At 38.0% G+C, this 72,089-nt stretch overlaps 2 protein-coding genes across 4 annotated transcripts in view; one reads left to right on the top strand and one right to left on the bottom strand.

Annotated features, from left to right (window-relative positions):
* Positions 1-16,670, top strand: part of FMOD (fibromodulin) — a 21,578-nt gene extending 4,908 nt beyond the window's left edge. Inside the window, exons 2-3 of the mRNA XM_070939753.1 lie at positions 4,363-5,370; positions 16,301-16,670. Of these exons, the coding sequence (XP_070795854.1) occupies positions 4,386-5,370; positions 16,301-16,452 (1,137 nt within the window). The 5' untranslated portion in view covers positions 4,363-4,385 and the 3' untranslated portion in view covers positions 16,453-16,670. The remainder of the gene's footprint in view (positions 1-4,362; positions 5,371-16,300) is intronic.
* Positions 16,671-29,250: 12,580 nt separating this feature from the next.
* BTG2 (BTG anti-proliferation factor 2) lies at positions 29,251-58,038 on the bottom strand. Of its 3 annotated transcripts, none has more exons than XM_070941522.1 (4): positions 57,684-58,038; positions 55,973-56,122; positions 50,824-50,947; positions 29,251-29,442 (listed from the first exon to the last, which is right to left on the bottom strand). In XM_070941522.1, exons 1-3 carry the CDS (start codon positions 57,853-57,855, stop codon positions 50,847-50,849), a joined length of 423 nt encoding a protein of 140 aa, XP_070797623.1. In that variant the 5' UTR covers positions 57,856-58,038; the 3' UTR covers positions 29,251-29,442; positions 50,824-50,846. The 3 variants fall into 3 exon arrangements, with proteins under 3 accessions (XP_070797623.1, XP_070797622.1, XP_070797621.1); XM_070941521.1 differs by lacking the exon at positions 29,251-29,442 and adding an exon at positions 50,574-50,603; XM_070941520.1 differs by lacking the exons at positions 29,251-29,442; positions 50,824-50,947 and having other exon boundaries at positions 53,337-56,122.
* Between the last annotated feature and the right edge of the window lie 14,051 nt (positions 58,039-72,089).

Raw genomic sequence — 72,089 nt, 5'->3', positions numbered from 1 at the left:
TGAGATTGTCTTGGTTTGTCTTGGTTTCCAACATCTGATACAGATGTTGTTAATCAGATTATGTCCAAATTGGCATAAGTCTCTTAGTTCATGTCATTCTCATATCCAAAGAAGGTAGGTATAGTGTCAGAGAATCTTTGCCCAAAGACCCCTACTGGTAATCCAGTTGGGATTCATCTCAAAGAACAGTATCTAGCTACTATGCTACCCAGCCACTAGATAGTATACACACATTGCCATATGCACACATACACACACACACACACAATGTATGTATATATGTATCTACTGTGTATATGTGAGTGTGTATATATTTACATACATTGTATAAAATATAAGTTGTTTGTTACATGTTGCATATTATATGTGTGTGATGTATGTGTGCGCATATTTATATATGTGCTCAATATACATACAATTTGCTCTGTTTTTCTCTTTTTATATGGGCAAGAATGCAGAAAGATTTACCATAAACTCTCTTGCTCAAATATCAATGACATTCCAGAAAGACTGCCCAGCCAAATAAAAGTATTATAATAAGGGACTGTGTTCAATTAACCTTTGATGCCTACATCTACTCTAGACAATGTGCTGTGCTAAATATGTCTATCCACTGAAGCAGCTCCCGCCCTACCACAATAACATATTGGTATTTGTTCTCAGTTCCCCAAACACTGAGAAGTTCCAAGGACACTGTGTAACAGGGTCAGGCTTCCTTTGCAAGAAGAGATCATTGGAAATTTATGATACTTGTAATAGTTGAATTTGTTTTCCACATGTTGAAAATAGTGGAAGCAAACAGCACAGCACTTTTTACAATGCAAAAGTCCCTATATTCGTGGATATACAGTGGAAGATCCCCCAAAACCTCAACTCAGTTTATGGAGCGACCACAGTGTCTTCTTCATTCTCAATCTCAAAATTCTCTTTAAATCCTTTTTTCAGTTTCTGAGATGAAATGTTCTGCCAACAACTTTCTTTGTCATGGTGCCCAGTGGTAGGAATGGACTTCCCTGGAACTGGCACCTGCATTGTTTTCCTCTGATGATGGCAAAATTATTTCTGTTTTCTTGAGAATTTCACGTATAATTTCAATCTTGCTATGTTTTCTATTGTATTTATTATTTTCTGGTCTTTCATATAATTCAATTTCAGTGTTCATATTTTCATTCTTTTATTCATCTTATAGATTTCTCTGAAACTACAGTTGAAAGATGGAATAAATATATATATATACAATAAATAGAGATTGGAATGTATAAATAATAAATAAGGAATGCATTGCTACTGATCATTAAGGTAAATCACCGAGCTGTTAACTTTTTTTTAAAGAAGGATATTGATAGGATGGCAAGAAGTTGCCAACTTTTATAATGATGCTGTCAATCTGAACCTAAAGAAAAAAATTACAATGTATCATCTAAAATAGATAACCATCCTAGTCAAATGTAAGGTTAACCAGAATGCAGATCTTGTCATCTTTGTTGTTACATCTCAGGAAATGAAGTTTGGCATCAGTTAATAATTCTTATTTTTGTATACTGTTTTGCACAATAGTGATTAGATGAAGACATAGTTTCTTATTCAAATGAGGAAGTTTCCTTTGAAATAAAATATAATGGGGAAATAATCCAATAATATAATGTGGAACTCCTAGAATTTCTGGTATGATGGGATAATAATTTCCATCAACCCCCAACCAGTACACCAATGATAAGGGAGGCTGAGAGTTAACACAGATCTCCTATCTTTAGTCAACTCAAATGACAGTTTTACAAGCTTTCAAGCATAAGTAATTGCCCAACATGACTTTTTACTCTAGATGCCAGGGAGTTCCTCAAGCTAATAAGTAGAGAAAGTAGTTTCTCTACTTATTAGTACAAAGGAGCTGAAATATACTTTAGTTCTACTGACCAGAATTAGGGAGATGATGGAAGTCTATGTTTCCTCATTTCATTCCTTAAATGCTATTTTTTTTCTCACTTGCACATTATTCTTAAAACAATGTTGATCTTTTCAAATATCCTTGCTATTTTAAGAAGTCTTTTTGTTGATGTATACTGGTCCATTAGCTGCTAACTGGCTAATTTAAATTCAATCAGCATATCAAAGATTTATTAATCAGATTTTCCAAGGTGATATTCTACAAATGTGTGGATTGTCAACTCGCATAAATCAAATTGGCAGGGATGACATGAGCTGCAATCCAGTTCAAATGAGTGGCATTACCTTGAAGAACATTGATATAACTGGTAACATAAGTAACATGAAACTAATTGTGTTCCTTAAAGTGCTCACTTGGTGAGGTTGCCAAGGCATCTTGAAGACATTTAAGGTAACATGCAACATTTTTCAGCGTGAAGACTTTTTTGAGTGGTACAATGAGGTTGCAATAAAAAAAAATAGAAGGAAGACAAACCTGGATGATTGTAATTTTTTTTATTGAATTTCATTTTATTTTAAACACAATTGAAATCATTACAACGTGTCTGCTTAACAAAGTTCCTTTTTGTTACACTAAAAATTACAATGCTTGAAAGAAGTATTGACCTGTACTCCAAATCCCAAGAACCTCATGTTATGCACCCCTCTTTTATTGGTATTCCTATCAATATGAAACAGAAGCTCAATCCTTATTGTTTATAGCATCCTATACTGCAATATCCCAAATAGGACCATACATTTGGAATTTATTCTTATAATATGACATGTGATCTGAAAATGGAGGACACAGACATCAATTTGTGGTCAAACATATCTTCATTGCTCTCCCTGACTTCTGTAGATATAGTAGATCAATTAAGATGGTCCATCTCAGGTGTCTGAGAGATCCAAATTAGCTTTTCATTATAGTTCCACCTTGCACCTGGTTGCCAGATTAAAAAAGGTGGCCGAGGTGTTGGGTGTAATTGCTCCTGAGAGGTTTTCCATCAGTTGCATATTCAAGAAGCATCTTTGTTTCCAAGGAACTCCAGGAAATTATGTGAGTGAAGAGATGTGCAGTGTAACAATGGTGAAATAAAGGACAAGTCCTACTTGCTCTTTCAATACCTCCTCTGCTGTGAAGAAAAGAATGATGAAGCCTGCTTAGTTCTCTTACTCTTAGTTCACTTGCTCCATCCGTGGATTTTCATTCAGTGGTTGTATTCAGGATAGTTCACTCCCTACTACAGAAGGCTGGTGAGTTCAGCATCTTAACAGGCTGTTTTATTGGTCTGCTACATTCTACACTGATAAAATCATAGATATTGTTAGATCAGGCGCAGGCGGAATCTGACCATATACAACCTCCATTTCTCTCTTGCTGGGTCGAACGGGTTCAGCGAAGCGATCAGTGCTTGCGGGGTTGCCATTCTGTAGGATGCCGCAGTTGGGTGACTTCAGCTCGGTTAAGGCGATTGTGCCACGCGGTCTTGCTCAGGTTCTCTTCTCTAGTCCTTCGTCGCCAGTGTTAGATCAGGCGCAGGGAAAGAAGACGTGACCAGCTCGATACATTTAGTAACTTTATTGCAACAGTAACAAGACTGGCGCTGCGCTGCCGGAGCTCTCCTTATATTCGCTCCGGCAGACGCACCGCCCCTAAGACAGCTATTCAAACTTCCTGCCCGAGGTTTGCAGCCAATCCGGACGGATGTCCTTATAAGGACATAACAGATATGTCTATGGAGAGGCAGAAAATAAAGAAGATAAGCAATATGAGGAACGTTCTTAGATCAAAATTCTTTTCTCTAAGAATTGGATAGACTACAACACAATGCTCTGTTTCTATCATACCCAGTGTGTCTGTGTGCATGCATGTAAAACCAAGATACTGAGAAAATGATTTTAGTCTACTCTTCTGGGAAGGAACATTTTTAAAATACAGTCCTAACATACAAATTGAAAATGGTATTCCCAGAGGTCATCTCCTACATCTACAAAGAAGGGAATTATATACTTCTCAAAGTTGGTTTTGACTGGAACAACAATCTTTGACTCAGATTAGTAAGTATTAAAAGCATATATGTTTAACTCATAAGTGATCTCAGTCCCTTTTATACACATTAGTAGCTGCTAATTAGCAAGGAGCTGTGGTGGTACAGTGGTTAGAATGCAGTATTGCAGGCTAACTCTGCTTACTGCCAGGAGTTCAATCCTGACCAGTTTAAGATTGACTCAGTCTTCCATCTTCCTGAGTTTGGTAAAATGAGGAGCCAGATTGTTGGCGGCAATATGCTGACTCTGTAAACCACTTAGAAAGTGCAGTACAATACTATGACGCAGTATATAAGTCTAAGTGCTATTGCTATTGTGGCTTTGTTTTCCTGAGTTAATATTTTTGATGGTTGTTTTTTTCTCTCTTTTTCTTACTGTACTCTATAGGTTAAACCAAAGTTTGCGGCACAATGCACTGGGCTTCTGTTTTGATCCTAGTTGGCTTCTGTGGAATATCCTTGAGCCAATATGATGATCAGTACGAGGACATATTCTGGTTACAGCAATATTTACGCAGCCAATCTTCCTACAGCTATTCACCATATTATGAAGATGAGATTCCCCCATATTCTTCTTACTCTTCTGAGCCAGTTGGATCCTATGTCGGAGAGCCTGTCCCTGAACCACCTGTTTCTAGGGAGTGCCCCCAAGAATGTGAATGCCCCCCTCATTTCTCTTCTGCCTTGTATTGTGATACTCGCAATCTTAAGTATCTTCCATTTGTGCCTTCTCGGATGAAATATGCCTACTTTCAGAATAACCAAATTGTGGCGATCCAAGAGGGAGCTTTTGACAATGCAACCAACCTCGAGTGGTTAGCACTGCATGGCAATCAAATAACCAATGATAAATTAGGCAAGAGGGTCTTTGCCAAGCTGAAGAATCTAGAAAGGCTGTACCTTGACCATAACAACCTGACTAAAATGCCTCACCCCTTGCCACAATCACTGAGAGAGATTCACCTGGCTTATAATCAGATCTCCAAGATCCCATCCAATGCCCTTGAAGGCTTAGACAACCTCACTGCCTTGTATCTCAGCCACAACCATATCCAAGAAATGGGATCAAATCTCAAGTGGTTAAACTCTCTGATCCTTGCAGATTTGAGCTACAACCAGCTCACAAAAGTCCCCGGTGGGCTTCCAAGTTCCTTAGAACAACTTTATTTGGAGCACAATCACATAAATGCAGTCCCTGATGATTACTTCAAGGTCTCGCCTAAATTGCTGTACGTACGAATGTCTCACAACATTCTGACAAATGAAGGCCTCTCCCCAAACGCTTTCAACACAAGCAGCATTCTGGAACTTGACCTCTCTTATAACCAGCTTCAGAAGATCCCACGAGTCAGTACAAGCCTTGAAAATCTTTACCTTCAAGGGAACAAAATAAATGGTGAGCTTTCATGTTCTGAACAGTGAGCTATTATGGGGTGGCATTGAAGCAGGATAGACTGGGTGGATAAGCTGTTTTGAAATGACAATAACTAGGTAAAGGGATATCAGCTGCTTTCTTGGATGCAATGTTCAAAAATCACTGTACAATTATCCCATCTCTGCCTCCTTAATGGCTTTTTCCTTGATAAAATCAACGATGGAAGAAGTACTAGGAAAACATGGGAGATTTACAAATAAAAGAGAGGCTGGAGGTTACTAGCAGAGGTGCAATCTAATTTTGACATGAGATAAGGCTTGCTATCTGAACAATTGAAATACATCTCGGTTGTTCCTTGTTAAGGCAATGAATAGAGAAGAAAAGTTACTCCCAAACTTCCAGCTGGGAAAAAGTGGTGCCTGAAGCCCAATGCTTTGTTCCTGAGAACTTACAGGATTTTCACAAAGCAGCCTGAAAAGCAGACAGAGAGAGAGAGGAGGGGGTTGGCCAGGGGTGAAATGCTCCCGGTTCGGACCGAATCGCCGATCTGGTAGTGATGGCGGCAGGTGGTTCCGAGAACCGGTAGCAAAAATCCCTGTGCCCCCCCCCCCATGCCCAGCTGAACCGCACAATCATCAGAGGCTTTTTTTTTTTTAACTTTTAAAAGCATTTTTTCTACAACTTCTTCCGACGAAAAAATGCTTTTAAAAGTAAAAAAAAAAGCCTCTGATGATCGCGCGGTTCAGCTGGGATCATCAGAGGCTTTTCAAAGCATTTTTTTCTGCAACCTCTTGGCCGAAGAGGTGGTTAAAAAAATGCTTTGAAAAGTCTCTGACGATCCCAGCTGAGTTGCCTGATCGGCAGAGAGCTTTTCAAAGCATTAGAAAAAATGCTTTGAAAAGTTAAAAAAAAAAAAAAAGTTGGCGACGCCCACCCAGTCACATTATCCCCCCACCAAGCCACACCCACGGAACTGGTAGTAACAAATTTTACATTTCACCCCTGGGGCTGCTGGTTGTGAACCGCAGAGCGGGCATCCAGCAAAGCTGCTGAAAGTTCCTGAAAACTGACAATCAATATGACTTTCTCCTCAACTGGAAGTTTCTCTTTCCCATATGATAAGGAGGAAGAAAAGGGGCAGTTCTCTCATATTTAATCAGAAAGTACATAAAACAACCTTGAACAGTTTGGGGGTTGGGGGGTGTTTTAAAACAGATTCATAAGGATAAACTTCCCACTCCACACAACTGCTCTTTCTCTCTTTTTCCTTGGGGAGGGGGAAATGTTTTCTCTTTGATTAGTTCCTGTTTTGGTCAAAGCACAAAATGACAGTACAGGAAATTGAAACCAGAAAGCAACAGGTCAGTTCTTTTGATTTTTCAGTTTAGGGAATATTCTATGTTCTCCAAAGTCCACAACAGATAGTTCTCAACTTACAACCATTCATTTTAGTGATTATTCACTGCACTGATGATGTCACCTATTTTAGTAATGGAAAGTCTGCAGGGAAACAACAAAGTTCAGAGATTCATTTATTTGATTACTGGCGTATATTTACGAAGGTTGCAATGTTCTGGGGTTATATGATCACCATTTGCAACATGCCCAGACAGCTTCTGACGAGTGAAGTTAATGAGGAAAGCTGGCTTCGCTTAATTGACTCTGTAATTCATTTAACAACTGTGGCAAAAAAAGGTTGTAAAATCTGATGCAGTCATACGATGGCTCACTTAACAACTGCATCACTTAGCAATGGAAGTGCCAGTCCCAATTATAGTCATAAATCAAGGACTACCTCAACATACAGCCACCATGGAGCTTGATCATTATGTTAATATGTCATAACAGTCATGAGACCAACCTGAATTTATGACTGTTTGCAGCAGTCATTAAGTGAACATAGCAATAGCACTTAGACTTATATACCATTTCATAGTGCTTTACAGCTCTTTCTAACCAGTTTATAGAGTCAGCACATTGCCTCCAACAATCTGGGTCTTCATTTTACAGACCTTGGAAAGACGAAAGGCTGAGTTAATCTTGAGCTGATCAGGATCAAAGTTCTGGCAGTGAGTAGTGAGTTCACCTGCAATACTGCATTCTAACCACTGCACCACCACGGCTCTCTTGCTTTCCTTAACAAACACCAAAGCAAATGCCGAAGTCATTAAATGAGCTAACACTATCATAAAATGCGGTCACATGACAGCAAGATACTGCAAATGGCCATAAATGTGGCCACAGTGCTGAGTGTCCGAAGTTCAGTCACATGACTGCAAAGGTAGCCTGATCATTAGAACTTCAAATCCAAGTCATACATCTCCTTTTTTGGGGTCAGTCATAACTTGTAAGGGTCGCTAAGCGACCGATTGTAAGTCAAGGACTACCTGTATATTTAAACAGGTCCTTCATGAGAAGGAGGATGGCTAAGAACAAAGGAATCAAAGAATGGCAGACTTGCTATGGGCAAGAGGAGCTGTTCTCCATCAGCCAATACCGCTGACACAGGAAAAGATCATTCCTTTAATCACTGCCATCAGAAATTGAAGCACAGCTAGAAAGGAGGATGTGGGGGCAGAGTTTCAAAGTAATACAGACTTTGTAGTTCCTGATACTACTCTAAGGTGTTTGAAGGCAATGCTCATTTTCTTCAGCCATTTGAAAGCCACTACATTTAGAGAAGGATGTGTTACAGGGGTGGATTCAGCTGGTTCAGACCAATTCAGGCTAACCGGATGTTAATTTTAATCTGGTTCACCGAACCAGTAGTTGTAAGGACTAGTGACGCCGCCCACCCCGTCCCTCCCAGGAGTCTTCACGCAGCCTGTTTTGGATGCCAGGTAAGTGCAGGGCCCATGCAGAGGCTCTGGGAGGGCAAAAAACGGGGCTACTGGAAGTTCTGGAAATCCGGAAACGGGCACATTTCCAGCCTCCAGAGGGCCTCCAGAGCATGAGGGAGCCTGTTTTCAGCTTCCTGGAGGTTCAAGGAAAGCCTCCAGAGTCCAGGGAGGGTGAAAATGGGCCTACCAGAAGTACCAGAAGTCCAAAAACGGGCCTGTTTCCGGCCTCCAGAGGCCATTTTCACCTTCCCGGAGGCTCAAGGAAAGCCTCTGGAGTCTGGGGAGGAAGGGCAAAAATGCACACACACACACACACACACACACACACACACACACACACACAGGAAGCCAGGTAGGCCACACCCACCATGGCCACACCCACCCAGCAACCAGGCAGAGAACCAGTTGCTAAAATTTCTGAATCCTACCCTTGCTCTATTAGTGCAGGGGTCCCCAATCCCCGGTCCATGGACTGGCACTGGTCTGCGACATGCCAGAAACCAGTCCACAGAAACAAAGCCCCATCCGTGGGATACAGGCAGCACATGAAACCATGTCCCCTCCAGTCCATGGAAAAACTTCTCTCAATGAAACCAGTCCCTCGTGCCCAAAAGATTGGGGGCCACTGTGTTAGTGTGTAGAAGGCAAGAGATCCAATGATTTTTTTCTATCACAGCCCTCATTTGTGGCTTAATTTTCCCTCAATATTTTCCATCTAGATACATTTTCTAAGTTCAAATTGACAGTTGATATCCAATGGCAGTTTTGCCTTAAGGGGAACTATAGTTTGACTTTTTAGCATTTAATGACATAATCCCATTCATCATGGATACCAGTCAGTAACATACTCAAATTTCAAAAAGAAATTAGTGTAGGTAAAAGAGGTTTTTTTTAAAAGAAAATACTGCCTAGTAGCTAAAAAGGACAACATTCTCTTATGATGGGTGAGTTAAGTAATTCAAAAATGACAGCATAAGTAGAAGCAAGCAGATAAGAAAGAGAGCTAAAAGTTATTCCTAATCTTAAAATGATTAATGTACAATATAAAGTTCATTTTTTTTCACTGATCAATGGAGGCAAACATTAGAAAGATCACATTAATAACACATCAGTTATCTTTCTGACATAGTTTTGAGTGTTCATATATGTTGGTTTAACAGGAACCTCCAGGAATGCAAATGAGATTCACACCAGATTATGAATGTGTTAAGACTGCTACTTTAAGCGTTGGTTTTATATCTACTTGCCTGGGAATAATCCTTACTAAATTCAAATGGGACTTTAAATATGCATGCACAGAGCTCTCTTCCCTATTTTTTAATATTTTAACTCCATTGAAATTCTGATTGCAATGATGTTTTATAGGCTTGATTTTTCTAAAATGTTTGGTTCTGTACAAATGAGATATCTACAACAGGTGAAAAACAATAATTTTGAGTTGAAGAAAATATTTGGTTGTTGCATTCCAAGCTTAGTGACAAATCCACCATAGGCTTTGTGTCTCATGCACCTCTTGAAGAAGAGACAGCAGTCTGGCTTGTTTTAATTATTTCTTTATCTCTAACTGAGGCTAACATAAGGTTATTTACTACTTTGCCTTATAAAGGCATGTCAAGTATAGCTTCATTTACTTGACCTCTGACCCCTGAGAGTTCAACCTCTTTTTTCCACTGCCCAGATCATCTGGACACAGGGAACTATTATTGTTCCCCTGTTACTAATTTTAAGTTCTGTCCCAGTGATTCCAGTACAACCAAAATAGCTACCCCCCACCCCCACCCCCTGCAAAGTAGCTCTATTACTTAGCATTGGATCGCTGGGCAGGAGGGATGTAAGAGAGAAAGAGGAGTTAAAGTCTTCCCTGTTACGAGACCATCTCTGCTCAGTTTGTGTGTATATGTTTGAATGCTTGGGGGGACAGGGAGAAAGAAGAGAAATCAAGTGAGAGAAAATAAAAAATATATTAACAGATTTAGTGTGAGAATGGAAGTCGTAAAAATGTGTATATCTGTGAATGTGAGGTCTGAGTGCACAAGACCATATGTTTTACACATAGTGTATGAGAGTTAATCCTGGCTCTGTCCACTGGAATGCAGCCCAATCACACCACATCATTACCCACTCCTGGTATATTGTTAGGCGGATAAGCCGAAATAAGCCATAAATTCACACAGAAGGTGAGAAAATCTGGAGCTTGAGTTTGCCAAGTCCCGTTTTATCTAAACAAAGGAGATTGTGGCATATTCTTAGTGTAATCAGTTGATAAAGCAAGACTTCAAACTAACTATGGACTGTAGAAATCAGTTTAAATAGGAAATGTAGTTTGTAACAAACTGTATTCAGAAGCATTTCTATCCATCAGGAAGGACAAAAGCCTGAAGCCAATATAAGAATATTCTGATAATATGCAATCATATTTCACAATTACAGATATCCTAGCACAAATCATAGTATAACCACACTGCAATTTTTGCTGGTTTTAGAAAACCACCTTTTAAAAACTCAATGAGATAGTCATTAGGTAAATCATAAACTGATGACATAATTCAGATTCTTCTTCTAAGGACTATAACTTCTAACCAGTGGAACGTCTATCCACAATTTGTGAGAACCTTAGCAAGTAAATTGAAGATGGGGGACATTTTACATCAGAGGTCTGTCTGGACCAGTCCCTGGCAAAGATCCAAAATGTAGCACAAGATGTTGACAAAATCTTAGATGTATCATTAGAATTTACCAAGATCTTTCACTAGATTCCCCCCCTTTTTAAAAAAATTTGGGTGGGCTTGGGAGCTGAGTAGACATTCTGATGCCAATCTCTGGCTAAGCTTTCATTTCCAGAGTGGCATCAGCTCTAAAATAAAGTCCTTTTACCCCAAATCAGTTTGGAGTTATTCCTACATCTTTACTGATTATGAATTTCAGACAAATTAACTGTGCCCTCCTAATTTTTCTTGGTTCTCACTTGTTGCATTTATCTGTGTACATATGTGTAATTTTTATTAAAGAATTTTTTTAAAAGTTGGAAAAATAAGAAAAAATAAAAAAAAATCAAAGAAAGCTAAAAGTGCAAGGAAGGGAAAAACTAAAAGAAAAATAGAAAAGAAAGAAAAAGGATACAAACAGTAGCTTCAATTCATCTTGAAAGCAGTAATTAGTCCTGCTTATTACTTTGCCTCTTAATCTATGGTTACACAACATATCCCTCTTCTTTATGTAGCCTGTCTAATCTTCAATAGTGATGACTTTTGATGTCTGTTTATGTCTTTTCTACAAGCAAAATAATTGATTTAGCCATATTGGCAAGTTCTACCCTCTTTCCAACTATTCCATTATCAGTAGTGTGAATCTTTCCATCTTACAATAATCTTGCTGCAGCTGTACTGTAGAAAACAAAGTTTATGACTTTTTTTCCCCCAATTGTTTTCCATCAATCCCAAAAGAAAAACCTCTGGTCTTAGTTGTATATTAATCTTTAAAATCCTCTGAATCAGTGTGCCTATTGCATTTATCAAGTTTACTCCTGCCAAGGTCTAAAAAAAGTATCATCAAGTCATGGAGAAAGTTTATAAAAGTTACACAAACTTTTCTTCAAATCTCTGACTCTGTGTGACAGATAATTAAATTGTTTCGCCCTCTTTATGGACTCCTTCATTTTTCAAGGAGTTCTGTTGTTAACCTTTGACGTATTTTTAACATTTTTTCATAAGACAGTTGCTGTTTTTCTTCCCCAAAGTAAAAGAGGAAAACAGCAGAACAAGAAGACACAGGAGCAAAATTAGAGTTGCATATAGACCTGATAGTTGCTTGGCTTTTAAGGTAAAGCTGACTTTTATTTCTGACGCAGAATCTTTTTGTTGTTGTTCTTTTGGCCTCTCAAATGAAAATAGTCCATTTTCTTTCACCCGTTTTCATTTCAACTCATCTGCAGAGTTCAAACTGTAATCTCAGCTAAGGCTCTGAATTGAAAATTTGAAGGCTAGAGACAAAAAAATAGTTATTGCAGAAGAATGAAGGCATTTTGAAAACAGCGTATACAGTGTTTGTCCTGTTGCAAACATTGTAGTAGGATACTATATTAGATTCGGGCAAACAGGCTTTGGGCCAGAACCGTTTGGCCCAAGGCCTGTAATACTGCAAAAATACAGCAGTGTGTAGCAAATCAGGTTCCAAAAGCTCTCGGCTCTCTTTAAAAGAAAATGCCTGCTTCCCATTTCAGGCCTTTTCCCAACTCCTGTATATCATTGGGTGCAGCACGAGGCTTAACAGATGGCGTGAGTTACTATTCTACTTTCTCTGGTAGTCCTGTAGAAACATGCAGAGTTCTGCACATACACTGACGAGTTCTAAAATAACAGCAATTTGATAAAATAGAATGGAGGACTTGTGCCGGTGGTGTTTTTACACACCCCGTTACAGTTTACTATGGAAGCAAAAAAAAAAAAATTGCTCTACTTCAATATGTCATTATATAGCAAATTGAAGTTATGTTAGACTCCCTAATGTTCCCACTCCTGATGATTACTGCTCCTCCTTACATTTTACCTTTTAAAAATAGTTCTAAATATTGCTGCTTAAAATGCAGCTAATGGTTTTTCTTTTAGAAACTGTTCAGCCATCATGTAGCCAATGTAGTTTGACTACCGAGTGACATTTAAAGGGCAAGTGAAGTTTCCAGTCCATGGCATTGGTTTATCTTCACTCAAACCATAATGAGGCCAAGTCTGATTTGACTATTTGTAGAAAGTGAAAGACTAAAGATCTGTAAAGCATAGGGGTAGTCCTCGACTTCATTTAGTGACCGTTCAGAGTTACAACAGCACTGAAAAAAAGTGACTTTTGATGATTTTTCACAGTTAGAACTTTGCAGCATCCCCATGGTCAGGTGACCAAAATTCAGGTCCACGGCAACCGGTTCATATTTATGACGGTTGCTGGTCATGTGACCATTTTTTTGTGGCCTTCTGACAAGAAAAGTCAATGGGGAAGCTAGATTCACTGAACAACTGGGTTACCAACTTAACAACTGCAGTGATTCACTTAACAACTGTGGCAAGAAATGTCGCAAAACTCATTTAACAAATGTCTCACTTTGCAACAGAAATTTTGCTCAGTTGTGGTCGTAAATGGAGGACTACTTGTATTTCATTCTTCCTCATCATTACCATCAACAATCATTTTTTTTTACCTAAGTCAAATTTGAATGTAAAAAGAGTGTAGCAGAATTGACCTACAGACTGACTGATTTCTGTACAACACTGCAGAATTGGGGATTACAGAATAACAAAATAGTAGAGTTGGAAGGGACCTTGGAGGTAATCTAGACCAAGCCCCTGCTCAAACAGAAGACCCTATATCATGTCAGACAAATGGCTATCCAATCTCTTCTTAAAAACCTCTAGTGATGGAGCATCCACAACTTCTGAAGGCAAGCTGTAATTAATTGTTCTGGAAATTTCTCCTTAGTTCTAGGTTGGATCTCTCTTTGATAAGTTTCCATCCATTGCTTCTTCAAATGCTTTGGAGAATAGATTGGTTCTCTCTCTCTTTTTGGAAGCCCCTTAGATATTGGAAGTCCCCTTAGATATTGGAAGTCTACTCTTAGTCCTTTTCTTCATCAGACTAGACATACAGGTAGTCCTTCACTTACAAACAACAGTTCATTTAGTGACTTTGAAGTTACAACGGCACTGAAAAAAGTGATTTATGACCATTTTGCACACTTATGATCATTGCAGCATCATCATGGTCACATCATCCAAATTCAAATGCTTGGCAACTGACTCATGACGGTTGTAATGTTCCTGTGACAAGTAAAGTCAATGGGAAAACCAGTTTCACTTAACAACCATGTTACTAACTTAACAACTGTAGTGATTCACTTAACAACTGTGGCAAGAAAGATCATAAAATGGGGCAAAACTCACCTCATAACTATCTTGTTTAGCAACAGAAATATGGGGCTTAATTGTGGTCATAAATTGAGGACTACTACCTGTATCCAGTTCCTGTAATCCTGTTCCCACCTTAGGTCCCACCTAATTCTAGTCCCACCTTAAGTATGAAGACAGGGGGGTGACCTTGGGCCAGTCACTCTCTCAGCCTTTAGAAAGAGGCAGTGGCAAATCACTTCTGAAATCTTAGCAAGGTAACTGCAAGGACTTGTCTACCCAATTACCAGCATTCAAGATTGATGAAGAGTAGAATCTGTTTCAAATAACTAGGCCTTGGATTCCCTCTGGCTGCTTAAAAGGAGCAATACAACTTATTTCCTCCAGCATATATCTGTCTATCAATCTACCTTAGAAGCCTTCAGAATTTCACTGTAAAAACCATCACTTAAGAACGGCAGAGAAGAAAACAGGACTGGTTCTTAGATAAAGAGCTTCTGAGTTACTTTTATTCTTCAAGGCCTCTGTGATCTTTGGGCAACACAATACATATATCTCCCAATTACCTATGACGTTTTTAATTCAGTAGTCGTCAACATTAATAGTACAGATAGATTAAATCCACAAAGAGATTCCTGCCCAAATAATTTAAAAACTAAACTCCAATCCAAAAGAAAATAGAAGAGATAGTGAATAAGAAAATAATAAATTATTTAAAACTCTGAAGTTTTTTTTTTCACGGAAGTAGTCTAATAAAACACTGCTCCCATAATATATCATTTGAAGTTTCTCAATAAATTATTTATTTCTCCCCAGAACCCAAGCTAATCTCTACATACAAAATAGCTTTTCAGTTGACAGCTCCAAAGCCTGAATGATGCCTATTTCAATTTACAGGTCTTAAAGTAAAGCTTGCTGGTTTTCTTTTTTCCCCTTGGTTTATTTAAATGCAGTTTTAAACTGCTTCTGACCCATTGTGGTGATACTTTCTTTCAACTTTGGTTTTAAATGGATTTTTTGTCATTTTAATATTATTTTCTTAGTTATGTTTCATTAGCCTTTTTGAGTGCTTCTTAGAACACAACCTATTACTAGTTTGACAAGTGATAAAAAAAAAAGATCTTGGAATAATATCAGTGTTTTTTTTAATCTTGGCAACTTTAAGATATCTGGACTTCAACTCCCTATATTCCATAGCTAGTCTATACTGTGGCCATGAAAACATGGCTAAATCCAGGTGGTCACTAGGAGTCAATTTGATTCAAAGGAGATTTTGACTTTTATATAATATGAAATTGAATGTAATAACCTAATGATCCTTTTTAACTCGTTTGATTCTATGTTCATGATAAAAGCCTCCAATTAAATGTAACAATGATGCTTATATATATATTACATACATATTTCATGAAATATGTCCTGCTTTAATCACCTATGAATAAGAATTGCTTTGAATAGGTACTTTGATATCATTAAAGGAAAATGGCACGGGTGGGCTTTCATGATGAAAATAGTTGTGGAAGAAAATTATCCTAGTTTCAATTTTTTTGGATTTATAACAGCATATTATACAATTCAAGTATTTTTTCTATGATTTATATGGAAATGTTTTAAATATTAATCTCCTAGTAGCCCCAACTTTGCAGCTAGAAATGCACTGCTTAGCCCAATAAAATCTGGATCAGAAATGCTATTATTACATAAAAAATTGAGCTACCATATTTGGGCTGAAAATCTCAACCTCTAGATGGCAGCAAAGATATACACTGGCTTCTTTTCTGCCATCTGATGGTCATCCAGATGTGTGCAGCCTAGATTATGTATCAATAGTTAAAGGCCAAGCGTAGCTTGTTGCTTCTTCAATCTCTACCCAATAGGGAGACTAGTAGCCTTACCTTACACCACAGTCCATAATACCATTGTTGCCTTGCAGACCTACTAGACCTCAAGGTCTAAAATACCCAAGAGAATGTCCAAAATCCATACTGACTTACGGAGTTTTGGGGCTTAATCCAACAGTTCTGGAAGGCATTAGGAGAGGAATGCTGATTTATGTCTTTAGAGTAACTGAAGCTCCCTTTGAACTAGCTAATCCCTGAAGTTACATAAGATATCCGAGCTAATGAGATTTGCCTCTGTTGATAAGAATGTGACACATAATTCTTGAGCTACATAAAAGAAAAGTGTAAATGAGACATAATTCTTTCTTTTCGTTCCCAGAATTCACCATCAAGAGTTTTTGCAGCTTTGTAGACATCATGAATTTTTCCAAGCTACAAGTCTTGAGACTGGATGGGAATGAGATCCGTCGCAATCATATGCCCTCAGATGCCCCACTATGCCTGCGGTGGGCCAATGTCATAGACATTTAACTACTATGCTTGTTTCTTTCCTTAGTCCACCTCCATCATAGGAACAAGGCCAAATACTTCCTGCAATCCTACGGCACAATGAGGATTCTTCCTCACTTTTCTTTTACTGCTTCATTTGACTGAGCTTCTACAGTGGTATAATGTAGGGAGAATTGGTAACCTGAACGCAGAGGTCTTGTTTATAATAGTCAATTCAGTAACGACACAAAGGCCAACCAAATCTTTGCTTACCTCTTTCCCACCTTCTCTCTACCACACTCTCATTTTTTCAGCAATCACTTACCCAGTTTTCATGTCATGCTGTTGGGTGGTGCTCATTCTCTTTGATGAGCAGTACAGAAGTATTATTCTTTACAAGTGTTTCGTGTGTGTAGCATTAGAAATTCAATGCCAGCTAGGATACCTTTGGGATTTAGTTTTCCATGTAGGGGGACTGCAATGAACAAGTACTGTAGCATGTGTGTAGTGGCAGTGAATGAGACTAAATCCAAACAAAACTAAAACAGATTAAAAAGTTGGCCACCCAGCAAGGAACTATTAGAAAGATTAGTTCGGGAAACAGAAAAAAAGCAAAACCAATGGAGAAAACAGTAACAAGTTAGTTGACAGTATAACTCTCCAGGTATTAGTTGCCAACTAAGTAGCATCATTTTGTTTATTCTTCTTTCTTGTCCATTAGTTTTAACATACACAATACAACAACACACATTACCAGTGAGGAATCAAAACTCCAACAAGCTTAGCAACACATAAGAATTGCATATTGAGCTAATCATGATGCTGTACGTCAAATGTCACCATTATATTTCCAACCCCAATAGAAGCTTGTTATTTATAATAGTCATAATTTAGCCCCCAGAAAGACCAAAATATAGTTTTGCACTTAAATAGTTTCAGCAAGACCCTTTGTCACCATCTTTTTTTCATTTTTACTTTGTTCTAATGCTCCTATTTAATCTCTTAATGTTCTGCAATCAGTGCTGTGGTAGCAGAAGGATTTTAAGTAATATTTCCGCCTCAGATTTGGAGACCATTGCACTTTGAGAGATTAAAAGGAGTAACGGAGCCTTCAAACCTAACATTTTCTCACAGTTTGAGGGCAGCCTTACATCAATAGAAAAGCTTCATTCATATCACATCCTGGAGGGGTGGGAAGAAAGAGTATCCTTTTCATTTTCAGGAAAAAAAGAACATTTTACTATGTAAACTTCTGATGGCATTGAGCCCCATTTGTGGCTTCCTACACACTGCATATTATTAACCTTTTCCAGCCACCAGGTTTTTTCCCCCCTTTCTTCTGTTATAGCACAATGCAATTCATTACTCAATGCTTTCATCATGCATATTTCATATTCCTTTCCATGTGCTGCTTGAGTGCATATAAACAATGCTACTGTTTGAAGGCATGTTTCTAGATAATAATAAAATGCAATGAGAACCATAAGCATTAAAACGGTTGGTAAGATTCAGTATCATTCAAGCAAGATATTTAGTCAGCATATAATGAAGAACTGAGGATTTTAGGCTTGTACTACTCTGTATGTTCCCATTTCAGCACAATAATCCAATAAAAGGTGCATCCTAAATCCTTGTTATAATAGCATTGCTTTCTTGGTTCCTGTAAGTCTAATTACATTTGCTGTAATTCGCTTGCTTGACTATAGAACTGCCTGTATTAAATTTCATGCATGCCATAGTACCAGCTACTGCCATAAGAATCTATGGTGCTTTCGTCTATCATCCACTTTCATTTCCATAAAATTCATGGAGGGAAAAACAAGAACAAGGGAAAAATAGGTCTTGGGAGATTCTGAGATGCTCAAAACCTTTTTGTATATGTAAAATGCATGCTGATAATATTTTTAAAATGTAGATGCATGAACTGTAGATACCATTATTGTTCAATAAAATCCTTTTTATAATTGCATGGAATGACTTGAAAACTACCAATTGTTGAGAGGAAGTCTGAAACATCTGATGTTGAGTAATTATCAGGAATTAAATCCACCATGGAAACATTTAATACTGCACCTTTGAAAGGAAGGTGTCTGCATTTAGGGGATCAGATATGTTGATTTAGTGAATGGGTTCAGTAAATTAAATCAAGGTTTTATAAGCCATGATTTGCTAGGTTCACATATTGTAAATGTAAAGAAATGGCTAGGTTCATACAATATGTTAAGACACAAACAGACACAAACACAAAATATCTATTATGTTTGGCTCAGAGATAAGCAACTTTTCTAAGCAGACACCATCATCACACGGTTTTGCATGGCACTTGCAAGCATCAAATGATATAAAAGAAAAATAGCAGCTGGAATGTTGTGAGACCTTATATGAGAACACAGGTACCATTGTGATTACTGGGAGATTTGGGGAATGTTAATTTTTTCCCATATTTTGCTATGCAGTGGACTCTCCATTCAGGTATCATAGATCCCAAAAATGCTTCAGTTCTAATCTGATATATTTCCTTAACAATTTCATTTTTTCCAGTCAGTTGGGAATTAATGATCACCAAGCCTAAGTAAGAGAAATGTTCTCATTTGTAGGAAAGGCTTCCCTCAGTAATATATTCTGGGAAAAGCACTGCTTCTGCTTCTCATGCTTTAGCATTAATATTTGACTGCCAAACTGAATGGTTCAAGGCAGATGGATCTTATAGGGGATCAGTGTAACCATTATAAAACTCTGGTTCAAAAAACCAGTCTTTCCCTTGAAATGTCACCTCTATTGGATTTCCAGGTAAGACTGTCAGATACTGTGCTGCAAAATCTGAACAGCTAAAATTCTAAGTAGCTCTTCCATCTAATGTTGGTTTATTGGTTTGTTGGTTTGTTTTTTAGTTTCTGCAACCCAAATCTGGTAGACCAGTGTTTTTCAATCTCACCAACTAAAATGTTGGCTAGGGGATTCTGGGAGTTGAAGTTCACAAATCTTAAAGTTGATGAAGATGAGAAATACTGTGGTACAGTAGACCCTGCATATGAAATTGTTCAGCAGTAGCAACAGTGATAGAAACAGTGATCTAACTTTGCCCTCTGGTGGCTGAACTATGGAATTTCTTACAACATATACCTATTCTTCCGCCAAATAATGTTTCATCTTTAAATGCTAATGTTTCACCATAATTGCAAACAAGCACAGCTAATTTTGAGATTAGGGGTCTCCATCCTTGGCAACTTTAAGACTTGTGGATTTCAACTTCCAGAATTCTGGGAGTTGAAGTCCACAAGTCTTAAAATTGCCAAGGATGGAGACCCCTGTTTTAGATGATATTTGTGTTGAGTTGATGACAATACTATATTGCCAAAGATGAATATCGTATTTTTCGGAGTATAAGACGCACCTTTTTCCCCCAAAAAAGAGGGTGAAAATCTGGGTGCGTCTTATACTCTGAATGTAGCCCCGCCCAGTTTCTCAAACGGAGGTGTCAGAGGCTGAAAAAAGCATCAGAAACGAAGCTTCAGAAAAGAAGTCCCCAAACAGACCTTCAGAGGCTTTTTTTCTCAAGCTCTGTTTCAGAGGCTTTCAGAGGCAAGAAAAAAGTTTTTTCTCAAATGGAGTTTCAGAAGTTTCAGAGGCAGAAAAAAAAAGCCAAAAAAAAGCAAGGCACAGAACTCACAACCAAGGAACCTGTTGCTAAAATTCACCTCTGGGAACAGCTGATTGGGGGTATTCTGGGAGGCCGATCCACCTGCCAATCAGATTTTTTCTTATTTTCCTCCCCAAAAACTAAGGTGCGTCTTATACTCCGAAAAATACGGTATTTGCTGGGAGGAACTGTCTTATCTACATTGCAGTAAGAATTCCATAGTGTACATGAAATATGCACAAAGAGCAAGGCTATTTCTGGTTTCTAGTTATGATGGTGAGATGTTTTTCTACCAGTAGCAGAATTACAAATTTGAGAGTGAAATTACACATACTGTAGTCCTTGATTTACAATAGTTCATTTAGTGACTGTTTGAAGTTACAATGGCACTGGAAAAAGTGACTTATGACCAGTTTTCACACTTATGACTCTTGCAGCTTCTCCATGGTCACTGGATCAAAATTCAGGTACTTAGCTACTGGTATGTATTTATGATGTTTGCAGTGTCTCGGGCTCATTTAATCACTTTTTGTGACCTTCTGACAAGCCAAATTAATGGGGACTTGCAGTGATTCGCTTAACAACTGTGGTAGGAAAGGTCGTAAAATGAGTCAAAACTCATTTAACAAACAAAAGCAATAGAAATTTTGGACTCACCTGTGATCGTAAATCAGGGACTACTTACTGACTACAGTAAGTCAGGGACTTACTGTCCCTTACATTGTGGCGGGGGGTGGTTTGCAGATTTTCCATTGATTTCAGTTTGCTATTGCAGGTGTAAAATTCTGGAACAGATGGCCTGTATTTTGATCCAGCTCAGCTCTTCTGAGATCCCAAAGCAAAGGGCAAGGGCATCAAAATCTCATGTTCAGCATAATTTATTTTCTTGTCTCCTAGATAATCTAGCACACACTAATTTTATTCATGCAGGGCACAGGTGTCAAACTCACAGCGTCACATTTCCATCACATGACCTTTTGCAACGTTTTTCCCCTTCGCAGAGATGGGGTGGGCATGGCCTGAGTGTGACGCATCCGGCCTGAGTGTGACGCATCCGGCCCACAGATCACCAGTTTGACACCCCTGATGTGGGGTCTTTCACTGCAGTCCCAGAAAGCATGATGCTGCTCCTTTTGTGTTGCAGACATTATTCATTGATAAGGTTTCATAATACAGCATTAGAACTCTATCCATAGCAGGGCTTCTGGTGAGGATTATGGTGGACTTGATGTCTCTGAAGAAGCAGTGACGGCTGACCGCGTTGATTGGTGGGCAGATGCTGGCTGACAAAACCTGTCTGGATGAAGGAGAGATTGTGAGATAGTCCACTTGTATTCTGAGCAGCTGCTTCTCATGAGTAAACTACAGGAATAGAAGGTTTTGTGGTTGACTCATTTATTTATTTATTTTATTTTTCATATTTGTATACCGCCCTACTCCCGAAGGACTCAGGGCGGTGAACAGCCATAATAAATACAAATACATATAGAAGTTAAAAACTATTAAGAAACAGATTAAGTAATTTAGGCTCAAAGATTAAAAAACATCCAAATTTATCTAAAGAGGTTTAAAACCCAATTTAAAAGACAGTTTAAAAGCCAATTAAAAAGGGAGAGTTAGGCCAGACCAGCTTGTTGGAATAGAAATGTTTTCAGGGCTCGGTGGAAAATGCGTAAGTCTTGGATGTTTCGTAACTCCGGGGGAAGCCCGTTCCAGATGGTAGGTGCCCCCACAGAAAAGGCTCTCCCCCTGGGGGCCGTCAGTCGACATTGTTTGGCCGACGGCACCCTGAGGAGTCCCTCTCTATGGGAGCGAAATAAATCAAACAGCTGGGAGTCACAGAATCCCATCTAAGCCCACAGCCATAGTGTAGCTTATATACACAATAAATTCAGCCAAGTTAATTTTTTAATTCTTAATTTCTTAACCACGTTTCATTTAATCAGTCTACAGATAAACAGATTTTCTTTGTGGCAAGATACCATTCCTCTTGGTGAGTGCAACTTTTTTTTCTGGATTACAATAAAAAAGAGACTTTGAAGATTTAAAGACTCAAGAACTTTTGACAGAAAAACAAAGAGATGATTTAACAAAGTTTAAGGTGGGTAAAGGAAACAGTTATATTTTTATTTGTACTATTTTTACTTTTGGTGATAGTGCTTTTGCATAAACTTGAATTAAACTAGACAAATAGACCAGACCTTTCTGGAAATGCTTTCTGTTTACTACTAAAGAGTGCAAGTGATTGGCAGATTTAATAAAACAAAAGATAAAGGTAATATCAGCCAGACTGTCATGCTTTGTTGCTATGGGTATGTGGATTGTGATGTGGATTGAAAGGCACAGAAAGAGAAAAGCGAGGGGAAAAATCACGAGATCTTGTTTTTATACATGATAACTACAACCAGACTAGTATTATTGTCTGCACAAAAGTGATATATTTTGGCACTAACCACAATGGTGGAAAGGTTGGTGAAGATGATGGAACTTGCAGAAATGGCTAAATTTATTTCCTTGATTGAAGACATTAGACAGTATCTGTGCTTAGTATTGATCCGAAATCCCTTATAGACTTTTTGCATGAAACAGAAAATAATGAACTTATGATTTATGATTTTGATTATTTAAAAAAAATAGAAAAAGAGGAATTTTTGTACCAATAGAGGTAATTTTGCACTATACTTGTACTTAAAATTGCTGTGAAGAAAATGGAAGCTATTTCTATTACTTTTCATTGTTTCTTATGCCTTTTTTTTTAGCTTTTTCTCCACATTTTTTCCTTTTTCCTTTTATTTAGTTTGCATTAGTTCTTGTTAATTTTCATCTCTTTTAAAATATTTAATAAAAATTATGTGAAATAAGAGGGGAAAAGAATATCCGGAGCTATACAAATTAAATATACATTTCATCCACACCACCCAGTATATTCAGGCCATTTTGAAACTGGAATTTTCCAGATATGCTAGATCATAGTTCCCATCATCTCCTTTTAACATTCAAAGAATCATGAGCAGTACATCACATTTCCATCTTCAATTCAAAACCTCTTTATTTCTGCCACAAGATGTCAATGTTGTCATTCAAAAGCAATGGCTTGGTAGGGTCAATGGTAATAAATTCTAGGATCACAGCTGATTTTGCCTGATGCAGCAAAAGCAAAATAGCTTAGAGGTGAAGAAAGATGCATGGCATTTATGTGCCTAGTCTATTTCACAAGCAGAAAAATATCAGGAATAATTGAGTAGGCAAGGAAGCTTTTCTTATGAAGGAAATGCTCTTTTTTCCCTTGATGCTTTATTAATATTGGCTATACCAAAAGACATTACATGAAAGAAGCTCTAGGAATAGTTTTTTTTTTTTTCCTGGAGCAATGATAATTAGTTCATAAAATAATATATATTAGGCAGAATACAGTGTAGAAGTCTATGATTATGTAAGGTATGGGCAAGTAAGACTGGCTCTAGGTCCCGTAAATGAAATTGTGCAAACACACTCCTTGCCATGGTTATCACCTGGGGATTCTCAAAGACTGATGGAGAAGAAGTATTCATAGACTAAGAGCACGCTCTTCCAGCAAAGGTCAGTCCCACTTAGAGAAGATTAGATTCCACTTTCCTATTGGCCAATAGCCAGTAAGAATCAGCAGTGCACAGAAGCAGCCAAAAAAGCTAATACAATCCTTGGTTGTATAAACAGAGGCATAGAATTAAAATCACATGGAATTTTAGTACTGCTTTATAAAACCTTAGTAAGGCCACACCTGGAATACTACATCCAGTTTTGGTCACCACATTACAAAAAAAGATGTTGAGACTTTGGGGAAAAAAGTGCAAAGAAGAGCAACTAAGATGATTAAAGGCTTCGAGACTAAAACATATGAGGAACGGTTGCAGGATTTGGGCTTGACTAGTCTAGAGAAAAGAAGGACTAGGAGGGACATAATAGCAGTATTCCAGTATTTGAGGGGCTGCCACAAAGAGGGGGGTCAACTTATTTTCCAAAGTACCAGAGGACAGGACAAAAAATATTGGATGAAAACTAATCAAGGAGAGAAGCAACCTGGAATTAAGGAGAAACTTCCTAATAGTGAGAACAATTAACAGCTTGCTTTCAGAAGTTGTAGGTGCTTCATCACTGGAGACTGGACAGACACCTGTCTGAAATGGTATAGGGTCTTCTGCTTGACCAGGGGGTTGGTCTAGAAGACCTCCAAGGTCCCTTCCAGCTCTATTCTGACATCCCAATCCTGTTTGTATTAGAAATAAAGAAAGAAAATGAGATTCAGAGACATTCAAGAAGCAAAGAGATAGCTGTGAATTTTTTTTCCCCACATGTGTGTTTTTCCACATTCCAACTGCCATCAGAATAAAAACACCAAGATAAATGAATTCTAAATTAAGAAATTGTGGATGGGATAGAGATTAAACATCTTCTCTGTTGCTATATTTCCTATAGCAACTGTCTCATTCATTTTTTTTCACTCGTTAAAGATTATATGATTGTATGTAATTTGTAGCTGGGCCCCCATTGCCACATTAACTTTTGTAAAGTTTGTGCAGCCTCAATCTTCTGATCTGCAACAACTATTATTTTCTTTGTTTGGAATCACTTACAGATAATAATCAATTGCCTGTATGTGGAGGGAAATGCCATCCAACACCTATATGTTTTCCTGAATACAAAATAAAAATTTCCCTGTGATATTTTAACTATTAGTTGGCTCTGTTAACTGGGAATTGTAGATGCTCTGTTCCCAACACAGATGGAATATCAATCTGAGGAAGCTTGCCTAGTGGATTTAATAAGAAGTCAGCTAGCCAATTCACTGCTAACTTCACAAATTAGTTTTAAATTGGCTTTATTCTATACAAGGATAAGAAAATCTGGAGATATAGGAAACTGCCCCAAACAAGTCGGATGTCAGCAGCTACATTATCAAATTCATTGTTCATGTCATTATAGTGTTATAATTTTGTGGTTTCTTTGATTATGGTTTTGCAGTTATTCTAGTAAATTATGAACCAACAGAGTTTTGACTTATGTTTATATACAAGCTCATAGTGACTTAGTCAATAAACCATGGTTAAACAAAACATTGATTCGTGTGTATGAACTCAGTGAGTATATGGATCACATGCTAGGCCATGGCCATGCTAGGACCTTGCTTATATGTTATTATCCACAAGAAGTGCACTGCCATATATCTTTTTTCCCCTTTAGCTTTAGCAGCATTTGGAACTGTAATAAAGGAGTTGTAGGGGAGGAAATGTCACCTTTACTGGCGTTTAAAAGTTGCATAAAGTTTCTCTCCCCTCTCCTAATCACTGCTAGTAACAGATCATCATGTTTGGCTACTTGATCTTTTTCATTACTTAGTGTCAGTATATTCAGCCTGCATTCCAGCCTAAGTGAGTAGGCTGGAAAATATGCTGTTGTGGGTGAGCATTTGTGTCACAGACTACTTGTGCTTCAAGTAAGATTGCAGATTCTTAGAGCTGCCAGTGCCATCCTCCCTTTTCCTGTGCTGGGAAACCCAATATGCTCTTGCCTTTGTTCCTTGGACAGAACCTTACCTTTGAATGCCAGGATCCCTTACAAAACTAACACATTTTACAGCAGCAAAAGAATGTAGACAACACCCTGGCACAAAAATGTACATGTTTCTAGTAGAGGACTCCTCCTCTTCTGAGCCACTCTCTAGCCTTAAGGCCCTCGCTTTTGGCTTAAATACAAGAACAGAAGCAAACGGGTGAGTAATATTTTTGGGTTGGGGAGGGGAGATGAGTTCTACTGTGGTCCACCCATCTTTTTCAAAAGACTTGCTCTAGAAGGGTTGGAGTAGTTGTAGGAAGCAATGTAGTGTAGAGATGACTCGTACCATCAATGAAAGAGATCTTAGAACTTCACACTCTAGATCTTTGAGTAAGAAGAATTTCAGCTCTGAGAGTTGAGTTGTTTCCTTAGCATGAAATCACTGGAGGCTTATTGTGATTTTCTGAGATGCAATTTATTTACTACTTGTCGAGATCTTTACATTAACATCTCAACAAATACCAAACCACTTATCTCTCAATCCTAGACTCACTCCAGTGCAGGCTGTTCCCTTGTTTCCTACTTATACAAAACAGTGCCCTGGCCTCTCCCTGCTGTTGAATCATGATGATTTCTCTCTGCCCATCATTTACTAAATTCTGAGGCCACCTTATCTCCTGCTAATAGACCTCATCTCAATACTATGGACTATCAACTATCTTATGACAAAGCCCTAAATGCATTGCTTCAGGGCAACTCCATTGCCAGCTCTTTTCTCAGAATGAGATAAGAATCATGGAACTAGAAAATGTGGAGCAGACCACAACCTATCAAATCTTGCTCAAAAGGATGTAAAACAAACTCAGCTCTTCTTCTTTTTTTTGCAAAATTTAACATAAACCATCAGTATAGTACTTGAGGAGTGGTCAACAATGAAATCATTTTGACCTGCACAGAACATGGCCATCACAGTAAGCAAACCATTCTGGATATATATTTATTCCTGAGAACAATTCAAATGCTAATTATTACTCATAATATTTTGGCTTAGTTTAAGTCACCTTGGAGCAGGAGTGTCACGTGATGTATCACAACTTTTTTCCCCCTCGCTAAACTGGGTGTGGGCTTGGCCAGCGTGTGATTCATCTGGGCCGCGAGTTTGACAGTCCTGCCTTAGAGGATATCTTATCCTTTGAAATCTTTCTGTTTCTTAAGACCTAGTGCTAAAGCATTCATATGTATACTAAGACTTTTTGAGTACCGTATGACTAATAGTAACATGCAAAAGGTGTATTTCTGCAACAGTGGTTAACTGTATTATCTCCTGTGAAAAGAATATTCTTTGGTTTATTGGAGTTTCATCTACTTTTTTAAAAAAGAATTATCTTTTGGAAAGCTTTTGTTATTATTCTTTGAAAGTTTTGGCTAAGTAGTATTTCACAATTTACTTCATTTTTAACCATATGTTTTATATGCATGTGTTTGGAATTTATTAGCCATTATCAAAAACTTTATTAGAAGAAGAAAGCATAGTAATTCTCAGGAATCTCTTTTTGGTGTCAAGTTACTGTTTTGATATCAGGAAAATGCACTGAAAACACTCACTGTTCAAACTGAGATATAAACTGTATTTCACAGAATATTAAGATTTACAACCAAAAAGTAGAAGCAGCACATATCAATCCTGAGGAACACAGATGCACACACAACAAAATATGGTGTACAAGAGTGGTTTACACTGTATATTTCATGTAGACTAATAGATCTGTATGTTCAACTAGCTTCTATGTCTTCCACATCCAAAAACTCAGGCAATGCATAGACACGAGAGCCGGATGTAAAGATAGGAGAATGAGTAGTAGATTGTACAGCAACCATTTTCAGGATCGTAAGTAGGAAATTCATGTATTTTCCTTTCTTTTTAGAGGAAATAGTCAGAAACCGTTATATAAATCAAACAATTGATTTATTTTTTAGAGCCTTGGTAGTACAGGGGTTTAAGGCACCCTGTTATTAAGATGGTTATTAAGCCCAGCTGCCTGCAATTACTGCAGGGTTCGAATCTCGCCAAGGCTCAAGGTTGACTCAGCCTTCCATCCTTTCTAAGGTAGGTGAAATGAGGACCCAGTTTGTGGGGGCAATAAGCTGACTTTGTATAAATATACAAAAAGGATGAAGGCTATTGCTGAGCACATTGTAAGCCGCCCTGAGTCTTCGGAGAAGGGCGGCATATAAATTAAAAAAAAAATTACAACTATAAAAATAGCAGCAAATTATCACACACATTATTACACAAATCTGTAATAATTCTTCAAATAATCTTAAAATAAATATGCCTTCTCATAATTTTTTTAACCCATGATGAAGGAAGGGATCTTTGGGAGTAGAGGGAATCATTTTAAACTGACTTTTCCCAGCACCACTCAAGAAATTGTGTGAAACCTGGTTGGAGTGTACCCAGCTTAACTTGAATAAGTTTATTATACTAACTAAGACACAGTCTCATATCCAAGCTTAAGATGCAGAAGATCCAGACAGTCCTTTCTCTAGGTCCATTCCTTATGAAAAAATCTAAGATCAGAAAGTTCAGATATATGTGGAAATCATCTAATCCAATGCCACTCATTGTGGGATCTAGCCTCTGACAACCTCCAGCAGAGAATTCAATCCTTCATGTAACAGCATGTTCCACAGGTTGATGACTTATGCACTCGGGAAGTTCTTCCTGATATCTAGCCAGAATCTATTTCCTTGTAATTTTAACCAGCTGCTTCTTGCTTTGCACTTTGCAGCAACAGAAATATGTTTAGCCCCTCTTCTATGTGACAAGGTAGTTGAAGAATATTATCATATCTCTCCTCAATTATCTCTTCTGTAGGCAAAACACATATTTTAGCCAGTCCTTATATGGCTTGATTTTGAAGCTGCTCACCATCTTGATAGCCCTCCTGTTGAGTCACTTACTCTAATTTGTCATTTTCCTTTCTGAACTATAATGCGCTGAACTGGGATACAGTTTTTCAAATGGCCTGACTGGAACAAATGGTTCTTATGATGTGGCCCCTATAGCCCAATTAAGGCACCCAGTGATAATGTTTGCCTTTTTAGCAGCAGGATTCCACTGTCAGCTCATGTTTCACTTGCAACCAACAAGACACCTGAATCTCTTTCACAAATGGTACTGCCAAGTCAGGTCTGCCTATCCTATATTTGTGCTTTTCATTTTCTACCCAGAAACAGATTTTTACATTCTCCCTTTTAAATACCATCTTATTCACTTCACTCATTCTCCAAACTGTTCTAGACCTTTTTGAATGTTCCTTCTCTGTACTAACCATCCTTGCCAGCTTTCTATCACCTGCAAACTTGGTAAATATATCCCTCATCCAAGTCATTGATAGGCCAGGTTCCCAGACACATCTCTCAATACTTCACTCCATTAATGAGCGCTCTTTGGATACAGTCATTCAACTAATTCTGAGTCCAACTCACAGTAGTTATCATCTAACCCATACTAAACCAGTTTATTAAGGAGAATGTCATAAGCTGTCCTGCTGAAGGCTTTACTGCGGTCCAGATGCACTATGCTTAAGAAATTCCCATTATATATTAACCTAATAGCTCTGTCAAAGAAGAGCATGGATATTGAACTGCTCACAAACATACTGTTTAATAATGTGTTTGAGTTTATTTAGAGAAAAGTCCTCTGGAGTTACATGCTTCTTTAAACTGCCTTGAGAAAATCAATCCATTCCCAACAACTTTAATTGTATCTTCTTTGGGACTTCCAAACTAATTTCTCCATTCTGAGTGATCCATAGCCACTAACATTCCAGTGCTATTGTGTGAGTTTGTTTCATCTGAAAAGCAAACAAACAAAAATGATTGTAACAAGACTTGAGTTACTGGGATAAAATATGTACTTTAATTCAGAAAATTCTTAAAATAATTGAATACATAAGTTTTTCTTTTTGGTTTGATGGATAAGTAGTTGGAGAAAAAAAACATGAGGCTTTGTTTTTATATATGATAATGGCGGCAAGACTTTTGTATAGACAAAGACTTAAAGATTTCCACAATGGAAGAATGGATGGTGAAATTAATGGAAGTGACCAAGAAGATGAAATTAACTACTTTGATTAAAGAATAGGCTTTGTCTAGCTTTGTTTCTATTTGGAAATCACTTTTTGCTGGAAACTGTAAAAAAATGTTGTATTAATTGTGGAATTATAATGATTAGAATTGTTTTATTATTATAGAAATACTGTTAGTATTGAGTTTTAGATCAAAAAGTTAATATATTTCATATTTGCAACTGTATCAAAGAAAATTGGAAGTTACCTTTTTTCTATTTCTTTTTTCCTTATTCCTTTGAACCTTCCCCTTCCCTTCTCAATTCCTTTTTTTTCTTGTTTTTTATGTTAGCCTTTGCAGGAATTTAGTAAAGTATGTTTTAAAAAATTGATTGGAATGGAAGTAAATGCTTGATCCCAGGCTGGCTGGAGCTATACTCTTCAAGGCTCAATCTAGCTGCATCAGCACAGTTTAGAAGGGTGGGAAAGCAAAGAGGGAAAGAGCCTTTCATGCATAGCTCAATGAAACAAGATTAGGCCTTAGGAAAAGTGGGGTAGAGGTGGGAAAATATGCCTCGACAAGAAGCAGCTGCCAACCACCCCTCCCTAAGCTGCCCATCAGGCTGAATCTGAAAGGCCCCTTTCCCCTTCTATAGCCCTGGAGGAAAAAAGAAAGAAATGACGCTTCTCCATTTTAACCCTCTAAAGTGCTGAAGCCCCAATTGGCCCACTGGCTTCTGCCAACCAACCAATCATATAACTGTTGCCAAGATAATGCAGCTGAGTTGACTTAGTGTTTGCTGGGAGCAGCAAGGGAGAAAAAAATCTTTTCCCCCCCCCTTTCCTGTTTCTGTTGCAGGCAGTCTCCGGAGAGAGGAGGTGCCTGATGCAACAGGCGACCCTGCAGGGTTGGGTTGGGCAAGGCTCCATCCATCAACAGCTTGTCAGCCCAGCAGCTTTGTTTCCACCCTGTGGGGGTGGAGTGCAAGATCTGTGGATTCTTCCGCAAACACAAGCTCAGTAACACATCTCCGCTCCCTGCAGCAACTGAGAAGCTATGTTCCTTCTTCAAGGGGCGCTGTGCATTCTGTGCTTTTAACATTTACATCTTTGTCTAAGTCTCTGATCAGACACTTGTGCTGCCATACAATCCAAACCACAGGAGAAACACAAATGAAGCCCAAGAAACTTAAGCCTCTCGGTCTGGATTTTGCAATCTGATTCGGGAACCCGACTTAAACCCCATCATAGTTTTAGTACACAGATTAGAATTAAATTCTGATTCTTCCCATTCCTAAATGCTTCATATAATTTTCTTCTGTGGTACTTAAGAACATTATTTAATCATCAAGCATATGTAATATTCCTCCTGTTCTTGTTGTAAAACAAACAAGCCAAGAAATATTTTTAGACTTTGTCAATAAGAATTTCCATGTCTCTTTAGTTTCTACTCATTTCTTCTCCCCTTTGTTGAAGTGACCATCTGTCAGGCTGTACTGTACACCATGCACCAGCAGTGTCTGCTCCATAAACATCAAGATATGTGCTTTATTTGACTGTGAAAAAGAAAGGTAGGTGATCTCTTCCTTGGCTCCAAAAGGGCCTTCGAAGGATAAAAGGTAAGCACTGGCATCACCTGCAGAAAATCCTTTTCTGTGCTGGCTTTCCTGGGTGATGATACCTGATGGGGGTCAAGATTCTGGCAATGTGGGGCTCATTTATGCTCTTTAACATTGGCAGTTTTTCACTCTGACACCTGGGGAAAGAGGACAATCATTCTGAGTCTCCACTTGGCTTGCATTTGTTCCCTTGCTGCATACCAGGCACACTGCATGAGACGAGTGAAAAGACACCAGCCCTGCTGGCTGGAAGCGTGTATATGTGGCCCCTGTGGTTACCCTTGGAAACGGTGTTTCAGCTAACATCTGCCATGCCTGTTCTTTTAGGGAGGGAGGGGGGGAGAGAGAGAGAGAGAGAGAGAGAGAGAGAGAGAGAGGGAGGGAGGGAGGGAGAGAGAGAGGCCTTTCTGCCAGTTCTTTTTCCAATGCTTGAAAGCAGAGGTGTGAAAAAGCCCAGTATTTCAGGCTTTTATCATAAATAGCTGGTCTTGTTCAACTTATCTAGGGGTAGCTTGATATCGCTGATCTGAAAACAGCTGCACATGCTCACATACCACTTCTCCAAAGCACCAAGAGCAATGTTACACGAGAATGGTTAAATCGTTAATACAGATTTCCCACACCTCTCATTCAAATGTAAAGTCCACATTGGTTAGAATGGACCTTTCCAAAGGAAAACAGATTCGTTTCTGCATTCCATCCTAGATAAACAATCATATACACTCAACCAGTAAAAACAGTTCTCAGGATAGGCCTGGCTGACTATTTTCTTGTTTATTTGGAACAATTTTCCTTACGTCAAATAAAAGAAAGGAGGAAGTCATGCCAACTTTTTGCTATCTTTATCTTTCTGCAAGGATATACAGGACATGATAATAATATTATGACATAGATGAATATATCGATGTGCAAATCTTTTTGAGAAATGTAGAAAATATTTGTGTGCATGGATCAATAGGCATCCAGTGCAATACTCCACTACAGTGTCAAAACACAGAGAAGATTAACTCTTTTGCTTCTTGTTTTTTTTTTCTTTTTTAAGATTAGCAGCTCCATTAGTCATTGGTATGCCAGATGCTATATTCAAGAACTAGCAAGATCCAAGACAAGGAACTTTATTGGGCCTGGTCAAAAGCCAAAATTTATGGACTAATCCCACCTCAAGGTTTCAATAGTTTTCCTTTTTGCACATTAACATTGGAAACTTTGTAGAAAAATTTAAGGTTCTCTATAGGGAAAGGTTTATGGAAAGGTATAGTTTGCCCATCTATCCTAAAGATTTATGTTGTTTTCCTGGGTAAAACACATGACTGAATCACTCCTTTAAAAAAAAAAAAAAAACCCTGTCCCAGGAAGAGCTGTGCCTTTTCTAGGCAATAAAACAGAAACCAAAATGTGGAGGAGTCAGTTTTTAGATCAAAAAAGTCCCTGATCTTTCCTGGGTATATTCTGAGTTGGTGATAAACAGGAGCCTGTTTTCCAATCGTGTAATTCCCCTGAATGTTAAATATGCCCAGAAAATTGGAGTGAGATGAGATTGCATTGACTCCCATATGTTAACTTTATGAGAGGAAAGAGTTGGGAAATAGATCCTTAATTGCTGAGGAGAATAATTCCTACAAAAATAACAGCTGAGGGTTCATTGAGGGTGTCTGGCAGTGCCTGAGAGAGGGAGAGCACTTTGATCTCACCTCCTCTGCCAGCTAGCACCAGGTTACTTCAAACTGCCTTTAGGGCACAGGGTGATGTAGTTTCAACGAGTCACTAAGGCAGGCAGAACTAAAACAGGAGACAGAGAAGAGAGCTTGGTGTGTGGAGATTAGTGCAAGGATTACAACGATATCTGCTGAGCCAGGATTCTGAGCTTTAATACCCAAAGCACTCTGAGAAGGGGAAAAAAAGAGGGGGAAAGGTAGAATCAGTGAGGCCCCAGGGCTAAAAAAAAAAAAAAACCCAAAAAAACACGGTCCATTCTTTCTAATTGATAGTTGATTCAGTTTGTGCCTGCCTCCTATACCTCCCTGCTCAGTGGGTTTATATTACCTCTTTTGCCTTCTAAAGATTCCACTTTTTCAAGGTACCTCAAGTTATTCGGATGGGATGAAGATGGATGGGAGATGATCATAAGTTATTAATTTCCTATCTGGACACCTCTGGTGTGGGAAGGGAAAGAAAGGGAAGGGGCCTCTTAATAATTTTATACTGCAAGGAGAATCAACTGAAGAACAAAGAGATACTGTAATTGCAGTATTACCTTGTTTGCTCAAAAATAAGACAGGGTTTATTTTCTTTTGAACCCCAAAATAAGGGCTTGGCCTTATTATTGGGGGTCTTATTATTTTGGGGATCTTCATGGTTGCTGCTGTGTTGCGCTGCTGTGTTGCACTGCTCGTCAGCTGTTCGCCCAAGGCCATGCCCTCGTCCTCACGTCCCTGTGACCAGCTCTTTGGGAGCCTGCTCACAAGAGACCAGCCGCCCGGCACCTCCAGCCACTTGGTGCCCACCCAGCAGACAACCCCCCCTCCAGCCAGGCAGAGCGCCACTCACTGACCGAGCAGTATCCCAGGATCCTGATGTGTGCAAAGCCGGTGAGCACCAGGTCTCAAGATATCAAATGTCTTTAAATGAAGGATTTAAGAAAAATTATGGCTAGCATCTTTGTTTATGATTTCTGATACAATATTCACTACTTTCTGGAGCAATACCCACAAAACAAATCTAGTTAGCTATTAGTTACATGCCAAATTAGCTCACTATGGTGGGGGGGGGACTCTTGGCATCATGGTTAAAAAATGGATTGACTTACATAAAAATACAACGACTTTGAATGGATTCTGTACTTGGGAGTTGATTAATATAGTTTAAGTAGTTTATTTACAAAACAAGGATTATAGAAATAATTATTTTCATTATGCATTATTTTCATGGCTGCAATGTTGTATCATTTCCTGAGGGACTGCCAAACCCTCAGTTGGAACTTAACTCCCAACAACATATGTAAGACAGTTTAGTGTAAAAACTGTAAGTGCATTTTTGTACATATTGCCACGTTTGCTATTTTGGGATATATATATAAATGTAAACAAGTCAGGTAAAAGGCAGAAAGAAGTCATTTTACAATAAAAGGTAAAACTAAAGAATATAGTTTTATAGAGGTAAGAAGCATGATGAAAAATCTGTGAATGAAAGCAATCTAAGTCTTATTATTTTTTTTAAAAAAGCAAAAATATGTTTAGTCGACAAGAAAATCATTTTTCAAAAACCAGAGTGAAAGTGGGGGATGGGGAGAGAATGTAATGGTATGTGGGAATGACCTTGAAAGACAAGAGGAAAAGCCATAGATTGGGCAACTGTTATATAAAAATATCAGAGCCCACAGAAAGAAGGAAGGCATAATTCAGAAGGAATTTCTGTTTCTAGTTTTCCAGAAAGTAAAAGGAAAGAAGGGGAGAAATTCTTTCAGTCTTGCAAGATTCTATTAAATACATCTTATTAATAAAGGTAAAGCTAGAGTCCTGGTTGTGGTGCTTGTCTGGACTACCTTGTAGGGGGCTAACAGAGAAGCAGGAGGTAATTGCACCAACCGATTTACCCTTCAGCAAAACCTAAAATCTATTCCCAGAGAACACTGTTCACACTTCGATCACACACATAGTACACTGCTGATCATTTAATTCAAATCTTTAAGAAGAGATTGGATAACCATTTGTCTGAAGTGGTGTAGTGCTTCCTGCCTAAGCAGGGGGTTGGACTAGAAGACCTCCAAGGTCCCTTCCAACTCTGTTATTCTATTCTATAAAGTTATTCTTAGCTACATCTAGGAGATCAAAGGATCAGACATAGTAAGATGGTTCTGTTGTAATTATAATCTCCCCTCTATCAAATATCTGCCAAGGGCTATATGATCTATGAATGACTCAGAGAAGAAGGATATTTGGCTGGAATATATTAACACTGCAATACTTCATACTCTGTTAAGTATTATGTCCTAATTTTAGAGTATACACTTATTTATTTTATTTATCCTGCCCTTATTATTTGTATAACTAACTCAAAGCAGTGAACATATATATTACTCCTGCCTCCTGTTGAAGAAATGACTAACTGAATTCTGTGTGATTTTCTACTGAATAAGAACAAATATTTAAAGACAACCACCAAACAACAATGAGATCACCAGGTAGTCATTTGCCAGAGTTACAAGATCACAAAAGGGTTTTATCACTTTAGAGACTCCACCATTCCAACTGAAACTGAACTTCTATATGTATATTTGTATACATACAAATGTTATCTGCACCTCTATAACTGTCTGGTTTGGTTCTGCAACCCAACAAGACAGACACAGACTTCAGAGAACAATTAGAACTGTAGAAAAAACAATTGCTACCAACCTGCCTTCCATTGAGGACCTGTATACTGCACAAGTCAAAAAGAGGGCTGTGAAAATATTTACAGACCCCTCGCATCCTGAACATAAATTGTTTCAACTCCTACCCTCAAAATGATACTATAGAGCACTGCACACCAAAACAACTAGACACAAGAACAATTTTTTCCCAAACGCCATCACTCTTCTAAACAAATAACTCCCTCAACACTGTCAAACTAGTTAATAAGTCTGCATTACTATTAATCTTCTCATCGTTCCTATCACCCATCTCCTCCCACTTATGACTGTAACCTTGTTGCTGGTATCCTTAAGATTCATATTTACTGTTTCCCTATGACTATCATTAAGTGTTGTACCTTATGATTCTTGACGAATGTATCATTTATTTTATGTACTCCGAGAGTGTATGCACCAAGACAAATTCCTTGTGTGTCCAATCACACTTGGCCAATAAAGAATTCTATTCTATTCTATACAGTATTTTAGTCTTTTGACAAACATGAAGACTGGGGGCAGTACCAAAAAGCACAATCTCAGTCATTCTTCCTACTCCACAGATTCATATTGGATAAGATTACTAGTTGGCTCAGGTCAGCATCTCAAATCAGAGCCTTGATAGTACAGTGGTCTACGCACCCTGTTATTAACACAGCTGCCTGCAATTTACTGCTGGTTCGAATCTCTCCAAGGCTCAAGGTTGACTCAGCCTTCCATCCTTTCTAAGGAAGGTGAAATGAGGACCCAGTTTGTGGGGGCAATAAGCTGACTTTGTATAAATATACAAAAAGGATGAAGGCTATTGCTTAACGCATTGTAAGCCACCCTGAGTCTCCGGAGAAGGGCGGCATATAAATCAAATTAAAAAAAATAAATAATAAAAAATGGAAATGTAACAATTAGCATTTGAATTACATCTGGAAAAAACTAAGGACAACTAATGGAACTCGTGCAGTAGAGAAATCACATGGAAAGACTAGAAGTTCCTTGACACCACATGACCTACTGCGTTGTGGATCAATTGAAGTTTCCATGTAATCTTCAAGGGCAGCTCCATGTAAAATGCATTGCAACAGTTCAAACAAGAGGTGTTTAAGGCATGAGTAACTATGACCAACACCTCCTAGTCTAGGGAAAAACTATAACTGGCACAGTAGATGAAGATATGGCAAGATCACAATTAGTCACAGTTGCCAAATTATTTTCAAATAGATACATGAAACTATTGGGAAAAAGTCACCTGGAATTTTAACATTTGGTTTCATACCTGAGAGCTAGTTCTATTTGTTAATTATTGCCAAGGAAACTGCAAATTCTGAGCTTTTGTTTGGATGGAGGACTTTTCTCCACTTGCATGTAACAATAGCACAAGTATGCCCTAGCACTATCTTTTTCCTGCTGTGTTCCACAACTTTATCTTCATTTTGTCCCCAGCCTAAGAGTAAGAGAAACTTAAATCATTCCTTTCTGAATGCCCCATTGATCTATGATTATGACTTCTGGTTTAATGTATTACAATGTACTATACGATATACTACTGGTGAAGATTATTGGAAATCATTCCAGATGCCAATTTGTTTTTCAGCACAGTTTAAACTGGTGTTTCTTAAGTGGGCTGGAGACAGAATATATGTAAAATATTTAGCAAACCACCAGAAAAATGCATACAAATAAATGTGGACAAACATATGGACTATGTGAATATTACAAGAGTGGATATTACTAGAAACCTTTTTTTTTTTTGCTTCTTTTTAAGTAAGAAAAGATGAAGGGCTGGTATTTTACCAGGAGCAGGAAGCTGAGAAGGGGTAATAAACTCAGCAGTGAGCAAGTTTATACAGGGAGCATTGATGGCTTCTGGCTAATTTGGGCTCAGCAATAATTGGCGAAAGGTGTTGCCTTGAAGCTCCAAATTCACAACACATAGACAGCACCAAACTGAACATGTCTTTGATCTGCAGATGGTGAGGAGAAAGTGACAGAAATGCAGCTGGATTGGAAATGTTTGCATATGGAATGAATGTGTGGAACAGAGTTCATGAAGTGATAGCTACAAATGATTGCGACTTCACAGAAGTGAGGACAGTGACAGGTGCAATATGGCTTACTGTGACTTTAAAAAAATCTCTCTATATATATATCCTTTTGTCCATAATATTAACTATTCCTAGAACCCAAAGCGGGAAAATGGGTGGAATCTAAGTGGTAGTCTTTTCCCAATCTGCACTAGCTTTGAATTAAGAAAGGATTTAGACAACTAGCTTTTTTTCCTCAGTCTGTACAGACGTTTAGAGAACAATGGGGTTTATTTTCTTTGAAGGATCACAATTCTCACACTGCTTTATAATCATTGCTTATTAAACAGCCTATGAAAACTTTCCCAGTGATTACTGGAATCCATTGTGCATTCAGACTATGCTATCCTTGAAATTTTTTAAAAAAATAATCACTAGAGGAAAAATAATTGTGTTCATCATGATGAAATTTAAAAAGGGGGCATAGGAAGTCCATTCCTCAAGGGATGTGCTCTGATCAGTCACAGCTTTACAGTGCTGATTTTTTCCATATAGCTGAAGTTAAAACAAAGATGAACTGTTCCTCTTCTAAATGTCTGTGCTTTTAAGAGATCTGCAAAATAAAAAACTCTTGGCAACCACAACTTGCCAAGTTCAACTTCCTTAGTTGTGGATATGGGAAAGGGCTAGATGAAAATCTGACAAATTGTATATTATGTTTACATATCTTGTGATATGCTTCTAAATAGAACTATCAACAACTTTCCATCATGTTAGGGTGCATCATACAACAACTGCCTTGCTGAAACAAACCATCCGGATGGGAAACTGGGAATTCATCCATGTCACCTTCAGATCTATAATGGAAAAGAGATTTGGACATAAACAATCATGCCTGAAATATCTCTAATTGGCAAAGGAGTCACATTCCATTGTGATTCACATTGTAGGTGATCCTCGACTTACAATAGTTCTTTTAATGACTATTCAAAGTTATAAAAAGTGAAAAAAGTGACGTATGATCGTTTTTCACTCTTACGACCATTGCAGCATCCCCATGGTCATGTGATCCAAATTCAGATGCTTGGCAACTGACTCATATTTATGACAGTTGCAGTGTCCTGGGAGGGGTATCACCTGATCACCTTTTGCAACCTTCTTATAAGCCTAGTCAATGGGGAAACCAGATTCGTTTAACAACTGTGTTATTAACTTAGCAACTGCAGTGATTCATTTAAGAACTGTGACAAGAACAGTCGTAAAATGGGGCAAATTCACTTAACAAATGTTTCGCTTGGCAACAGAAATGTTGGACTCAATTATGATTGTAAATAGAGAACTACCTTATAGGATTCTTTATTTAGATGACATCATTATACATGACTCTAAGACACACAACGTAGTGCCTTTACATTTTGGCTTTCATTCCCATTAACTTTAGTCAGTTTGGCCAGTGACAAATTATTCTGTAATGAGAGTATTTTAAAAGAGAAGATACCAAGCTGCCTTTCCCTGATGAGACTTTATAGAGGAATTCTCAGTATGGGGCAGAGGGAATGAAAAAGCACCAGCCTTTCCAGAGGTAATAACCACTGTTACTGGCTCAAGAGGATGGGTGGTAAGTTAAATACATCAGATAGACTTCAGATAGAAGAAGATTGCAATAAAAGAAGGGGAAGACAATGGAAGATGGAGCAACAAGGAAGAGCAGCAAGTTAATAGCACAATTTTTTTTTGCCCATAAGCCAAATCATTCGTTTCATTTTTATTTCATTTTTTTGCTTGTCTAGACCATAGGATCTTCTTCTCTATAGCCCCCAGTTATCCTTTCGGTTCTGCTCTGGCAGTTTTCTCCTGGCTGGCTGCATCTTTTACTCCCTTAGTACATGAGAGACATGGTGAAACCTGAGCAATCATTTCTGTGCCTTTCTTTATATATGTAGTACATCTCCCTACCATGATTTACACGTGTGCTTTCTAAACTTAAATTATTTTGAGCAATTTTTTGCAATCCATGCTTAAAGATTGTTGCTGTGTTTAAAGACTACTGACTCTTTTTATATTCACCAAATAAGGAAAGGTGTTGACATGCTGAATTGACTAGTTACCATCTAGGCAATCCAAGGCACCTCACTTTCATTTCCCCCCTGTACAATGGGAAGAAACTGCCTTTAGCTTCAAAGGGATTTTGGTTAGGGGATGATTAGTATTAAGCACACCCATCTGACTGACTAATCTGCTCTGCACAGACCCATTCCTTGGTTGAGTTCATTCTTCAACAGACCCATAGTATCATTCTAGGCACTGAATGAATCCAATAAACCAGTCTTCTCCACACAAAACCAAACAAGCTAAAAGGAAAAAAAAAAAAACCTCCCTGAAGAAAAGCAAAGAGGTTTTTTTTTTTTTAAACTCCCTTTAAAAGCTCGCCCTTCAAGCCATCTCAGGACACAGAATCAGAGACAGGGCAACCAAATTCAAAAGAGTTTGCGATGGATGAGAAAAGGGAGCATCAGATATGGCCCGGGTAGGAAATGAGGATTGAGTTTTGCCATTCAGCAGCAAGCCCTTGAAACACTTCTGCACACACACATCAACATGCAAATCCTGGAGATGCGAGCAAGCTCTGCTGCCCTGACCTGTATAATGCACAAATAAAAAGAGGCCACTTTGCTCCCAAGCTCCCTTGGCCCATTTACCCTCATCCACCTCCCCAAAAGACAAAAGGTGCAGCTTAGTGATGCATGAAAAAAGGAACAAAAGGAAAAGGCCTCCTCCCCAGTCCTGCTTCTAAGCTCCCCAACTAGACAGATGGCAACAGTTGCCCCCACACCAGTTGCATGTGTCGCAGTGAACAAGCCTCTTTTATCCCCCAACAGGTCATAAATAAGAATGGTGCAGACAGGGATGGTGTGACGAGGGGGCAGGGAGGCAAGTCCGCTCCTGTTTCAAAGTCCAAAGGAAAATAATTCAAGCAAGCTCAGAGTGGCTTACGTGTGAGTCCATCTGTCTGGTTTGGAACTGATGACTTCTCCCATGTGCTTTTCAAATATATTGTTGTTGTTGTTGTTGTTGTTGTTGTTGTTGTTGTTGTTATATGTCAGAACTCATTTATGTACAAGTGACTGTTCATCAAGCTAAGATAATACTCCAAGCTTGCCTTCCCATTTATAATCTTTTAATTTTCTCAGCATGATGCCTAATATGACATTGCTTTTAATAACAATCTTAGCTTCCCCATGAAATTTCACCCCCTTTTAAAAGACGTTCTTATAGCTGGGTCAGTCTGATGGGAAGTTTTGTTCAACTATAATTATATTTGCAGTTGGGTTTCTGGTGATGTTTGAGTTAATAATTTGCTATTTTTTTTACTGCTGTATCCTAGTTTTGAGGTTTGATTAAAAAAAAATGCTGAGATGTATATATATACAATATTTAAAAACTTCTTAAGGACAGTTTGCAATAGAAAATTAGGAGCTGAAAATAATGGTAGTTTATGCAGTTCAGCCCAGACTAACAGTCCCAATTTTATATTTTCACATTCACCCTAACCAGATAACGAACAAAAGTTAATGTAAAATTAACAGCAGACAATCCCATTTGTGTTACTTAGAGATACATTCCACTGAATCCAATCACACTTACTCTATACATAGTTGGAAAATCAGGCTCACACACACAAACTAAGGGACCTAAACACGTGTCTTGTGTATGAGTATGAATGCATGACTATATGTTGAACTACAGCAGAGCCTACAAGATCCGCAAATGCACCGAGGCAAACACTAGACACTGCTTAGGCAAAGAACAGGAAAATGCCTGCCAATGGGCTTTGATGTTAAATATGAGACAACTGCTGAGCACAAGGAACGAGACAAAGCACAGCAAAAACAATGAGACAATATAGGTCAGCACAATGAGTGTTAGAAGCCTCTGCTTATCAGCTGTCCAATCTATAGCACTGCTTATTTAATACTGTATTGTTAATGCTCATAAATTAATTTCAAGACTCCTGCTTTCATGACACATGAAATGTATGCATATCAGCCTTCCACAAACTGCTGTCCTACCTCTTATCCCTCCAATTCAAAGCTAGCATAGCTGGAAATTATGGAAATTGGAATCTGACACATCCAGAAGGCACCAGGTAATGATGGCTTATCTTGAATTGAGGGGATAATAATGAAATAAGATCTATACTTTCCTGTATTTCAGGATAAATCATAAAAGATGTGTTTACCATTAAGTGTTACGTTCTGAGTTTGTATATCCAGGAAACCACTAACGGTTGCTAAGTCCTAGTGATGAGTTTGAAAACATATAAATAAAAATGCAGGTGCAAGAGCTCAACAATGTGGTCACTGTCATTATATAGACTTCTGAACTTCTCCAGCTTTTGAGATATTCTTGATGTAGGTTCCATTATCCTAGGGCCGTGATGGCGAACCTATGGCACATGTGCCACAGGTGGCACCTGGAGCCATATCAGTGGGCACGCGAGCTCAGCTGCGGCGCACATGCGTGCTGGCCAGCTGATTTTCAGGCCTTCTGAGCAACCTGGAAGTAGGGAAACAGGTTGTTTCCTGCCTCCGGAGGGGACCGGAAGTCGGCAAATGGGCCATTTCTGGCCTCCAGAGGGCCACCGGGGGGAGAGGCCGTTTTTGCCCTCCCCAGGCTCCTAGAAAGGCTCTGGAGCCTGGGGAGAACAAAAAACAGACCTACCAGGCCTACCATGCCATCACGTGTCAAAAGCGGGGGGAGCACAGGGGAGTCGTGCGCACCTGCGTGGGGGTGGGGCATATAGAATGGATGTGGGCACGCATGTGAGTGACCCACCCGCACTCCCCCCTCTTTTGACACGCGATAGCAAAAAGATTAGCCATCGCTGTCCTAGGGGCACAACTACTAGTAGTCTTGGGTGGGAGTGATAGAGATAATAATCGGAGAAACACATAGATAAACTAGTTGGGGAAAGATTTCATACAATCTGGGACAAGGATAAAAATATTTAGATACTTACCTGAGAACCCCGACACTTCTAAGCCCATTTTAATTTAACAATAAAAAGTTTAGTTATACAGTTTGATGTTATAAGATTTAAATTTCCTAACTTAAATTATATATTTTATAATCTCTGCCACCTAAACTGAAAATATTCTGTTCAGTCTCCTTTGAGGCCTTTGAGAGAGGTGATCCACGCATCCACACTTGGTATTAGTCATATGATGCCTCCCTATAACCTCTATTTGAACCAGTTGAAAGTCAACATCACATCTACCTATTGGTAGAATAGTGTATTGGCTCCACTTTTTTCTGCACTGCTTTGTTTGAAACTAAAATAAAGGAAGCCTGGCCTGAGGCTCATTATGTAATTAGAGCATGGGTCAAAACCCTGACAATGTTTTTGCCAATTTTGGAGAAATTTGCAGGCAGTTTGAGCTCATGGAAATCCTTCCCTGATATCAGGATCCCTATTTGGAAACCAGATTGGAGTGCAAATTAGCACATTTGCAATTCTTGAAAGCAACCATATCTTTTCTCCTGAATTTCTCTGCTCTGTAATGCTGCCACCTGACCTCAGGACAAAATGTGGCCCCTTTAATGAGCTTCATAGAGGTGTGCCTGCATGCTTTAATGTATATTGTGGATTTGAATCTGGTAATCTGAGGATATTTATTGCTACCCTAAAACTACTTATCAAGAGGCAAATGAGAACTTATGGCCAACTAGAAAGGAGCCTGTTTTAGTACTGAATATGAAAAGAAGGCAAAGAGTTGACTTCCCTCTCCACAATAAATTCTCTGATATTATGAGTTGCACTAGAATCTGATGAAAAGGAGAATCTACTAATTATATGAGATTCAATAATCAACTCATTTTCTCTCTGGGTATCCCTAATCTCCAGATAAGTCAAGTAAATTCTGGGTCAATAATAGAGCCCTAAGTGTTCCAGCACTCAGAAGTGGGATGGGTGCATACATGCACATGCAGTAATACACAATAAAAAGTGTCAAGCATCAGAATTGCGGGCCCCACTGTGACCTTGTACTGCAAAAGTTTTATGGATTGTTGTTTTCCTTCAGTAATAAAAATAAAGGCATTCTAATATGGTTCTTCAGTGTTGTCTTCTTCAGTGTTATTTAAACTGATACACTGGGGGAAATACTCATTCCAAAATCATAATTTAGCTACCACTGATGGGAGGATAATTTATGAAATCCATAAATTTCAGGCATGTAAAATAATTGTCATTGGATATTTGAATGATTTTTGATACATTGTTATCCCCCACCCCCCCAATGAGTGGGAAAGGAAGCACTGAAGCCATGTTGTGAATTAAATACTTCCCCCTCCCTAGTAGGTTTCAAGCAGGCAGGTGTTGAAACTGTGCTCTAGGCCACAGACTGATTTCCCCAGATACAAGAGTTGAATGCTTTGCTCAGACGGTTGTCTGACTGGTCTTAATGCAGCCCAGAGTTACTCCTCCTCCTCCCTCTCCCCCTCCCAACTCTCTTCATCGGAAAACAAAGCAAATGCAGGAAACATCTGGAGGCCAGCTCTGACTGAATGGAACATGCCACTCGAAAGAAAGCCTCTTCAGCTGGTTTCTCTCTCTTTCTGCACCAGCTGCTTAAAAATACAAGCTGAATCATTCATCAGTGCCCCACTCCAGGGCCATGAAATGTTTGCCTCTGATATGATTACCAGCTCAGACGTGCTTTCCAGGACTCTAATGCGCTCTCTTATGGGAATGATAGCAAGCCAAACACATGCAGCTGTAGTCAAAACAATTGGTCTGGCATTACCAGGTTTCCCCAACCTGAAATTCAGTAATAACAGAATATGCACATAAGTGATTGAAAATATGGAGGTGAAATTATTTCTACAGTGGTCTGATTCTCTGTTTTAATTAACTAGTATCCAAAACCCTATTTAGAGATTCAAATGTAATGCTATCTTGATACATAAACTGGTACAGTTATACCTCTTTGGTACAGAGAGCTGAAATATCTGCAGAGTCAATATCATAAAATCCTACATATAAAGAGTCTGTCTATGCAAACCTTTACAATGGATACATGTATAACAGTCAATAGGGCTGGGCATATATGATATCTGGACCATTGGCCTTGTTTCATACCCATCTGTGAATTAATACAACCCAAAATTCACAAAGAAAACCATACTGAATGTAAGTCATTTCCTCTATCGTACCATCTGTTGACCCAATACCTAGCATTCCATAGAAATGTACAATAGAAATATGATAGGATGACCCATCTATTTATTATTTCTGAAACAAAAGAATTTCATACATATCTAATCATGAAAGTTTTTTCATTGAAAAGTCTGCTTAACCACATATTGATATGAACTATATAGAAATATAAACAATATAACACAGAGAATCATGGATATCTACAGGAAGGAAGGAATGAAATGTAGATATTGTTCCACAAACTCCTATCTTTATGTCCCTCATACAACATTGCAATATAAATAGAACCTATTCTCTGAAACCCTTGAAGGACAGGACAAGAAGCAACAGATGGAAACTGTTATGAAGGAAAGATTCAAGAAATAAAGAGATATTTCCTGACAGTGAGAACAATTAATCAGTGGAATCACTGGAGGTTTTTAAGAAGAGATTGGTCAGTAATTAGTCTGAAATGGTACAAGGTCTCCTGCTTGAGCAGGAGATTGGACTAGAAGACTGCCAAGGTCCCTTCCAAATTCTATTCTATTCTATTCTATTCTATTCTATTCTATTCTATTCTATTCTATTCTATTCTATTCTATTCTATTCCATTCCATTCCATTCCATTCCATTCCACTCCACTCCACTCCACTCCACTCCACTCCACTCCACTCCACTCCATTCTATAAAAGCTATAATATACTGCTCAAAAAAAATAAAGGGAACACAAGCAGAAGACATCCGAGATCTGAATGAATGAAATAGCCTTATTAAATACTTTGTTCTGTACATACAGTATTTTATACACTGCTCAAACAACTAAAGGGAACACAAAACTACTGTATGTAACGAACAAAGTATTTAATAAGGCTATTTCATTCATTCAGATCTCGGATGTCTTCTGCTTGTTTTCCCTTTATTTTTTTTGAGCAGTGTAGATTTAAGGAGCTTTCTAATGGGTAACCATGTTGATCTCTTGCAGCAACCAGAAAAAAAAATCTTTTGCATCTTAAAATTTAAGGCAGTAGTTGTAATGTAAACTTGTGAGGATTACAACCCACTAGTTGTAATGACATAAGTTTATTTGCAGATTTAAGAAGAGGCATTATAACCAGTCTACGCTCTCACTGTTATGATCATTAACTCTCAAATACAAATTCTCTGGGGAAGCTCCCATACATAGATTAAATTCACATACTGCATTAAATCATGATTGTTGCAACCAAGGCTTGTTAAATAACCCATAAGATTGGCTAATACACACTACATCAATCCTTAACAGAGCATAAACCGTGCTAAAATAGAGTAAACAAACTATATTTTATGAAGTGAATTTTCACAGTCATTTTAAATAATAGAATATATGACTGTCAATAGCTTGTGAATGTTACAGATTTGCTTGAAGAAATGATTTGTTCTGTCATGAGACTTTGCCTGTAAATTTCATTCAGTCTAAAGAAAACAAGAATAGGGGGAAAAATGAAAAGAAATGCCTGGCTTTTCATTTTCCTGTGGAGCATGTTTTCCTAACTATTTCAGGCATTCAGTCTGGACTACTTCCAGGATGACCAAAATCACATAAAGGATCAGGATTTGCTGAGATGCATTCTATGGTATACATAGCTCTAGTAGATTTCCAGGTAAAGCAAACCTACACCTGTATTTTTCATTTCCAGCTGAAAGCAAGACTGAAAATCATTCTGCATGTGACAAAATAAGAGAAAATCTTTATTTTACAAATAAATTTTAACCTACATTTTATAAAAATATCAAAATCATGACTGAAAATGGGTTTGAAAGTAAGATAATCTCTTATTAACAGGGCCATCATTATTTCTCACAAATTTCTTTGCATACAGTTTCACTGTTTGATTAGTAAGAGCTGATAATAAGGACCTACAGATGCTGCTGTACAAGTACACTGGTCAGAAGTACACTGGTGACTTGTTCCACCCAACCACGTCCTATTTTACTCCTCCTTTCTTGACTCATCTGGGATTTCTGCTACTTACAGATTATGTGGGTGTCTTTACAAAACTAGGCGCCACCCTGTATAATTTAAACTTTGAAGTGTGTTTTTGTAAGGGCCATTTTCTCTCTATCCCACAGATATAAATTCAAACATATATAATCTAAGTGGACTGCGGTGTAGTGTTGTATGGGTGGAGAAGGTTCCTGGAATAGATAAGGATGTGAGAGTCACATGCATCTATATTCTTTATGAATTTAGGAGGCTATAAAGCAGCTCACTACAATAATTCTGTCCCCAGCATTTATTCATTCAGTCCATGTCACATGTTGAAAGACTACGTGAGGGACAAGCTGTTGTACTGCACAGCCTTGTCCTCCTTGCCCCACTGAGTCATGCACTGGCAACATTCCCAGTGGCTATTTGAACAGTCTTTCATAAAGAACTGCCACTATGCATACAGTATCAGGGGTAAACATGTCCACCCTCATATTGGATGACTAAGAAGGGGAGGAACCACTCATCATCAATTGACACAAAATGAGATATATTTTTTTCCTGTTGTGTATATGAATAATTTCTCACACTCCCTGAGCAGTTTCCTAAAATAAGTGATTACTCTGCAATGTATCTTTGACCCCACTTGTTATCTGCTGGCATGATATTTCACCAAAAATGGTGAATTCTTGTATCTCACAGGATTGAACAACATATTGGAGAGAAAGAAAAATGGAATAAGGAAGTAAAGAAAAACTAAAAAGTTGGCTCATAAACTTGACAATTACACATTGCTCTAAATTCTAGAATATAAGCATTCTTACTTTTGGGACTATTAAGTTATTATGGAAACTGGGTTTTTTCCAGAATACAAGCACAGATTAAGAAGGTAATTGCTTTTTTCTGGTTGCTTGCATTGTTCATTTCCATAAAGCAATTCTTTAAACAGACATTTATGTGTGTGTGTCTTCTCCTTCCAAGAAACTCAAACATGTGATGTACATGTGATGTACATTTACCATGCTTTATAAATGCCTCTTGGTAATAGAAATATTTACCCATGTATCCCAGTAATTATTTTGTTATCAGTATAGACCAATCATAATCATACTAAACAATTATATGCGTCAAAAAAGACAATTAGAGGCATAGGCAGTGACACCGTGGTGTGATAACTATTGTAGAACATACCAGGATGCCTGAAAGAGCAGAAATGCTCCTACAGCATTTTCTTAGTTATGTAAAAACAAGTAAACACAAGTCCACTGGCTTCCTGAAATAAGAATGAGATGAGATGAAATTCTTTGTCTGGTATGTCTTATGAAAGAAGAGGATATGCACCAAATATTGACCAGGTGGAAAAACAGATCAGCCATCAAAATTAGTGAATCAAGTAGAAATTGAATTGGGCATCTGATCTAGAGCTTAATTGAATCTTAAACTGCTTGCCTGGCATTGAATAATAGAAAAGAGCCCCAGAAGACAGCTCAGCATATGAAGCCATTAATTTCCTCACATAGATGGGGACAGAGATACAGGATGCAGCCTATACCTTATTAAGTCAACTGGAAACTCCTCCTGAATTACTGGCTTTAGATTACATTCACATAAATTATCTCTAAGTACATATCAGCAGTAGACAGCTCATGACCTCTTGGATCATCTCTTCAGAGATATTTTCTTACCTACAACTCACAGCACCTCTCACACACACCTTCACCCCCTTTGCACACATTCCCCAACTCACATGATGCTCTTGCACACACCCTTGCACCATCCCCAACCATGCAGTGCCTCTTGTACACCCACAGGGACCTTATCTGAACAACATGCTGCCTGTTGTGCACCTCTTGTACCCTCACACTCCTCCCTGAACCCACATGGTACCTACTCTACACTCCTTTGCACTTCCATGTACTATCTCTGATCCATACAGTTCCTTGAGCACCCCTGAGCACTCTCACTGTTCAACACAGCACTTCTCTCACACCCCCTGCCATTCCATATCTGGCAGCAGCTACTTACTGCTTGCCAGCCTGGGACTTTCTACTCCTGCTGGTTTCCCCAATGATTTTCCTGGTGGAAAGCTGGCAGGTAGTTGGAAATGATCATGTGACCACAGCTGACCACAGCAATGCAGCAGCACTGAAGTGGCTACAACTTTGCTAAATTTTAATCACATGTGTGCAATGGGACCCAAATTTTGCCCACATTTTGTAAATTAACCCACTTGCTCTTTTCTTGTTCTATAACATACTGTTTCATCCATTTGAAGGTTACAATCAGACAGACACAAGAGTTTTAGTAGTAGATAAATACTATCTATGATGGACTTTAGACTCAGAACCATAGTGTAGAAAAAAGAGCTGGACATAAAGCTTTTGTCAATTTGGGATACTCAACTACATAGGACACTGTTTTCATCAATTCAGGATAGGGTTATAAGGTACTCAAATAGCAATAACATTTTGCAGACCAAAATCCCCTTAACACTGCTAATGGACTCTCAAAGGTCCATCTATCTATAAAAATCATATACAAGCATGATAAATGTTGATACAGCAGAATGTTAGTAAATTGAGGGAATCATGTTAAATGCTGCGTAAAAACTACTGTATGAGCATAAAACTGCAATTTTTAATAGCCTTGTTCACTAGTGACTCCAGATAAATCATGGTGAATCATTCTGTCAACTGAGTTTGTTCACCCAAACATTTCTATCAGGTGGAAGTTCTTGGTCAATTTAAATAAAGCTTTGACAACTACGGGACTATTGATAATCAACCATTATTAAAAAACAGTCCTATTTCATAAGTCTGTAAAGATTTTTAGCATCCAGGTCATGGTTGTCCCAAAGGTGCTTTTTCAGGAGGCAACTGGACTTTCTGGTTTGGTTTGGTTTTTTGTTTTTTCTTTGAAGACATTTTGCTTCTCATCCAAGAATCTCATTCTTCAAAGAAAAAACAAGGAAGTCTAGTTGCCTCCTGAAAAAGCACCTTTGGGAGTCGGGATCCTATTTCATAAATTAAGGAGAAGGATTCAAACTAGGGTCTGATATGGAATTGTTAAAAAGTTGACCTATTTTTTGAGTATTTTATTCTAAACTCTTGAATATGAGCATTTCAAACAAGCAATGATAAACCTGTAAAATTTGTAAATGAATATAAATACATTATCTACTTCATATATTTCAAGATTGTTTTTCCCAAAGTTGTGCTTCAATGAGAGATGCAAATTATGTGCTCTGTTGTGAAGCTTCAGTTGCACGATTATAAACTGCCACCCAAAAATGTATTATCGTGCAGGACCAAAATAAGTCAGTACAGTAATGTAATTGGATCTTATGAAAGCAGAGTTGTTTGAATAAATTAATACATATTATTATGTTGCAAACAGATATATTTGCATGATTTCTTCATAATGATTTACCAATCATTTATCACAAACCCACCTGGACTTTGTACAGATATTACTGCAATGGTCACTTTATGTAGCCTCTTCAGTATGATTGCTATGATATCTATGATATCTAAAAAGCAGATAGGACTTCTGCAGGGGGAACCTGAACCAGTAGTCTAAGACTGGTTATGTTGTAAGGACTATGGGTAAGCTGCTTTGGCATGGAGGTTAAGATGTTGGACTGATACCAGGAGATTTCATTTCATGTCAACCATAAAAACTCATGCTGATATGTTTAGCTAGTCACATTCTTTTAGCTAGAACTACTCACAGGATTGTTGTTGTGGGGAGAAACTGGAAACTGGAAGAAGAAAATATTATGTATCTTGAACAAAAAAGTGGGATACAAATCTAATATGGCACATAATCAAATTGAGTTTTTTTTTTTTTTAATTTATATGCCACCCTTCTCCGGAGACTCAGGGAGGCTTACAATGCGTTAAGCAATAGCCTTCATACTTTTGTATATTTATACAAAGTCAGCTTATTGCCCCCACAATCTGGGTCCTCATTTCACCTACCTTTGAAAGGATGGAAGGCTGAGTTAACCTTGAGACTGGTGAGATTTGAACTTGCAGTAATTGCAAGCAGCAGATGTTAATAACAGTGCTTTAGTCCACTGTACTACAGGCTCTTCTCCTGGACCTGAAAGCATATGTTGAAAGCAGCAGTGATAAATGGAGACGAATGCTTATTTACAAAATACTAGATTAAACTCTGTAATAAAAGTACAAATATCAAATATTTTATTTTCATGCTTGTCTTTGGCAGTCGTAATCTTGTATAAGATTACGACTGCCAAAGGCACTTACGACTTGTATAAGGCACTGTACTAAGTCTTACAGGCCAGATATGGTTTTTTTATTTTTATGTGCCAGATCCTATTAATCTGCAGAAAAGGATGCATAATATATTGGCTGAAACAAATTTAGTAATATGTAAGTGGAAATCTACTGAAATGTGTGTTTTAAAGTAATTGATGGCAAATTTACAACCCATGGATTTTAACAGGTCTTATTTAAAGTATGAATTCAGATAAAAATGAAGTCTCTTGTTAAAATACAGGAAAATACTTTTAAGTTCTTTTGATTATTTGCAAATCTGTAAAGTAAAGTAAATTTTACTTTAGTCATATTTAACCTTTCTTCATCTCTTTTGTTTATATATGTGCATGTATTTTATCAGTTGTAGTTTCTGCCTCTATCCATCATTTTAACTGTATATTTTAAAGGTTACAGCCTATGGGTTAAACTAACAAAAGTCATTAGTTACTACTACTATTCTATTCTTAGAATGCTATTCCTAAAGAATAGTTCTCTAAGGCTTTCCTTAACTAGTTATTTGAAATTGCAGTCTTGGCAAGAAAGTCAGCATAATGATGGGAAAAATAGAATTACAGTAGACATCCAGCTGTTATTTCCATGACAACTGATGAAAGGAATGTGGATTGTATATATTTTTTTAAAAAAGTTTCTTTTGTACTTTCAAACTATCAAAATACAACCTTGAGTTTTGCATCTATATGTAGATAAGTATTTATATGTAAAAGATGAAAAACAAAGGTAAGAGCAGGTAAGCAACAAAGGTAAGAGCAAATAAGTGAGCCTCTAAGGAATTATTTAAGATTTTAAATGGAAACAGTAACAGCACACATATATCCTTGCAGATAATGTACGTATCTAAAATAACTATTGTATAAAAGATCATGTCTAAGGCAATTTTCAGTGTATTTTGGAGGAGGGGGGAAATGCCACTTTCTGCTTCCACTGTTTTGCACGTATGTGTAGTCCTACAGGACTGTCTATGTACTGGCATCACAACTATGTTTTCTTTCTATCAGGGACTTGCAGATCTTCTGCAGTCCTAACAGAATACAGTCTATTAGTCAATCTTATCATCCAACATATTTTGGGCTAGTTAGCTGTTTACCAGCTACTTTTTTCCATCTCAAATTATTATGCATGTGTACATGAAGTTAATTACAATTGTCATGCTCTACAAATGAATCTGAAGTTTCTGTTTGGGGTTTTGTGTGCACCGAAAATAGATTTTTTTATTCAGATTTCATTCACACACTTTAAGCTATGATGTTTTAAATATGGTTAAAGTCAGTGTCAGTATTGTATACAAGCAAAATAATTTTGGGGTGGGGTCAATTCCTGATCTATACTCTTTTTTGTTTTAGCTCCTGTTGTCTTTACTTCTCTATATTATTTGGTGTACTGGAAGGGACAAAAAAGAAAACCAGGAATGTGGTAGGAAATCATAAAACTTCCACTCACACATCATGCTATGCCACAACTATGATCAATAAGTGAACTACAAATAATGGTGTTAAATTGTGGAAAGGGGTCCTAAATGAAAATAAAGTAATACAAAGAATAAAATAAATGTTATAGATGCACCAAATACATTTCTGAAAGTAATCTCATTTTTTAGGTTCAAACTAACTGTAAAGAAATTCTAGGAGTCACATTTTGCAGTTGCAAACAACTTGAAACCCAAGGCAGTTATGTGTATTTCAACTATTCCCAAACAATTGTGTAGTAAATAGACATATGTCCTAAATACATACATACACACACGCACATTCTTTAAAAACTTTCAGGAATACTCCTACAGTGCTTGGGACATCAACTGAGGACCACAAAATGTCACAAACTTCCATCAAAGCCAGAGAGAAAGATGGCCTTAATTTACACAATACTCCATGTCTTTGCTTTCTCAACACCCAGTAAACAAGGGCCAGCAACTTGAGTTAGCCAATTTCATTTCCACTGGTCTCTCTAGAAGGTAAAGCAAAACATCAGACTGAGGAAAAGAAAAACACACACAAAACCCTATCAAATTTGCTAGTTTGTAGGAGGTAGAATTTTGTGTTTTCCTTTTTTATTTCTCAGTCTGAGAAAGAAATGTAATGATTCGTCTGCTTTGACTCTTCTTGCTTCCACATAGAGACAGTTGCTTTCCCATCATGTTATTCTTTAAGAACCGAACAAGTAGGACCTCATTTTACAAAGAATGAGCCAATCCCTTTGATCTTTTCAACAATGTATTTAAATTGCTACATTTTTATTAAAGTATCAAAAGTGTACATTTCTCAATATATCTGTACATTTTGCATATAAAAACACCATTGTACAACAAACATCCCTCCCCCACACAATAGCTTACAAATGTGGTATTATTTTCACCAGTTATGAAACTAGGTCCCGCTCAACAGTCCAGCTCAAGTTTTGCAAACATCTTTGAAAAGAGGCAGAAAAGACACACACTCACAACCCATAGGCAGTTTCTAGTACACAGTTCTTCAGCACTAGTTGTATCAGACTTAGAATCCGAAGGCAACAAAGAGCACACATCAATTCACAGCTTTTACATGCACAAGTTACACAACAGATTGTGTCTAAATTTGGTTGTCTTAATGTGGGGGGGGAAAACCCTTAATACTAGATTCAATGCCAAGTGTAACACATGGTATTTGGTAACCTTTTCTGTTTCTCTATTAATTCTTCAAGGATAGTAGGAAAGAAAAACAAAAGAGATGGAATAACAGTTTGGTTTTTACAGAACACTTCGGTGGTAATGAAAGACTAAGGGGTACCATCAATATACCTGTAATCAGAGTTGCTTTCAGCACACCAACCCAATTACTGGCATCTAAATAGTGGCAAGGAGCACAGCAAAACAAACATTTGTTTCAAGCTATCTTACAGTTCCCACTTCTATTGGGTTTTACAATATTAGAGAAGGAACATAGGCAGACTTTGAACAGCAATTTGTCTTGAGAGGGGAAAGCTACAGTGCAGAAAATGTTCCCCTTTGTGCCACCAAATATTGCACAAGTCTGCTAACGGAGTGGCAGCACTATTTTTTTTTTTAAGCTTTTTTAGCTCATAGGGGACTTTAGTGCTTTACAACCTTTGTAATAACTGAACATAAGCTCTGGCCTACATACAAGAGCTTTACATAATAAATTGGAAAAAATCAGATGGACAATTGTAGCGGCTAACATTTCAATGTTGGAAAATTGGGGGTACAACTAAGTGTCTCTATGCAACCATTGAAATGAAGTAAAATTTCACAAGGTGACTAACCATGTCCCTTGTAGAACTCTCTATTTATCTTAATAGGAGTTGCTCAGGAAGAGAACACCCCAGCAAATTCATGCCTTTTCAAAAAGTAAAAGTAAAAAGGGATTGTAATGTGTTCTTTTTAGAAAAAGCAAAAATCTTCACACCCCATGAAAGATATGCCATTGTAGATTTTAGATTGCCTACTCTAACCTCTGACTATTCAAGGATATTTTTGGAATTATTTGAGCAGTTTTCAGGAGAAAAATAGTCATTTTGCAAATAGGAAATAACTCTTCATCTGGGTGCCCAAATTTTAGGATTCTTATTGCACAGTATCTGATAACTCAATTCAAACAGGCCAGGGAAGAGCTCTGGAGAAGCAAATAAAGAAAACCAAGCCAATTATGTGTTCTGAAGACTTAAAAAAAAGTTAAGTGCCGTGGTTTTGTAATTACTTCTCCACAATTATTGGCAGCATTGTCAGGAATTTTACAAGATTGTATTAAAGGCAGTGGAATAGACAAAACTGTGGTGAAATCATGCTTTCAGTAGATATAGTTCATAGTGGCCTGGCCATTGAACCTTTGTTGAAAAGGAGTTAACTGTTAAAAGTAACTAGCCAGCCAGTTACAGATCATATCCTAGAACCTTTTAATCAACAAAATTCCATATACAGAAACCACACGTTCAGGCACCAATAGGGATTTTACATGAGCATGAAATTTAGGATCAAGTGCAGAAAGAAATTGGGTTTTTGTGCAAAATTATGGGCAGATTTTTAGCAACCCATCACCCACTGGACAAAAAAGAAAGTTGCTGTTGTGACTGGGTATCTAAATAGAATGTTTATGCCATAAAAAGACAAAACTGTTGCTGAAAATTGGAACATGATATAAAGTTGGTGATGTAGTGGCTTGTCAGTATAACCAATTGAAAAGGAACATTTTATGGAAAAAAGCGCCACGGCTAGAATGAAGTCATACCATTGTGATCCACCTCCACAGTTCTGCACTTACTACCATCCTGACCTGTAGATTCACAGTTGTAGTAGCATTTACCCCATCATTTCTCACTGTTTAAAAGTGCTAAGCCCTGCCCAGCCCCTGTACTTTTATTTTTAACCCTGCATTTCCCAAACAGGCAGGTCAACATTCCAGAATTGTCAATCCAATGCTAATTAGGTAGATATTGGCTTTTTTTTTTAATAAACTTGCAAGCCTGCAGACAGCTTTTAAAAGGCACCTTTGCACCACTCGACAAAAGAGTAGTACCTGCTACTAAATTTCAATTTGGATTTCCTTTTTTTAAAAAAAAAATATAAATAGCTCTTCATTTTCTAAAAAAATACATCCTCAAGTTGAGGTATACAGTAGCCCATGTCTTGGCAAAGTAAGGATAAGGAGTGCTTAGCTGGAGACGGTCATCATGTAGCTTTTGGAAGGGCTAGTGCGCCCCAGCATCATTTGATTTTTGCAGGTGAGCATCCCGTAGGAGCTCACAGGTGCCGCCGATGCTTCATACAGAACGCAGATGGAACCATCCTCCCCTATTCGGTAAGATACTTCATAAGGGTCTACCCAGAGTGTGAGCTCACTGGGCAAGAGCTGGTAGAGTTGCTGAAGGCTGAGTCCAATCTGGCGAGCTGCTTTGCTGATGATAGGGTCCATTTTATGGTTGATACGGATGCAGCGGTAGCCAGACCCTTTGAACGGTTTCTCAGGGAACCAGTGATGTTTGTAATGCTCTGCAAAGGAACAAGAAAAATATCACAAATGGTAAGAGATCACTGGAGATAAAGGACAAACAAAAAATAGAATACATTTTAGAATGTATTCTACATTCTACATAAAGAAACATTCAACTAAAATTGGTGGCATCTTTTAAAAAGTAGAGGCTTCCATCATGAGTTTTGGGTCTGATCTAATCAAATTCTCATTTTTTTTCCAAGCAATATATTAAAGTTCTAGAATTGGAAAATCATAAGGATGGAAGGAATCTTAGAGTTCATCTGGTAGAATCCTTTACAATGTAGGATGCACTGGGATATCTCTGATAGATGACCCAGTCTCTGATCTCCAGGTCCCTCTTTCTTTTATAGAATGACAGCACAATGAAGAGTTAAATTGTTGGTTGAGAAAAAAAAGCCATTTCCAATAAGAACTGTAAAATAATCCCTACACAACAAACAAATAAAAGCAATTTATCTAAACCATGGCAATAAAAAGCCTTTTTAACTCAAATAACAAAAACTCCAAAGCCTGGGGGGAGTCCAAAAGGTTTAAATTAAATGCATTATCCATAGCATTTCAGTAATTACTGAAATCTCCTTAGCAGACAATGCAATTAGTATATAGCCAGAGCAACCTCCTCCACACTTCAAGTATATAGCTCTATCCCATAATAAATGTGGTTATAAAGCCTTTCTGAGTATATTTTATACTTAATAGCACACTAGTGTAACCAGATGAAGAGAGCCCTGTAACCTGAAACTAGTTGCAATCTTAAGTAGCATGCCTGAAATTCTGCACTTTTTCCCTGACATGGAAGTCAGGCCTGGTGAACGCAATTGTGCTTTTAAAGGGGCTGTGGGGGAACCCTTCAGATATGATTTAAGATTAGAGCAGTAATAATAATTCCATTCTTATTCCAGGGCTTCAAATATTTTTCTCCCTTTTGTTTTGCTGAGACTGATGTCTCTGCAAAGTCGCTTCCCAATGAATTATGAAAGCTAGTTTCCTTGTTCTATCTAGTTTGATCTAGTAAAATCTAGTTTCCTTGGTCACCAGAACAAAGGACACTTTTTTCCAGCATATTTTAGGACACAATTTTTCAATCCCAGGGCTGCAGTGCAGCAATCCCCAATGTGGTGCCTCTAGAAGCACTGGATTATAGCTTATTCTCATAATGTTGGGCAAAAACAGATTTGTAAAAGCAGATTATAGTTGCGGAGTGAGGGAATTTGTCACTAATCTGGGTTAGGCATATGTTTGCTATCCAGGAGTAGCTATTACAGGAAAATATATTCTAAAGAATGTATTTTTTTAAAAAAAAATCTCCAATTAAAGGACATACTACAAATAAAGGACAGGCAAATACTGAATGCTGAAAGTAAGTATTTTGTGTGATAGAAAATTCACAGATGAGACTAATTAAACTAAAGATGGGAAGAAAGTAAAGAAGAAAGAAGAAAATAAACGGTCCGGTGAATATCCCACTTTTTTTTTAGGGACAGAAAAGTTAAGCTTGATTCCCCAGACTTGGTCAAAGATCGCTAGGATACACTTCAAGGAGGCGCCGTCTCTCACCTGTAAGCGCCTCTTCAAGAGCCTCACTGAAAACCTGAAGTTGCTGTTCACTAACGCAGCCGCGGGTGCGGAATAAGCTGGACACAAAGCCTACGGCGGCGGCGATCTCCGGTACCATATCCGCCCGGCTGTTGTTAACGTAGCTTCCATTCCAGCGCTGGCTTTGGCTCATGTCTGGCTTCGTATAAAGTTAGCTCGGTGCCCTGAAGGCTCCGCAGTGCTTAGAGAAAGGGGACAAACACCGAAACGATGAAGTAATTGGCCGGTCCGGCAGTTCGTGGCTGACCCGGCTGCGGTAGAAGCGACTGCTTAACGATGGGTTTTGAGAAGGCTTCTCTCACGTCCGCCACTCGCCTTCCATTTGACACGCTCCTACTACAAACAGGACTCTTAATAATCTTGGAAAGTGCAGCCGTCACTAGATGGCTCGCTTCTGATTGGCTGAGCTTTCCTTGATATGCTAATAGTAGGTGACCTCAGCAGGGTGGAAGTAGTGACGCGAGTACTGGGAAAGTCACGCCTTGAGAACATGGTCAAAGCAGCTGGAGGGGGGAAGGGAAGGAAAAATCGCCTGGTTTGGGGCTATTAATAGGGCTTTGCCTAGCAGGGGAGAAATTGTATCTTGTCAGAAGCGCCCTAGTTTAATAGTTCGACAAATAATTACTGCAGCTACTTATTATCAAAAGACCACAGGGAAATCAGGACTTTGTCAACGGTTCCGTATTCCCAAACTGAAACACATTAAAGGTATATCGTCTGTCTGTTCGCCCATTTTACAAAGACTCGTTTCTTTGTAAAATAAAATGGGATGGATCTCACAGCAGCTTGTGCTGGAATACATCTGTTAATTTTTAAGATAGCAATATAGTCTGCTCTTGTGTTTGTTGTGATAGGCTAAGGCTACTGCTACTCAAGAAATTATTCAGATTCATGGGTGGGAATAAGGTTAGGCTGTCCTTTTTAAAAGAAGAAGTTGTCTGGGGAGATGCTTTTAATTTAAATTGTATTCACGCCTTTGTTTCTTTGGAACATTGTAGCATGAATTAAACTAGATGTGAATGACAAATAAGCAATTTTGAATCTGTAAAAGATTGAAGCTGAGGTTACAATTGAATGGTATATGTTTAAACCTCTACACTGGAAATGTTGCTTAGCTCAACAAGTTGAGCACAGATACAAAACATAATCCAGAATTCAAGTCAAAAGGCATAAAGGCCTGATGATAAACAGCTTTATGTTTTTGTTTGTTTCACTCAACTTCTCCCCCCTGGAACTCAAAGTATAAAGTTGTTGCCTACCCTCATTATATAATAACACTATAATGGAAGTTCCACTGAGAATAATGGTTAGAACATAGAATAATAGAGTTGAAAGGACCTTGGAGGTCTTCTAATCCAACCCCTTACTGAAACAGGAAATCCTATACCATTCTGGAAAATGGCTGTCCAGTCTCTTATTGAAAACCTCCAGTAATGGAGCACCCACAACTTCTGGAAGCAAGTTGTTCCATTGATTTAATTGTTCTCACTGTCAGGAAATTTCTCCTTAGTTCTAAAGATTAAACATCTCTCTTTAATAATCTTCCATCCCTTACTTCTTGTCCTGCTCTCAGGTGCTTTTGGAGAATAAATCAAACCTCTCTTCTCTGCGATACCCCTTCAAGTGCTAGAAGACTATCATATCATCTCTAGTCCTTCTCTTTGTTAGACTAGACATACTTAGTTCCCTCAATTGTTCATCATATGGTTTAATCACCATCCCCCTTATCATCTTTGTTGCTCTTCTCTGCACTCTTTCTAGGGTCTCAGTATCTTTTTTGTATTGTGGTGACCAGAACTGGATGCAGTATTCCAAGTATAATCTCATCATCTCATAAAGTGGTAATATCACTTCATGTGATCATGAGACTATCCCTCTGTTGATGCTAGCAATAACCAGCAAGCTCCACAGATGATTGGTCAATCTGGACATTCATCTTTTAACTCTTCCTCTAAAAATGTTAATTTCAACTAGAATTCCAAATATTACATTCATGAATTAACATATCCCACTCTGATTAAGTGTTAGACATTTGTGGTGTTATTTACACTTTTATACCTGTCCTGTCTTTTTCTAATACTTCACTGGTCTTGTCAAAATTTATTTTTTTAAATCTATATATACAATTAGCATTTTGAATATTTCTCACAGACACTTTTTAAATAAAAGCTCAACAATTCTATCAAGATGCTAAATACTTTCAATGTGCTGTTCAAGTACAATTAAATATCTCGATCTTTTTGCAGGTCAGACTATATTCGTTTTTACTAAGAGTCTGCATTTGTTTTTATGAACATCCTTTGTCTATCAAGTCAAACTATAAATAGACACAATAACAGCACAGCCATGTATTGTGAAATCCTGAACAGCTTCTTCCAGATTATCAAATAGGAACAGAATATGGCATGCAGTGTCATTCTTTAGGTGTCTGCTCAGTAGTAAGCACCTTGCATTTAAAAATAGTAACTCCTGGATACATAGAGTATTTCAGCTTTCTTATGATTCTGTTTCTTATCTTGATTTCTTTCTGGCCTATTTGCCACCTCATCCTAAAATTTATGAGAACGCAACTGTTTTAGTCTTGAACAGACATCATGGAAACTTTCAGTATTAGAAGTAACTGGATTTAGAACTAAAAGTTTGTATTTTTAGACCTCTGGGTGACAGTTTGACTGCTGGATTTGTACTGGTGCCACTCTAATAAAAAATTGGTATGGATTTAGTATATTTATTGCAATGGAGCACTTGAAACAAGGGCAAAAGGAGACAGCAAGATACTATGAACTATGTGGGAATTGCTCTTACCAAGAAACTATGCAGAATGGCCACATATAAACTACAAAGGAAGTACAGATATACATGTCTCTTGAGGCCACTTTTAATCATTTTCTTTTTATTTCTTCCAACCCAATGAACTGTTGGAAATATATTATATAAAGTGGGGGGTTGAGATACTGTCCATTTGTTTGTCTTTTGGCAAAACAAGTCTCTGAAAACTGAACAGCAGGGAGCCAAGGTTGCTGTAGGCGGAAAACACCAGCAAAAGAAAGATTGAGTTTAAAATGGGTCATATTGAGCCAGGAGTTGTGAAGGAGGAAAATGAGGAAAGCACCATAATGAACCATACTAAAATACAAGTGTGGCAGTTCATCTATCATAGAATCTAGCAATCAACTAATATTACACTAACACATTTTCAAGTAATAATTCAGAACAAGTAGTTTCAAAAGAGTTTTTGGTAAAACTCTTTCTCTTAAAGGAATTAAAAACACTTTGTGCATACAATAATGTTGACTGCAGATGAGAAAAAAATATCGATGCTAGTCAGTTACAGATCATCCTCATTAAACATAGTGCAAATGGAAAGCCCTAGTTTTCCTTCCTCTCTTCATCATCTGCATCACTGAATTGGAGGTATTAACCCTATTTTTCATGATAACTAGTTTTGTCTCTAGGCTTTGCAACAAACCAAAGCATTAAATTCATTTAATGGCTTTTTATTTTAAATTGTAGCCCTCTCAGGAGGAGTTCCTGTAAGCAATTACAATGAAGACACTGACAGTCATCAGTTGAGGCTCCTTTGTTATTTAGGTTACATTTCTACCAGCAATACCTACAATTGGTCCTTGAGGTAATAGTATGAGTCAGATATTATTACTGTAGTGTGACTTTACCCTAAAATGTTGCAACTGATTGGTTGAGCTTCCTTAGCTTGTACTGTAATGCATAGATTCAATTTTTTAGCTTGTGCCACCAAAATTCTAATTCCATCCATGCAAGTCTCAATTGCTCTTACATTTTCTTGCATATTTAGTAGCAGCATACTATACTTAAAACGCATTCCCACCTCAACATTTTGTTTTATAAACCTCTTTCCTCAATATGCCTATAAAAACCTGCAGAATGTTTTCAATTGATACAATATTATTTGATTCTCCTGTCTTTTTTCCCCTTGTCTTTTATTATACATACTACAAATGTATTTTTGCAAAAGCTGTAATGTGGGTCAAATTTTAGACTGCCATAAAGGTTTCCCTCCCCCCCCCAGTACCAATAGAGAATTTCATACTACATTTTTTAAGCTTTAAGATAAATAGATATAGAAAAGGGTCATAATTTAAACCAACATGAAAGTGATGCAAGAATATAAATTTCATTGACCAGTTAAAATGATAAGAAGTCTAACTGGATAATTGCTTATTTTTTGTTTTATCTGTGAAAATATGCTTTGTTTTCTAAAGGGGGAATTCTATGGCAAGATATGCTAACCCCTATATAGTAATGTGGGAGTAAATTCCAATAAATTCAAAGGGGCTTTTCTTTGATAGGCCTGCATCAGGTGATACATTTGCACAACGATGCTATTTACTGAAATGATGAGGAATTCTGATGTAAAGGGGAACACTTTTTAACATAATTATTTTTAAAAAGAACTTGCTTGTAGTTGGAAATTCTTAGACTGAACTGTGGTTTAAATTTTTTTGCCTTTCCCCCCATCAACCATTACCCACTTTTCTTCCTTCCTTAAAAATGTAAAAATATGAGTTTACCTCAACAAATAAAACTGGCTCTGAAACCGGTCCTGTGGGGGGAAGGGAGGATAGGAGAGTCTCTGCAACTGAGTTCATGCTTGTAATTGTGTATATGTTTACCAACCAGACCAGGTTTAAGGCTGGCTTAACTGGAATCATTTATGAGCATCAAAAATATTATCTGGCCTTCAAAACTGAGGTCAGAACACAATGACAATGAATCAAATCATCAAGCTACAGAAAGTAGAAGTCAAACAATGGTAAAAAAAATATTACAGAGATTCTGCCTGCATATTCAGGCTTCATTGCCTAAAAACTTTTAAAACAGATCAAATTCATACCAGTTGTGTTTGTGTACCTATGTGTTGGTCACTGTCTTATCCGAAAAGATAATTTACAAAATTTATAGAACAGATCTAGACATGTTTCATTAATCTGTTTCTAGATAAGCGTATATAGATCATAATCTCATACCGTGTTTCCCTGAAAATAAGACCCTGTCTTATAATTTATTGAACCCTGAAATATGCACTTGGCCTTATTGCCATGCGCTCAAAAGCCCAATTGGGTTTATTATCAGGGGATGTCTTATATTGGGGAAAACAGGGTATATACGATCAAAGCTTGGCTGAGGGGAAGCAATACCCTTCAACAAGCTGAAGGAACTCATCAAGGTAGATTGTTAGATTCCACATACTTCTAGTAAACGTTCTTGAGATTGTCAGGAAGAAAAGATTTTACTTGATGCCTGAAATTAAATAGAGTTTGGTACTACAGTTTAATAATTCTGGTTTGTATTTTGCTATTTTTTTTTATCGTAGTATAGGTCATCCTATGGACTTTGAATAAGCAGAATAGGAAGACCGTTGATCCTTTTGAACTTTGGTATTGGAGAAGACTCCTGAGAATACCATAGACAGCCAAGAAAACAAAACAACAAATCATTAAACAAATCAACCCTGAGTTCTCAATTGAGGCACAAATGATCAGTCTCAAATTATCCTACTTATGCAAAGACTTATCCCTCTGGGAAAGCTCTAATGCTGGAAAGGTGAAAGGAAAAAGAAGGGGATGACCAGCAGAAGATGGACGGACTTAATTATAGTGGTGATGAATGCACCATTGAAAGACATAAAAGACCTAGTTAAGGTCAGATTGTTATGGAGAAAATTTACCTATGCGGTTGCTAAGTCTTGATACTGACTTGATCATATATTCAGTAATATATCAGCTGATCACAACAATTATAATGCTGGGTTTTTTTTATTAAATTACTTTGATTTTTTTTAAAAGCAGCCCAATAAACAGAAATTAAACTGATGAAACTTGTCCCTTGATATTTTTTTCTCCATCCTAAGATGGGCAAAGAATCGTCTCCTTTATTTCCTTGTGTCAGGCTTCAAACAGAGGTGCAAATGAAGAATCTATGAAGTAAGAGAAAGGAAAAATACAATCCTAGTGAGAGTTTTCAAAAAGAACTGGTAGAAGAGTAGAAAAAGGACAGCTGGCTTTTGGGGGGGAGGGTTGTTGCTCATGTTTGTGTTTTAAACACAACTTGTTTTGATCCCTCCAACCAGGATAAGTCTGTTCATTGTACTCTAATAAAAACGAGGTCAAAAAAGTAATAGATAGAGATGACAGGGCTGTCCTAGATTACTGCTTCAGCAATAATAAGAGCTTGTCAACAGCTCAAGCTTTCATAATATATGACTTCTACTTTTTCAACATGTACAGTGTACTGATTCTGCCTTAAAGACATTTGGTGATACTGGTTTTAGAGCAATCATCATTCAAATTATGAATTGGTGACATGAGAGAAGGGCAGATGTTCCTGTCTTTAAAATGGGAAAATAGGAGGATGAGGGAAACTATAGAGAAGTTGGTTGACATTAGTACCCTGTTTCCCTGAAAATAAGACATCCCCTGATAATAAGCCCAATCATGCTTTTGAGCGCATGCACTAAAATAAGCCACCCCCTGAAAAATAAGCCCTCCCTGAAAATAAGCCCTCCCCAAAAATATTTAAATGCATGAGCAGCCGGTCCCTGCCATTTCCTCTGGTTAGGATTAAGGAAGACATAGCTGGAAATCAGATAAGACAGCAAAAGGAACCCCGTCTTGCTCCACATGTCCCAAAATAATAAGACCTCCCCAAAAATAAGGCCAAGCACTTATTTTGGGGTTCAAAAAAATATAAGACAGGGTCTTATTTTGGGGGAAACACGGTACCTAGAAATGTTCTAGAGCAGATCATAAAGAGCTCAATCTGTGAGTACTTTGTACAGGTGGTCCTCGACTTACAATCACAATTGAGCCCAAAATTTATCTTGTTAAGTGAGACTTTGTTAAGTGATTTTTGCCCCATTTTAAGACTTTTCTTGCCTCAGTTGTTAAGTGAATCATTGCAGTTGATAAGTTAGTAACACACTTGTTAAGTCAATCTGGCTTCCCCATTGACTTTTCTTGTCAGAAGGCCACAAAAAATGGCCACATGAGCCCAGGATTCTGCAATGGTCATATGTATGAACTAGTTGCCAAGCGTCTGAATTTTGATTACATGACCATGGGGATGCTGCAAAGATCGTAACTCTGAAAAATGGTCATAAGTCACTTTTTTCAGTGCTGTTATAACTTTGAATGGTCACTAAATGAACTGTTGTAAGTCAAGGACTACCTGTAATATAATGATTACCAGATATCAAATAGATTCATCAAGAATAAATCTTGACAAACTACCCTATGATACTAAATATTTAATTAAACATAGGCTGGATAGCATGACAATTAAATGATTACCATACTTTTCGGAGTATAAGACACATTCCCCCCCTCCAAAAGTGGGTGAAAATTGTGGTGCGTCTTATACACCGAATGTTGCCAAAGCCCCGCCCACCCGCTGGCCTCCACCCTTCGGCCATTTTTGGCCTCTGTGTGTCGTGTTTTCGGCACGCCCCATTTTAGACCCGTTCCAAGCTGCAGGGATCACCACAGTACATCACCACCAATTGCCACCTCCACACGTCAATTTTTCCGCTTCCGCATGCCCCATTTTTGGCCTCCGTGCGTTGCATTTTCAGCTGGTTCCAGGTGGTGGGGATAGTGCAAAAGCCAAAAACGTGATGCGCAGAGGCCAAAAATGTGATGTGCAGAAGTGGCGATGGGCTCTGGCGATCCCCACAGCCTGGAACAGCTGATTGGCGGTATTCCAGGAGGCCGATCCAACCTCCAATCAGCTGTTGGTGCTAAATCAGGCTGCAATAACATGCTAAAGCTTACCAGGTTGTTTGCTGTTTGCTGCAAGGATGCTAGCCAGATGAATACCAATGGATGCTGGTAGGCAGAGGCAGATTTTTTTTTTCTTGTTTTCCTCCCCAAAAACTAATGTGCATATTATACTCCGAAAAATACGGTATATATCTGTTTTAAGAATGGTACTCAAACATGCAGATTAAACAAAATTTTAATATCCTAGTAGAAGTAAGAGCAGGGTTGGCAAACTTTTTTTGGGGAAAGGATCACATCTCTCTCTCCTCAGTGCATCAAGGATGCTTTTTTAATTTGGAATTCTAAGCTGAAATGAGTCTGGGCATCATGCTTTATAGAATATTCCAATGCTATCATTTTAAAATAGGTAAATACAACTTTAAAATCTTGCTTAGCAAAGCATAACATGGTCTTTTCAAGACAGAGTTAATAGTTTCTCTCAAATCTTCCCAACTAGAGAAAGCAAGAACAAAAGCTGGAACCATCTTCAGGGATCAACAATGCAATAGCTTTGAATCAGGCACTGGGCAGTGTAAATTTCTAACAGTGCCCTGCAATGATGCTCCAAGGCATGATGGAAAGTGTGAAATAGTGCTTCATAAGGGTCTGCAACTGCAGCCTGAGGGGAAAATACTTGACACTACAGGTAGTCCTTGACTTACAACCATTCATTTGTCGACTGAGGCTACGATGACAGTGGAAAAAAATGACTTATGACTGGTTCCCATACGTAACAATTATCACAGCATCCCCATAGTCCAGGGGTAGGCAACTGTGGCCCTTTTACAACCTGTGGACTTCAACTCCCAGAATTCTTGAGACAGCCAAGCTGGCTCGGGAATTCTGGGAGTTGAAGTCCACAGGTCGTAAAGGGGCCATATTTGCCCACCTCGCCATAGTCACATGATCAAAATTTGGCCACTTGGTAACCAGCATGTATTTACGAGGGTTGCAGCATCCTGGAATCATGTGTTTGCCATAACAACTGCCTTGCTTAGTAATGGAAATTTTGGTGCCAACTGTGATCATATGTTGCAGACTACCTGTATGCAGAGAGACTGTTCAGACTTAGCTTTGCCCCTACATTAATCATCTATTTCTCCCCAAGATTATATACAGTTTTTCACAGTGCATATCAATAAATTAATAGCAAAGGATTTTAAAACAACCACATACATTCGGTAAATATATCCTATTAAATATTGGGTTATAATATATATTTATACATTTCTTAAATATAATAAGAAATAAGATATAGATGATATAGCTATAGATGATATAGATATACAGTAGTGGCCAAAATTATGGAAACCTTTTGGGAAAAGTGTATTTTTGAGGCTTGATGGCTAATAAAACCACTTTTTTTGGAGTTTCAAGTTAATCATATTCCACTGCTGGAATGGCCTGGGAATAGCCCAGACCTTAACCCAATTGAAAATCTATGGAGCCAACCAAAGAAACTTGCTAATCAGAAGTGACCTAGTTAATAGAAGCAATCATTTAATTTTGGTTTCACATTATAACAGCTGCAGAACTAAAAGACTTGGTTCACTGCATGGGAAGACGTAAGGCCGTAATTCATGCTAAAAGGTACCCAACTAAGTATTAACTGATAATTTTTGTATATCTCATTTTTTCTACGTGTTTCACTTTTCTTCTTTATAGTGTAACTGCTATTCTAATAGCAAGTCCTTCATAAAAGTTATTGTATTACATTCTTGATTAAATTATCTTTCCATTGATATATAATTTTATGGTACTACTCAGTGGTGGGATTCTACCGGTTCGTACCAGTTTGGTAGAACTGGTAGTTAAGTAGTTAAGCAGTTCCGAGAACCGGTTGTTAAAAGAAATCTCCTTTTGTTTTTTTCCAGTTTACACGGTTAATCCTGTAAAGAATTACAACATTCGGTGTTGTTTCCTAGCCTAATCTTTATTGCCCTGCTTACAGAAACTGCCTCTCCAGCAGTATGCCTAGACTTACTGTCACTTGCGGTTCCGGAGGTTCTCTGAGGTTGTTTTTTTTTTTTTTTGCTTGACTTTCTTAAAGGGGAAGGGTTGTTTTAAGGTTTTTACACCGCTGTTGGGAGGAAATACACCCCTGTTGGAGTTCTTCCAGCCAGAGTGCAATGATCAGCACTTTGAAGAAATAATTGAATAACGAAGCAGAAGCTTTTAATGACAAGGAACCAAGAGGAGGGACATTCAGCAAGGCTTCTTGGCTAGCTAGAAAGATTGACATTCAAACGTGAGTTTACATACCCTTCTGACTTTTGGTCTAAAACTGGTTTTTGGTGAAGTTTAATTCTGTGCTTGGTGATGTTTAATCCTGTGTTTAGTGATGGGATAATTTTCCCTATTCAGCTTTGTTTGGAAGGAAAAATGTTAACCTCTGTTCCTGAAAAGAAGCATCTTTGGAAATCTGACTAGTTCTGTGTCTATTTGTTCTGGTAATTGGTTTAACAAGCAACAGATACTCTGTTTGCTCCTTTGCTTCATTCTGGAGAGCTTAAATGACCTCTCTGCTAAAGGGTTTCACTTGGCTGCTGATAGTTATCATTGCATTTTAACAATTTTAATTCCTCAAGGTGCTCTGGCACCTTCCCTGATTTGTAACTCCAGTTTGCAGGTATTTCTAATCTAATGATTGGTATTTAGGGCAGCTTTTTGCAAGCAAAGAAGCTTTTTGTATTTTTGTACAGGTAATCCTTGATTTACAACAGTTACAATGGCACTGGAAAAAGTGACTTATGACCGTTTTTCACACTTATGACCATTGCAGCAAACTGTCATTAGGGCAAAGAAGCGATGCCACGTGACCACCTGGCCACGCCCACCCAGTCACATGAAGCACTGCAGTTGTGAAATGAGTGACACGGTTGTTAAGAATGCTGCAACGGGCATAAATGATGACCAGTCATAAGTGCGAGGACCAGTCAAAAGTGCGAGGACCTGTCAGAAATCACTTTTTTCAGCCCTCTGGGTAGTCCTTTTGTGCATATGGACTACTCAGAGGGCTGAAAAAGTTATTTTTCACTTGTCCTCGCACTTTTGACCAGTCCTCACCCTTACGACTGTCCTCACATTTTATGTTTTTTGCCCTATCTTGTCACCATGGTGAAGAGAAGCAGTTGTGAAATGAGTGACATGGTTGTTAAGAATGCTGCAACGGGCATAAATGTGAGGATGGTCATAAGTGTGAGGACCAGTCAAAAGTGCAAGGACCAGTCAGAAATGACATTTTTCAGCCCTCTGAGTAGTCCTTATACACATAGCCACGGCCACCCGGTCACATGATCAGCTAGCCACGCCCACCGTCACATGACCTCCAAGCCCACGCCCACCCAAATAAGACACACTCACAGAACGGTTGTTAAAAAAATTGAATCCACTACTGGTACTACTCCAAAAAAAAGTGGTGTTATTAGCTAGTTTTAGAAAATACACTTTTCCCAAAAGGTTTCCACAATTTTGGCCACTACTGTAACTACAGCTACAGCTACAGCTACAGCTACAGCTACAGCTACAGATACAGATACAGATACAGATACAGATACAGATACAGATACAGATACAGATACAGATACAGATACAGATACAGATACAGATAGATCAGTTATCTCTTTTAGAGCATTCCTCATGTCCAGAGACTGCAAAATACAATACCTAGGTATTGTATATATTTGCCTTGGTGAGATGGGTGACTATATAATTTTGATTAATAAATAAAATACCAACCATAATTACTGGGTATTCAGATACCTACAGTAGATAGATATTTCAACTGAGTAAAAAAAAAAAAATAAACAAAAAAGAGAAAGGAATATAGTACATACATATAAATGCATACATAACATTACAACACCTAACTCATCTATTATTGTTATATATCTTTTTGTTGTTCTTGCTGATGGTCCTGTCAACAAATATGATGGATTTTTTACACATTACAATTACTGATAAGGTAATTGATTATGCGTCTCATGTGTGATCTCTGTGTAAATTTCTTTCTTTTCTCCCCACACCTCACCCCATCTTAAATTCTATATGAGTCTAACCACTATATGCATCTGATGAAATGAGCTACATCTTACTCCTTTTAATAAAATGTGTTAGTTAGAAAAGATGCTACCAGATTCATTCTGTTATTTTGTCATCTACACCATCCTCTAATAATTATTCCTAGACACTTTCCTTCTCCATGGTGTTTTGCTACTGCTGCTGTACACTTTTTCACAGAAGAAATTTGCAAAGGCACAGGCTTTTAGTTAGCATAAAAAAACTTGGGAGAGCAACTAAAGAGTTGGGGAAGCTTGTTTGAACTAGCTCGGACCAGAATACTTAATCAGAAATTGGGGAATTGAGAGGGGGAGTGGCCCTCAAGCTACAGGTCTGTGAGGGCATTCCACTTAAAAGTAAATGTGACATAGAAAGGAAAGAATCTAGTCTGGTGATATTTTAGACACCCAATAGTTACAAGAAGGCTACTACATATACAAGTATGTGTAGAAAGAATCTCTGGCAGTTCTTTAAAATCTGGAGTCCATATAAATCATGTCCATAAGACATAATGCAATGCTTGGCTTCTCTGAGTATTCCAGGCTATTCTTTCTACTTAGATACTTCCCTTGCACTCATGCACATTCAACATGACATCTTTACAATATTCTTCCTCAGGCCACAGTGGATAAAAATGATTGTGTTTAGCAGCAGTCATATTTATTGTACTTATTTCTCACCTTTGCTCTGGAAATTCAAAGCATCGTACAAAGCATCAGATTCCTCTCATTTTAACACAAGAAGAACTGATAGGTAGGTTGAAGTTCCTTCCTCTACCAGTTCCAAAATAAAAATCCATCAACCCAACTAGGATAGCCTCAACACTGTGGTCCACTTTGAAACCAGTTGAAATTGCTTGTGATAATCTACTGCCTTTGGGGTTGTCTGTGGTTGAAAAGCTGTAATGGAGAAATCTCTTGGTCGTCTTATCAATACAGAAAATTAGAGACCTGTGCCTAATTAGCCATTTCTGAGAGATCCAGTACAACTTTCTTTAAAATCAATCTAATAATTACTTTCTTTTAATGAGGAAATACCCTCCCAGGCATTTATGATGTCAGCCAAGATGTCTCTAATAACAGTCAAGCCAAAAGTTGCAAGCAAACTGGGCAAGAATCCAAAGGATTAGTCATGGAATGTAGCAATTCAAGCATATATACTTGGAAGTGATTCCCATCAAGTTTAACTGGACTATCTCCCAAAATAAACATGTGTAAAATTACAGCCTATGCAGTGCAACAGTAGTTAGGGAAGAGGCCATAATAAACGCCATTGTTTTATGGCTTAGCACTTGCCCTACGTCTAAATATAAATCTGGGAAAGATTCTATCTTAAATTCCTGGAAATTAGCTTCCGATCATTACAAAGTGGGCCAGTGGTCTTAGACAACCTATTGTGTTGGATGAGCTAAATAGCCCACAGATCTAACATAGCATAGTATGTTCTTTTAACATGTATACAGGAAAGAGAATAAAATGTAAGCTATAAGAGATAAGATAAAAAAATTGATTAAGTTTCCTCTTCTACTTAGTTGCTAAGTTAAAGTGCTGATATGTTTTACATCTGGTTGCTGTAGAGCCAAGCACAAAGGCCGGAATTCTACAAACAGAGCAAAGAATGTTATGGCTTAGAAGTAACAGCTGTGGTGATACAGCTATGCAACTACAGAATTTTCCCTTGCCATCGGGCTACTAATGACCCAAGAGGGGCTTAACTTACTAAGCACTGGAGTCATTGGTTTAGCAGTGAGCAAAAGAGCAAGCAAATGCATTTCTCATGTCTAGTGCTACAAAGGTTTCTGTCACAAATCTTTCCTTCTTCAGGGAAAACAAAACTTCTTAGTGGAAACAAAGGTGAAGGGAAAGATTTCTCCAGATGGATGACACGGAATGTCATCCTATTCTGTGCAAACCAGTGAACTATTGCTGAGCAATAGCTGCTTCCCTTATGAAGGATTGATGCAAACTCAATAGACTCAAAGACAATCTAAACTTGATGATTTCTAATGAGAAAAGACAATTGCATCCAATCCTAATAGCGAAACATATTAATTTAAGAGCATTGCAGGTTTCCTTACCTTATTGGAGGTTGCCAAATGTGTGGTATGATAATTAAGAGCCGCGTTTGACTAAGAGCTTATTTTGTCACAATCACAGTTCAACATTCAGAAACTCACAAGATCGAATGGAAAGCAATATTTCACTATTGCTCCCCAATTCTATGTGAACATAGAAGAACACAGAAGCAGAGGTGAGACAGGCCCCCACTCTTCTGGCCTTCTGGTTCTGCCAATTGGCATGGGGGGTCCAAGAGAGGCTTGAGGGCACTCCTTCTGTCTTTAGAATCTTTTTTAAAAAACTTTTTAACCTCATTTTCATTCTGTTTTTAACTCTGTTTCTTTTTATATGACTCTGTGTTTTTATTTGTAAACTGCCTGGAGTTACATAAGTGAGATGGGCACTTGATAAATACATTAGAAAAATGTAAGAAAAAATAACGAGAGAAAAGGTCA

This window comes from Pituophis catenifer, unplaced genomic scaffold (assembly GCF_029215685.1).
Source record: "Pituophis catenifer annectens isolate HBS135680 unplaced genomic scaffold, rPitCat1.0.hap2 SCAF_3, whole genome shotgun sequence".
Classification (NCBI taxonomy): domain Eukaryota; kingdom Metazoa; phylum Chordata; class Lepidosauria; order Squamata; family Colubridae; genus Pituophis; species Pituophis catenifer.
This window is presented reverse-complemented; position numbering and strand designations above follow the sequence as displayed.

Coding starts and splice junctions, on each gene's coding strand:
- BTG2 (XM_070941520.1), bottom strand. CDS start 57,855: ATGAGCCAAAGCCAGCGCTGGAATGGAAGCTACGTTAACAACAGCCGG. Junction 56,123..57,683: donor TCTTGAAGAGGCGCTTACAG/GTGAGAGACGGC, acceptor GTTCCTTTGCAG/AGCATTACAAACATCACTGG.